This window comes from Elaeis guineensis, chromosome 13 (genome assembly GCF_000442705.2).
Source record: "Elaeis guineensis isolate ETL-2024a chromosome 13, EG11, whole genome shotgun sequence".
Taxonomy (NCBI): Eukaryota; Viridiplantae; Streptophyta; class Magnoliopsida; order Arecales; family Arecaceae; genus Elaeis; species Elaeis guineensis.
In genome coordinates this window covers 58,387,981-58,460,069 of record NC_026005.2, presented here as the reverse complement: position 1 = coordinate 58,460,069, position 72,089 = coordinate 58,387,981, and positions in this window count along the sequence as shown.

Sequence of the window (72,089 nt, the reverse complement as noted above, 5' to 3'; positions counted from 1 at the left end):
AGTATAGATCGTTGTAGGCCATATGGGTGAAGGGAAAAATCAACTTTTTCCCTATAGGATCTTCCAGATCTAATGAGATCTGGGGCAAAATATTTTTAAAAAAAATTATCCTACTTTATTTTAGATCTAAGATCTATTAGATCTAATTCTTATTATCTGATATTTAATCTAGAATTAAATCTAAAACTTAAGGATTAGAGAAATACCTCTAGGGTAACTAGATTATCCTGTAGATGATCACAGCAACGTCCGAGGTTCTAAAATAGCCACGCAGTCGCCTGGCCTCTACTGGTATCCACTCAAGCAGGATCTAGATCACCTTCTCCTCGTAAATCTTTGCTCCAAAAATTAGATCTAGATCTGATCTGCAAGATCTTCAAAAGATCTTCTGAAGCTGGAGCAGCAGCTTCTCGACAAATTCCTACAGCCTTCTGATCAGGGAGCCACCACACCTTGGACAAGCACCAGATGGACGCCCAACTTCTTGGACATGAAGAGGAGAGGGAGAGGAACAGAGTGGGCATGGAGAAGTGGAGGGGTTTCATATTTTTGCTGGGTATTGAGCAGATTCTCTTAAACCTTAGGCACAGACAGGGTTTAAATAGACCCTGCTGCGCCATGCAGTGCCACATCATTCGACCAATCAAAAAATTTCAATTAATTCTGAAAAAATTTGATTGATGGAGTGATATCATCTGATCATATTAGATAAGAACCCCACCAAATCCTCCTACTGTTGGTGCCAACACTGGATAAGCACAGTGAGATTGGCACCCAACAGTTTGAGTCGATCAAGGCATAGAGTCCTCGTCTCATGGGACTCTATCCTTATCCACTTGGGGCGCACGCCATATCTGATTATGGTACCCACTTTGAGGGTAAAATTAGCAGGCGGACACTCCACAAAAACTCTCCAATGACCTCTTGCCAAGTGACCTTCAGTCCAAGGTCCATGGGTCAATGTTTGACTGATGTCCTAAAATGGAAATGGCAGGTGACAGAAATTGACAGGTGTTGTCTTAAATTCATCTCATGAATTAAGATAAGATTTTTTTGAGTTGGACTGACTCCAGTCAGACTGAGAGAAACCTTCTCAAGGTTTTCTGGGTGAGTCAAATCACATTTGGCTCAGTCGAGATGAAAAAAATGCATGAGGAGAAAGTTAGGCTCAATCGTGTGCAAGCACGATTTTCTTGAACCTAATTGGATCTAATCCAAATCAATCGAACTAGACTAGCTTAATTGATGATATTCAGACCCTAACTCTTATTTGTGTGACCCAGTTAGATTCATTTTTGTATGGTAATGAGACATGTCGTGATCTCATCATCGACATCATCGAAACTCCTTTTGATGGACTAGAACTCTTCTGATTCAGACAATTAGAATGATCGATCAACAAGATCATTCTAATTGCTCCTAAAATCCACCAGTGACACCTAATAGTACATGGTGGCAACCCATTAGAAATGAAGATGAATTTTTCAGTGCAGCTACCTGTGTGATTGAGTTCCTCTATCATGAGTCCCGACTGAATTAGGGTTAAGGTGAACTCGTCAAACCTAACATCAGTCATATGAATCAATCGATCGATCTGAGTCTGATGTGAAACCCCAATGGAAAATTTTTTTCCATTATTTTACTCTGCCATGGCTATGGGCTTAAGGACTCGATCTTTCGATCATCATAGACTACTCCTCTTATCTACCGAGGTTGATAGATCCCATCTTGGTGCAATCTGGTTTCTATAATGAATATGCTACAGCCAACATATACCTCAGGATTTTGAATAGCTAGGAGATCGAGTTATGGTATAGTCAAACTATAACACACTTAAGGTAAACTGTCGATGCACCTCAGGTCAAAGAACTAGACACAAAGCTGCAGCATCGGGCTAGTCATCGATGAGAAGGTAAACTTCCTTATGACTGCTCGAGGTGGTCACGCTTAGTACTCTCATTCTTAATAAATATCTGTACTCTCACTTTGGTGTCTCCATACCATAGACTCAAGACATATCTACCCTAAGGAAGCGATCATACACCAACCTTCCAAATCGATCACCATCCTCGTGATGATCCTATGGTCAGAAGCTATTTATGAGTTAGTTATGTAAATTTATGCCTTAAATTTTTAACTCTTGAAAATATGAATTAACATTCCTACTAACTCAAAGAATGTATCACAGACATAATGTACACAATGTGATTGTAGAATAACCTTTTTATTCATGTATAATCAAAATTATAAATTTGCCCTTACATTTGTACAGGAATGTGTCAGCCAATCTGGCATCTAGGGCACACATCTAACAATGGGTTGGTTGTCCTCTTATCCAAGGAGTGTAGAGACATTGGTATAGCATACAGGTGAGATATAAGGGTACATCATCATGGAACATGACCAACTCCAGAGCATTCTGCTGTCGAGAATATCTCTGATGGGATATAGGTATAAGTATCCCTTAGACCAGAGATCGCCTCAATGACTTGCAAGCAACTCACTGTGCTTTGGTACTAGACTAACTGAATTTTTAATTCAGTGATGGAAGGCTTCTGGGCACAATCAAGTACTTGCGAAGTTGGAGTGTGATCAAGATGGGATTGACCACTCTAAGAGTTGGAGAAGAATGAGTCGCTGTATTTCAATTTAGCAAAATCTTGGCCAGGGTAATCCATCAAATGGATTGGATATTTTGAAATACAATGTGGACAACCTGATCAGAGTTGACAGTTGAACTATGAGGTGTCCTATGAGCATTTTGGTCAAGGAGATGAATTATATGGAAACTATATCCGTATGGGTTCTAAGGATGTTGTTCTACACATTCGACCTATCTGGTCGTCAGGTACCATTGCTAGATGGTCAATTCGATTGGTATAAAAATTTATTTCTATGCTATCGGCTTAGGTTCAGACCTATGAGGTCATACACATTAGAGTTTACAATCCGATCGGATGGTTGATCAATGATTTAGAATCATTTTAGGGTTAAACGATCAATACGATTGACATTTAACCTAGTGAAGTATTGCAGCAGGATCGATTAGCAATTTGATTACTAATTGACTTAGTTTGATTAAGCCAATGGGTTGAGATTAAGTCTAATTGAATATAATTTAATTAGATTTAGTTTGATCTTGATTGGATCAAGTCCAATTGGTTTATTGGATAAGCCAAGTACAAGAAAAAACTAGTCTTAGTCCAATTAGGACTTGGGTCAACCTAATTTCTAATTTGATTAAAAAATTAAATCAGATTTAAATCTAATTTAATCTGATTAAATTAGGTTTTTAATTGGGTTAAGTCCTATTTTAATTGGGTTGATTTGGTTTTGGTTTGATTTAGTTTGAGAAATCAAATTTGAACAAGTCATAGATTGAATCCTAGTAAGACTAGGATTCCACCTTGCGCCACCTTAGCCCCCCACACCCACTCTCTCTTATTTTTTGTGACAAAACCTTCTCTCCTAAGCCTTCATGCATACCCAAAACTTTTCACTCTTTCTCTCTTTCATGGAATGTGGTTGTGGACCAAGTCAAAGTAGGAATTAGTTTGGATTTCAAATTCTATGAGATAGAATTTTAGGAAACCAAAACTCTTTCCTTATGGCACTGATTTTATCCAGATATTTTTTGAGATTTTTATGAATTTTATGGCACATATTATGCGCTCTTTGCTGATAGTCCATCTCAAAAAAAGAAGGAGGGGGTGCCCATGAGTTGGGCACTCCTTGTCTTGCCCTGTTTGAATTTTTCTTGACTAGATATTTGATCTAGAAAAGGATTCTTCATATCTCTTTATTTAAGATAAATTTTTTCTTAAAATTTTTGTAGATTATAGACCATTGAGAGACCTTTGTGGTGTGTAAAAATTAGGGAGAAAGAGTATTGGGGCATGGAGATATAATAGACACAAAACTAGGTGTCTAGGTGAGAGCAAAGAGAAGAAGAAGAGGGTCTTCTTCTAGTGTTGCTGAGTTCACCTCTTTCCTTCCTCCATCTATGAGTTTTCTGAGAGTGTCTCACATCTAAAACTTTTTATCCTATTTCTCATCTTTGGAAGAGTCTAAATCAAGAAGAAGGAGGCATCTGATCGACCATCGAAGAAGGATCAGCACAGTACTAGCATACTGTGCTGATTTCCTGGACCAAGACTTCTGATCGTAAATCGTGGGTTCGTGTGGATGACTCCTAGAGACCAAACATGTGTACAGCTTGCAACATCATCCTCAATCTCAGATCAGTAAAGTTATAACATCTAACTTGCAAGATAATAAATCTGATCTATTATATTTTACATACATTAGATGTAGTATAGAAACATGTTGATATGACCAACATGTAGTTCTTGCTCTTTATATTTTAATTTTTGATTTAATATCATGTAATAATTATGTAATAATATCTTAGATCTAGAAATTTTCTAATTTTATAAGATAAATTTTGATTTATTTTAGTCTTCCACTGCCTGATCTTGAAAAAATTTCAAGACTAACCCTGTAACCCTAGATCTGGTTCCTTCAATTAGTATCAAAGCCTAGGTTGTTTATTACATGATTATTTATACATGCTTAAATTATTTTTTAGATTAGATCTAATTTATAATTTGATTGTTAAATCTAAAATTAAAATTTTTAGATCAATCATAAACTGTAGGTTGTCCTACTGTAAGATTTACCCCTTACAGTGCAAAGGTTGTCCTAGTTCGTGTAGATCTATCTTTAATCATAAATTTGTTAGATGTAAGTTAGATTAAATTTATGATTTATTAGATTTAAAAGATATTTAAATCTAAAATAAAATCTCTTTGTTAATAATTTCGGCACAAAGAACCATCATATATTTGTCTAAGAAATTTGTGCAGTTTAAAGTTGAAATTATTTTAATTACATGAACCAGTTTAGATTAGATCTAAAGTAGTTTCATGCTTATTTCACTTGCATTTTGATTATGAATCAAACATGCAATTTGGTTGGTAAGAATCATGTTGTAAAAATATTTTACAAATATAAAAATTATTTTCAAAAAATCGAATCCCAACCATCAGCCCAAAACTTAATTGAGAATTAAGAAGTTGTTTGATTAGGTTCTAGGATTGTGAATTAAAGAACCTAAGACACAAACCATAACACATTGGGTTAATGGGTTAGTAAGAATTAAGTCCATTAATTGGGTTAGACTTAAGGTTAGATTAAAGATGGACTTAATTAAAGAATTGACTAAATCTAATCAATTGTTGTCTTAGAGTAGGTTAAGGATTCTCTAGATCAATTATAATAGTTGTAGTTGGTCAAGTCCATGTCTTTAATGAGAACCAAATGAACTTGATTCTTGGCTAAGCTGTCTAGCACGAACTGTTAGGTTGATCTAATCAAAGCTAATTAAACTAGTTGGTGTCTAAGATAAATCTGATCGATGGTTTTTAATTGGTAGCTCGCTTGCTTGGCTATTTTTGATGGTGTCTAAGGCAAGCTTTGGCAGACCCTCCCACCGATCAAACTTATCTGACCTCTTGGTAAAATTATATTTTGATCAGATCACTTGACTCTTCGAGCTGACCCATGTCAGCTAGGTAAATCAGTGTGACTGATTTAGGTGCTCCTAGATCAGCCCTTTTAATGGTCTCCCTTAAGTTGACTTGGTGAAGCCAGTGAGAGGACCATGATAAGCTGGTTTATCTAACCTCCTCCTTCTAAATCAATTAAATCCTCTAAAATTATTAGATCCTTAAAATAAAATAGTTATGGGGATAACTAGATCATAGGCTACTATTAAGTGGATGATAATGGGTCCATCAGTTGAATAATCATTGGAGGCCGAAAGGCCTGGTGCTTATAGGCTGATGGAATTATCATTCATAATATAATTTCTTGACTGCATCTTTCTAAATGATGGTTAGGTTAGCCAATCAAAGTTGGGTCTAATCATTCATTGGCTAGATGGGCCAAGTATGGTCATGTTAATGGTTGGACCTAACCAGACCTTTTCAGTGGAGGCCAAAGCCTACTGATTAGGGACTGGGCTAAAATTAAAATTATTAAAAATTATTTAGAAAAATAATTGGTTATGAACCTACCCTTAGTTGTACATGGGTTGGCCAACCAAAGTTGGACTTATGTGCAGTCTAAGTGGATTCTAATACCCACTAAGGAATTAGGGTAATTCCTCAAATTGGAGGTAGAGGCTACCAATTTGAATAAAATAGTAGAAGAAACCTTTTGATTAAAGTCCAAATCTTTAGGTTTAATGAATTAATTATTAATTAGGTTATAGTTTTTCTTTGTGCAGATATGGCCACTTTTCTATCACTTCGATCATTGTTGGACAATGATAAGTTGGTGGGATCCAACTTCGGTAGCTGGTATCGAAAGTTGAAGTTAGTCCTGGAGTATGAATAGATCCTATATATGATAATAGATCCTGCACCTGAAGAGTCAGCTGCCAATGCACATGGAACAGTCAGAGATACTTATCAGAAGTGGCTTAGTGATCGGATCACGGTGCACTGCATCATGCAGGCTGCCATGAGCAATAAGTTTAATCACAGATTTGAGATGGCTCAGCCAAAGGACATGCTTCAAGTATTGGAGGATGCCTTTGGCACACCCGATGACATGGAAAGGCATAAGACTAGTTGTGCCATCTTCAACACCAAAATACAGGATGGTGCCTCTGCCACTGATCCTGTATTGTACATGATCGAGCTGATGGAGCATTTGAGCAAGCTCAACTTTTTCTTGCATGAGCAGCTTGGGAAAGATGCAATACTGAACTCATTGTCGAAGTCTTATCTCCCATTCTTCACTCATTATAGAATGACAAAGCCTGAAGTAAACTACCACGGGTTATTGGGGTTGCTTCAGAACTTTGAGAAGGATCACTAACTCCACAAGGAGTCGGTGAACTTAGTGAGAGGTTCATCTTCTGGTTCTCGACCCTTTAAGAAAGGAAAGAAGAATAAGAAGAAGAAAGTGAAGAAGGTGCAAGTTCAGGTTGGGACATCAGTGCAGGGCCAGACCAAAAAGATCAAGCTCGATAAGAGTCAAGCTGAATGCTTCTTTTGCAAGAAGCGGGGGCACTGGAAGAGGAATTGTCCTCAGTACATTGCCTTCCTGGACCCGAACAGGTAGAGAAAAAAGCAAGCTATTGTTGGACAAGGTATTTATATGATAACTCCTTGCAATTTCTCTATTTGTGATATAACTAACTGGGTATTGGATACCGATAGCCCTTACCATATTTGCAATTCATTGCAGGGGTTGCAGGTCAGTAGCAGATTCGAGCAAGGCGAGAGGTTCCTAAATGTTGGAGATGAAAGATCAGTTTCAGTTCTAGCATTAAAAATCTTGAAACTTGTATTTGAGTCCTATATCGTTGTTCTTAATGATTGTCATTTCTATCCCAATTTTTTTTTAAATATTATTTCTGTAGGCCTTGTGGCCATAAATGATTATGAAATTTCAATAAAGAAACAAGTTTATAATATCATTATGAATGATGTTACTATTTTTTATGGACATTTGAATAATGGTGTGTATATGTTATCACAACCTGTTAACATAGTCTATTCTACTGGCAAGCACCCTAGATTAGATAGTGTATCAGATATCTACTTATGGCACTGTAGGCTAGGTCATATAAACAAGAACAGGATAAACAGGTTGACTCAAGAGAGAATCCTCGAAGTCAGTGATTGTGAATCACTTCCAACCTGTGAGTTCTGTCTTCTTGGTAAAATGATCAAGTCACCTTTTACTGAAAAAGGTGAGAGAGCTACTGAGCTCTTGGGCCTAGTACATACAGATGTATGCGGGCCCATGAGCACAAGTGCTAGAGGTGGATATTTCTACTTCATCACTTTCACAGATGATCTATCCAGATATGGATATATCTATCTGATGAAACATAAGTCGGATTCATTTGAAATATTCAAACGATTCCAAAGTGAAGTAGAAAAACAAACTGGGAAGAGTATTAAAACTCTTCGATCTGATCGAGGAGGAGAATACTTTTCTGATGAGTTTCTCATATATCTAGGAGAGAATGGGATTATCTTCCAATGGACTCCTCCAAGAATACCACAGTATAATGGTGTGTCTGAAAGGAGAAATCGAACTCTGCTAGACATGGTTCGATCCATGATAGGTTTTGCTAGCTTGTCGATATCCTTCTGGGGATATGCACTCGAATCGGCCTATTATCTGTTAAATATGGTTTCAAGTAAATCTGTAATTAAGACTCTATATGAGATATAGACAGGGCGTAAGCCAGTACTTTCACACCTTAGGGTCTGGGGGTACCCGACCTATGTCAAACGGTTAGTTACAAATAAACTTGGACCTAGGTCTGACAAATACACATTCATAGGGTACCCCAAAGAGATCAAAGGATATTTTTTCTATCATGCTGATGAACAAAAGGTGTTCGTTAGCCTTAAGGCAACCTTTTTAGAAAAAGAATTCCTTGGTGAAGGAACCGTTGCCTCTAAGGTTGAACTTGATGAAGTTCAACCGGTAGAAGAACCGACACCAATAGCTGAACCTGAGTTGGATTTGATTAGATCAGATCCGGAGCCCAATGTGTTGGGAATAGTATCCCAAAGCCAATCATCAGTCTGTTGACGGTTGTGCTCATTTTTATATTTATACATGAATTATGAATTAATAAAAATTATTTTGGTATTTTTTATCATAAAATATTTCATCTTCTAATGAACTCCTATGTTGTGGTGAAGTCTTTAGGACTATTTAGACTCGACAAAGGAGGATTTGTCGTTTGATCCTTAAATCTGTTCGCGACCAAATGATACATTGTTACAAGGATGACAATATTTATCAAGCATAGATTGTTGTGTGCCATATAGGTTGGTTGTCCTCTTAACCAATGAGTGTGGAGACACTGGTATGGCATACAGATGAGATGTAAGGGTACATCTGCACTGAATGTGACCAACTCTGGAGCTATTTTTGCTGTCAAGATTTGCTCCGATGAAATATGGGTATAAATATCCCTCCAATCTGAGACCGCCACGGTGACTTGCAAGCAACTCACTGTACTTAGGCACTGGACTACCTGAATTTTTAATTTAGTGATGGAAGGTTGCTGGGTGTAGTAAAGTACTTGACTTGTCGGTGCGTGTGTCAAGATGGGATTGATCACTCCAATTTAGGAGCTGTGTACAGTCGTGTTTCAATTTAGCAAAACCTTGGCCAGGGTAGTCCTTATGAGGAGTCACAGGACTATTTGAGTTGAGCACGATTCGGATGATCTAATCAGGGTTAACAGTTTAACCCTGAGTCGTCCTAAACACAGAGGTCAAAAGGATGAATTATACAGTAACCATAGTCATGTAGGTTCTGAGTGTTGCGATTGTGACTCTTCGACCTATCCGGACGTCGGGTACCATTGCTAGATGGTCACTTCGATTAGTACAGGAATTGGTTCCTGTGCTACCGGCTTAGGTTCGAACCTGTGGGGTCACACATATTAGAGGTTCCTATCTGATCTAATGGCTGATGTAGAATCCTACATGTTTGGGACTTAGTGATCGAGAATTATGATTCTCTGATCACGAGTTCCACACATTATGGGTACCGGGGTCAAGAGTCCCACTGGTTGGGATTCTTCGATCAGGGTTACATATCAATGAATTCTGATACCCGATTATCCATCGAATTTGGACTCAATATTTATGAGAGATTTTATTAGTGATTTGATCACTAATTAACTCAATTTGATTGAGTAATTATTTTTGGATCAAGTCCAATTGAATTGGATTCAGTTGGGTTTGACCCGATTAGGTTAAGAGTTGACCTAATCGTCGAGATGGTTTGGTCCCTGATTTGATCAGAGGTTGGGCTTAATCAATTTTTGATTTGATTAGGATTTTATTGAGCCTAATTAAATCTAATTAAGTTGGGTTTAAATTAGCCTAATTGGACTTAACTTATTTGGTTCAATTAGGTTGGTTTAAATATTGAAACCACCTTGACCCAATCTCCATGCGCCACCTCACTTCCATTGCACCCATTTGAATTCATGAGAAGGAATTTCTCATGAATTTTTTTCTCACGCCAAGCCCTCTCCACACCCCACATTAATGTGCCAAATGAATGGATAAGGATGATTGGTTGGCCATTCAAATTCAAAATAAAGTTTGAATTTGAATGGAAAATCAATCTTTGCGCCTTATCCCTTTTTTAACGCCTCATTTATTACATGAGAAAAATATTTCTCATGAAATCACTCCATGCACAATTTAAGCCATGCCTCACACCTTTAGTGGATAAGGGATGAGTTGGTGTCCATTTGAATTCAAAATTTAATTTGAATTCAAATGTATAATTACTCATCTTTATCCTTTCTTTTGGATAAGATGTTTGGCATTGTTATAAAAGGAGGAGAAGAGTGGGGCGTGTAACAAGAAGATTTTTGGAGAAAAATTTTGGGGCATGAGGAAGTCTTGTGCATGAGAAAGAAGTCCATATCCTTCCAAGAGAAAAAGAAAGAAAAGAAAGAAAAGTGGGTGCAAGGTTTCCAGTGAGTTCCCTAGAGTTTTAGCCTGGGGTTCGAAAAGTGAGAAAGTGAGCTACAAGTATCGTGAGCCCACAAAATTTTAGAAAGATTTTTAACATCTTCTCAAGCATGTCTGTTGATGATCCAGAGTATCCAAAGAATTGATAGACATTGATCAAAGGAGTTCGATCAGCATCGACCGTCAAAAGGGCTCTACAACGAGCTAGCACTCGTGAGGAGTCGATCAGATCGGGAGCTTCGTGTGGATGATCCGCAGAGGTCAGACACACTGTATAGCTGTATCGCAATGATCAGATTCTCCCGACGGTGATCAGATTGCGATGATCTACAACCTGCACAAAGGTATTGTGTTCTGAACACATTACAGTAAAGTGTTTATTGTTTGAATTTGAAATTCAAATTTAAATGAATGCATGCTATATATCATATTTAGATCCTAGTGTAGGGTAAATTTATATTAATTAATTAGATTAATTAATATTTTTTCACTATAAAATCATAATTTTGAAAAAATTTTAAAATTACCATTTTACCCCTGCACTGATTTTTCTCACAAATGGTATCAGAGCAGGTTCTTAGATATGATATATATATTTGCATGCATAGATTAAGTTGTAACCTAAAAGTTTAAATTTAAAATTTAAAATTTGAAATTTGAAATTTGAATTTTGAAAGTTGTTCGAAATTCAAAATTCAAAAATTTAAAATTTAAAATTTGAAATTTAAATTTTGAAATTTGAAATTCGAAATTCAAAATTCAAAAAATTTGAAATTCAAAATTTAAAATTCAATATTTGAAATTTAAAATTTGAAATTTGGTTGAAATTTCAAATTTGAAATTCAAAATTTAAAATTCAAAATTTGAAATTCAAAATTTGAAATTCAAAAATTTGAAATTTGAATTTTTTTTGAAATTTGAAATTCAAAATTTAAAATTTGAAATTTAAATTTTAAAATTGATATATTTAGATATACTTGATCCAAGTAGCAAGTAATCGAATTGGGTTAGTTGCCATGGCCATCCGGTCATAGGAGAAAAGCAGGGTTTAAAGGCCCTCTCCTCCCATTCGATGGGGTCTCCTATGGCGGTAGGGGTGCCGCTGTAATTATATCCCATGCAGATGAAGCAGTGAAAGGAATTAATTATAAAGGTTCAATTATAAAATTTATCATGAATGTGTTAGATTAGATCTAAAGGAATATTCATGATTTATTTTGATTAAGTTATTTTCTGTTATGTAATTAGCAATAGGATTACTATTTATGAAATGTGCTGATCTATTTGTGAAATCAGTCAACATATTTGGTGAACAGAAAATAAAATCTTTCAAATTTTATAATTATTTTCGAAATGCCAAACCCTGATCCATCAGCCCAAATACTTAATTAAAAGAATTAAGTGTTGTCTAGTAGGTCTAGAATTGTGAATTAAGACTTAAGACAATTGTATAAATTTGTGGGTCAATGGGTTAGATGGATTAGGTCCATAATTGGGTTAGACCTAAGGTTAGCTTAAAGAAATAGACTAAATTAGAGTAATTGGTCAAATCTAATCAAAAGTTGAATTAGATTAGGTCAAGGATACTCTAGACTCAACTCCAATAGTTGTAGTTGAATGGGTCCATGTCTTTAACTAGACCAAGATGGACTTAATTCATGGCTACGTGGTGGAATCCTATTTACTAAGTTGATCAAATTAAAACTAATGAACCGGTTGGTGTCTAAGGTAAGTTTGGCAGTTTGACCAGTGGTTTTTAAGTGGGAGCTACTCGCAGTGATTCGATCTCTGACGAGTTAATGGCTTATCCCCACCACTGATCTCACTTACCTGGCCAACCTGGTGAATTAGATTTTGATTAGATCACTTGGTGATTAGGGCTCACCCATGTCATTAGGTAAATCAGTGTGACTGATTTAGGTGCTCCTAATGCCAGCTTTAATTAAATCTTTTTTAATCTGACTTGGTGAAGTCAGTGGGAGGATTGAAATTAGCTGGATATTTTTTCTTCTCATCTATCCTTTAATAAAATCCTCAAAAATTATTAGGTCCCTAAAAATGATTAAGTTATATTGATAACTAAGTCATAGCCTCCCATTAAGTGAGTGATAATGAGTCCATTAGTTTAATAATCATTGGAGGCCCAAAGGCCTGGTGCTTATGGACTAATGGAATTATCATTCATAATATGATAATTTGGTTTGAGTCTTTCTGATGGTGGTCAGGTTGGCTGGCCAAAGTTGGGCCTGATCATTTATTGGTCTGATTCACCAAATCAAATCATGTTAATGGTTGGACCTAACCAGATCTTTTCAGTGGAGGCCAAAGCCTACTTATTAGGTTCTGGGGCAAAATCAATTACTAGAAGTTGTTTAGAGAAACAACTGGTTATGAACCTACCCATAGATGCACATGGATTGAACAACCAAAGTTGGGCTCGTGTGTAGTCTGTGTGAATTTTAGTACCTACTAAGGAATTAAAGTAAGTCCTTGAATTGGAGGTTGAGGCTACCAGTTCGTAAAAATACTGGGAGAAACTTTAGACTAAAGTCCAAGTCTTTAGTATTTATAATTTATGTACTAATAGAGGTCTGATTTTTTTTTATGCAACTATGGCCACTACACTATCCCTCCAGTCATTATTAGATAATGATAAGCTCATGGGACCTAATTTCGATAGCTGGTGTCGAAAATTAAAAATCGTCCTTGAGCATGAGCGGATCCTTTATGTAGTAACGGATCCGGCACCTGAGGAGCCAGCCTCGAACGTTAGAGGGATGGTCTGAGATACTTATCAGAAGTGGCTCAACGACCACATCACCGTTTGGTGTATTATGCTGGCGGCAATGAATGATGAGTTCAGCCACAGGTTCGAGAACGCCCAGCCACAGGAGATGCTTCAAATGTTGAATGACTCCTTTGGCACGCCTGACGACATTGAAAGGCACAAAACTAGTTGTGCCATTTTCAATGCTCGGATGAGGGATGGAGTCTCAATCACTGATCATGTACTGTACATGATCGAAATGATTGAGTGCCTAAGTAAACTGGGCTTTCCCCTGCACGAGTAGCTCGGTAAGGATGCGATCCTTAACTCATTACCCAAGTCCTTCCTCCCCTTCCTTACTCATTTTTAAATGACAAAACCTACAGTGAACTACCACGGCTTGTTGGGGTTGCTGCAAAACTTTGAGAAAGATCACTAGCTCCATAAGGAGTCGGTGAATATTGTGGGAGGATCTTCTTCTGGTCGTCGACCCTTTAAGAAAGGGAAGAAGAAGAACAAGAAGAAGAAGAATAAGAAGGTGTAGCTACATGCTGGGATGTCTGCACAGGATCAGATCAAGAAGCGCAAGCCCGACCAGAGCCAGGCAGAGTGCTTCTTTTGCAAGAAGCAGGGGCACTGGAAGAGGAACTATCCTCTATACATTGCCTCCCTGGACCCGAACAGGCCGAAGAAGAAGCAAGGTACTTATATGATAACACCTTGCAACTTTTTCATTTGTGATACTATTGCCTGGGTATTGGATATCGGAAGCCCTTATCATATTTGCAATTCGATACAGGATTTGCAGGTCAATAGGAGATTTGATGAAGGCGAGAGATTCCTGAACGTTGGAGATGGAAGCAAAGTTCTAGTTCTAGCATTAGAAATCATGAACCTTGTAATCAATTCTCGAAACGTAATTCTGAGTGAATGTCACTATTATCCAAGTTTTTTATTAAATATTATTTCTGTAGGCCTTTTGGCCATGAACGATTATCAATTTTTAATAAAAGGAAATGCTTGTAATATCATTTTGAATGGTGTTACAATGTTTGTTGGACAACTTAATAATGGAATTTACTTTCTATCACAACTTGTTAATGTGGTTCAAACCTCCGATAAATGTCCTAGAATAGATAATATGTCAGAAGTCTACCTTTGGCACTGTAGGCTAGGTCATGTCAATAAGAACAGGATAAACAGATTGGCTCAAGAAGGAATTCTTGAAGTAGGTGATTGTGAATCACTTCCAACCTGTGAGTCCTGTCTTCTTGGTAAAATGACCAAATCACCTTTTATTGGAAAAGGTGAGCGAGCCAGTGAACTCTTGGGTCTGGTACATTCTGATATATGTGGACCCATGAGCTCAAGTGCAAGAGGTGGATATTTCTACTTCATAACCTTCACAGACGACCTATTGAGGTATGGGTATGTCTATTTAATGAAGCATAAGTCGGAGTCGTTTGAAATATTCCAACTATTTCGAAATGAGGTAGAAAAACAAACTAGGAAGTGTATTAAAACTCTTCGATCTGATTGAGGAGGTGAATACCTTTCCAATGAGTTTCTAACATATCTTGGGGAGAATGGGATTTTCTCTCAGTGGACTCCTCTTGGAACACCACAACATAATGGTGTATCTGAAAGGAGGAATCGGACCTTGTTGGACATGATTCGATCTATGATGGGGTTTGCTGGTCTGCCGATCTCTCTCTGGAGATATGCACTCGAATCGGCTTGTTACCTTCTAAATAGAGTTCCGAGTAAGTCTGTAACCAAAACGCCACATGAGATATGGATAGGATGTAAGCCAGTACTCTCGCACCTTAGGGTTTGGGGGTGTCTGACTTATATTAAATGTTTAATTACGGACAAGCTTGGACATAGATCTGACAAGTGTAACTTTATAGGGTACCCAAAAGTGACCAAAGGGTATTACTTCTACCTAGTTGATGAGCAAAAAGTGTTTGTCAGCCTTAAGGCAATCTTTTTGGAAAAGGAGTTCCTTGGTGAAGGGACTGTTGCCTTTAAGGTCGAACTTGACGAAATTTAGCAGGTGGAAAAACTGACACAAGTTGCTGAACCTAAATCGAATTTGGTTAGATCAGATTCGGAGCCCATTGTTCAAGCACCCTTAAGGCGAACTGGTAGAGTACCACATCAACCGGACAGATACTATGATTTCTTGGTCCGGGACGGCGATCCTATCGAACTTGATAAAAATGATGAGGATCCGATCACCTACATGGATGCAATGCAGAGATCCGACTCTGAGAAATGGCTGGAGGCCATGAAATCTGAAATGGAGTCCATGAAGTTCAACGATGTGTGGACATTGGTTGACCCACCCGAAGGAGTAAAACCCATAGGGTGTAAATGGGTCTTCAAGAGGAAGAGAGGCACAGACGGAAAGGTGGAAACCTATAAAGCCCATCTGGTTGCCAAGGGATATCGTCAACATTATGGTATAGACTATGACGAGATATTTTCTCCTGTGGCAATGCTCAAATCCATTCGGATTATGCTTGCGATAGCTGCCTATCTGAACTATGAAATCTGGCAGATGGATGTGAAGACAGCTTTCCTAAATGGAGAGCTGGATGAAGAGGTGTATATGATACAACCTGAAGGATTCACATCTATAGATGAGTCTAAGGTGTGCAGGCTATAAAGATCCATTTATGGACTTAAGCAGGCATCACGGAGTTGGAACATACATTTTGATAAGACGATCAAGACGTATGGCTTCGTTAAGAACAGAGAAGAGCCCTGCATTTATAAGTGGGCTAATGGTCCAATAGTAGTATTTCTTGTATTGTATGTGGATGACATTCTCTTAATCAGGAATGATGTCCCTGCATTACAGGGAATAAAGATTTGGCTGTCATCACAGTTCTCCATGAAGGATCTGGGAGAAGCTTCCTATATCCTAGGGATGAGGATCTATAGAGATAGATCTAAAAGGTTGCTTGGTTTATCTCAGTCCACGTACATTGATACTATGCTGAAGAGGTTCAGCATGGAGAATTCCAAGAAAAGCTATCTTCCGATAGGCCATAGAATTTCTCTCTCGAAGAGAGATTGTCCGACAACACCTCAATAGAGAGAGCGTATGGGTAGGATTCCATATGCTTCGACAGTGGGATCTATTATGTACGCCATGACATATACACGACCAGATGTGGCATACTCACTAGGGGTAGTGAGTAGATACCAATATGATCCAGGGGAGAATCACTGGAAGGTTGTTAAAACCATCCTGAAGTATTTAAGAAATACTAAGGACCAGTGGATTGTTTATGATGAATCAGACTTGAGACTTATAGGGTTTACAGACTCTAGTTTTCATTCTGATCATGATGACCGCAAAAGTGTGTCGGGATTTATTTTTACCCTTAATGGTGGGGCTATCTGCTGGAAAAGTTCTAAGCAGCACACAGTGGCTGATTCAGTTTGCGAGGTGGAGTATGTTGCTGCATCAGATGCTGCCAAAGAAGCGGTGTGGCTGAGAAAATTCATCACCGAGCTCGGAGTAGCACCCTCCCTTGTTGGTCCAGTTCTGCTCTACTGTGATAGCTCTGGAGCCATTGCTCAGGCGAAGGAACCAAAGACACACCAGTGGACGAAGCATATTCTGTGCCGCTACCATCTCATTCGAAAAATTATGGATCAAGGTGATGTCGATCTTCAGAAGATCGACGGAAAGGAGAACCTGGCCAACCCATTCACTAAAGCCATTACGGTGAAGGAGTTCGACAACTACAAATCAAAGATGGGTATTAGATACTGCACCGATTGATTTTAGGCCTAGTGGGAGGTTGTTGGAAATAGTGTCCCAAAGCCAATCGTCAGCCTGTTGATGGATGTATTTATTTTTATATTTATACATGAATTATGAATTAATAAAAATTATTTTGATATTTTTCATCACAAAATATTTCATCTTCTAATGAACTCCTATGTTGTGGTGAAGTCCTTAGGACTATTTAGACTCAACAAAGGAGGATTTATCGTTTAGTCTTTAAATCTATTTGCGACCAAATGATACGTTGTTACCAAAGACGACAATATTTATCAAGTATAGGTTGTTGTGTGTCATATAGGTTGGTTGTCCTCTTAACCAATGAGTGTGGAGACACTGGTATGGCATACAGGTGAGATGTAAGGGTACATCTGCACTGAACGTGACCAACTCTGGAGCTATTTCTGCTGTCAAGATTTGCTCTGATGGAATATGGGTATAAATATCCCTCTGACCTGAGACCGCCACGGTGACTTGCAAGCAACTCACTGCACTTAGGCACTGGACTACCTGAATTTTTAATTCAGTGACGGAAGGTTGCTGGGTGTAGTCAAGTACTTGACTTGTCGGTGCGTGTGTCAAGATGGGATTGATCACTTCAGTTTAGGAGCTGTGTACAGTCATGTTTCAATTTAGCAAAACCTTGGCCAGGGTAGTCCTTGTGAGGAGTCACAGGATTGTTTGAGTTGAGCACAATTTGGATGATCTAATCAGGGTTGATAGTTTAACCCTGAGTCATCCTAAACACAGAGGTCAAAAGGATGAATTATATAGTAACCATATTCATGTAGGTTTTGAGTATTGCGATTGCGACTCTCCGATCTATCTGGATGTTAGATACCATTGCTAGATGGTCACTTCGATTAGTACAGGAATTGGTTCTTGTGCTACCGGCTTAGGTTCGAACCTGTGGGGTCACACACATTAGAGGTTCCTATCTGATCTGATGGCTGATGTAGAATCCTATATGTTTGAGACTTAGTGATCGAGAATCAGGATTCTCTGATCATGAGTTCCACACATTATGGGTACTGGGGTCAAGAGTCCCACTGGTTGGGATTCTTCGATCAGGGTTACATATCGATGAATTCTGATGCCCGATTACCCATCGGATTTGGACTCAATATTTATGAGAGGTTTTATTAGTGATTTGATCATTAATTAACTTAATTTGATTGAGTAATTATTTTTGGATCAAGTCCAATTGAATTGGATTCAGTGGGTTTGACCTGATTAGGTTAAGAGTTGACCTAATCGTCGAGATGGTTTGGTCCCTGATTTGATCAGGGGTTGGGCTTAATCAATTCTTGATTTGATTAGGATTTTATTGAGCCTAATTAATCCAAATTAAGTTGGGTTTAAATTTGTCTAATTGGACTTAACTTATTTGGTTCAATTAGGTTGGTTTAAATATTGAAACCACCTTGACCCAATCTCTATGCGCCACCTCACTTCCATTGCACCCATTTGAATTCATGAGAAGGAACTTCTCATGAATTTTTTCCTCACGCCAAGCCCTCTCCATGCCCCACGTTAATGTGCCAAATGAATGGATAAGGATGATTGGTTGGCCATTCAAATTCAAAATAAAGTTTGAATTTGAATGGGTAATCAATCTTTGCGCCTTATTCCTTTTTTAACGCCTCATTTATTACATGAGAAAAATGTTTCTCATGAAATCACTCCATACACAATTTAAGCCATGCCTCACGCCTTTAGTGGATAAGGGATGAGTTGGTGTCCATTTGAATTCAAAATTTGATTTGAATTCAAATGTGTAATTAGTCATCTTTATCCTTTCTTTTGGATAAGATGTTTGGCGTTGTTATAAAAGGAGGAGAAGAGTGGGGCGTGTAATAAAAAGATTTTTAGAGAAAAATTTTGGGGCGTGAGGAAGTCTTGTGCATGAGAAGGAAGTCCATATCCTTCCAAGAGAAAAAGAAAGAAAAGAAAGAAAAGTGGATGCAAGGTTTCCAGTGAGTTCCCTAGAGTTTTAGCCTGGGGTTCGGGAAGTGAGAAAGTGAGCTACGAGTATCGTGAGCCCATAAAATTTTAGAGAGATCTTCAACATCCTCTCAAGCATGTTTGTTGATGATCCAGAGCATCCAAAAAATCGACAGACATCGATCGAAGGAGTTCGATCAGCATCGATCGTCAAAAGGGCTCTAAACGAACTAGCACTCGTGATGAGTCGATGAGATCGGGAGCTTCGTGTGGACAATCCACAGAGGCCAGACATATTGTGTGGCTGCATCGTGATGATCAGATTGCGACGATCTACAACCCGCACAAAGGTATTGTGTTCTGAACATATTACAATAAAGTGTTTACTGTTCGAATTTGAAATTCAAATTTAAATGAATGCATGTTATATATCATATATAGATCCTAGTGTAAGATAAATTCATATTAATTAATTAGATTAATTAATATTTTTTCACTGTAAAATCATAATTTTGAAAAAGTTTTAAAATTATCATTTTATCCCTGCACTGATTTTTCCCACACAATGTACCTACACCATTAAGGTGATTCGATAGAGTATCACATCAGCTAGACAGATACTATGATTTCTTGGTCTGAGATGGTGATCCCATCGAACTCGATGAGAATGATGAGGATCGATCACCTATATGGATGCAATGTAGAGACCTGATTCTGAGAAATGGCTTGAAGTCATGAAATTCACAATGGAGTCCATGAAGGTCAATGATGTATGGACATTGGTTGACCCACCTGAAGGAGTTAAACTCGTTGGGTGTAAATGGGTCTTCAAAAGAAAGAGGACACAGATGGAAAGGTGGAGACCTATAAAGCCCGTCTGGTTGCCAAAGGATATCGTCAACATTATGGTATTGACTATAACAAGATATTCTCCTCTGTGGCAATGCTCAAATCCATTCAGATAATGCTTGCAATAGTTGCCCATTTGGATTATGAGATCTGGCAGATAGATGTAAAGATAGCTTTTTTGAATGGAGAGCTGACCAAAGAGGTGTATATGATACAACCTGAGGGGTTTACATCCACAGATGAGTCCAAGGTGTGCAAGCTTTAGAGATCTATTTATGAATTGAAGCAAGCTTCTCAGAGTTGGAACATGCATTTTGATAAGGTGATCAAAACGTATCGCTTTGTTAAGAACGGAGAAGAGCCTTACATTTATAAATGGGCAAATAGTGCAGTTTGTGGTATTCCTTGTCTTGTACGTGGATGACATTCTCTTAATCAGAAATGACATCCCCGCACTACAGGAAATAAAAGTTTGGTTGTCATCGCAGTTCTCCATGAAGGACTTGGGTAAAGCATCCTACATTCTAGGGATGAAGATCTATAGAGATAGATCTAAAAGGATGCTTGGGTTGTTCCAGTCCACGTACATAGACACTGTGCTGAAGAGGTTCAGCATGAAGAATTTCAAGAAGGGCTATCTACTGATAGGCCATGGAATTTCTCTTTCTATGAAGAATTGTCTGACAACTCTTGAAGAGAGAGAGCATATGAGTAGAGTCTCATATGCTTCGATTGTGAGATCTATCATGTATGTCATGACATGTACAAGGTCAGATGTGGCATACTCACTAGGAGTAGTGAGTAGATACCAATCTGATCCTGGAGAAAACTACTGGAATGTGGTTAAAGCCATCCTTAAGTATTTGAGAAATACTGAGGACCAATAGTTGGTTTATGGTGAGTCAGATCTGAAACTTGTGGGGTTCATAGACTCCAGCTTTCAATCTGACCATGATGATAGCAGAAGCATGTCAGGTTATATCTGTACTCTAAATAGTGGAGCCATCTGTTGGAAGAGTTTCAAGCAGTATACTATGGCAGACTCTGTTTGTGAGGCAGAGTATATCACAGCATCGGATGTCGTGAAGAAAGCTGTGTGGCTGAGAAAATTCATCTCTTAGCTCGGAGTAGCACCCTTCCTTGATAGTTTGATTCTGCTCTACTGTGACAGCACTAGTGCCATAGCTCAGGCAAAGGAAGCCAAAGCACACTAGCAGACGAAGCATATTTTGCACCATTTTCACCTGGTCCAGAAGATCATGGATCGAGGTGACATCGACCTTCAGAAGATCAACGGAAAGGAGAACCTAGCTAACCCCTTCACTAAAGCCCTAGCGATAAAGGAGTTCGACAACCACAAGTCGAAGATGGGTATTAGATATTGTGCTGAGTGGCTTTAAGACAAGTGAGAGTTATTGAAAAATATATTCCAAAAGTCAATCATCAATCTGTTGATGGTTGAGCAACCTTGTATTGTAATTGATTTGTTAATAAATAAAATATATTTTTAGTATTTTTATCATAAGTTTTCATCTTCTAATAAACTCCGTTGTTGTGATGAAGTCCTTAGGATTATTTAGGTTCGATAAAGAGAGCATTTATCGATTAGTCCTTAAAACTGTTCACGACCAAATAATAGGCTATTAATAAGGACGACAGCTTCTATCGAGCATAGGTCACTGTAGGTCATATGGGTTGGTTGTCCTCTTAACCAAGGAGTATGGAAACACTGGTATGGCATACAGGTGAGATGTAAGGGTATATCATCATTGAACGTGACCAACTCTAGAGCATTCTACTGTCGAGAATATCTCTGATGGGATATAGGTATAAGTGTCCCTTAGACCTGAGATCGTCTCAGTAACTTGCAAGCAACTCACTGTGCTCTGGTACTGGACTAACTGAATTTCTAATTCAGTGACGGAAGGCTTCTAGGCACAGTCAAGTACTTGCAAAGTCAGAGTGTGATCAAGATGGGATTGACCACTCCAAGAGTTGGAGAAGAATGAGTCGCTGTATTTTAATTTAGTAAAACCTTGGCCAGGGTAATCCATCAGATGGATTTAATATTTTGAAATACAATGTGAACAACTTGATCAGAGTTGACAGTTGAACTCTGAGGTGTCCTATGAGCATTTTGGTCAAAGAGATGAATTATATGGAAACTATATCCACTTGGGTTCTAAAAATATTGTTCTACACATTTGACCTATCCGGCCGTCGGGTACCATTGCTAGATGATCACTTCGATTGGTATAAAAATTTATTTTTATGCTATCAACTTAGGTTTGGACCTATGAGGTCACACACATTAGATTTCACGATCCGATCGGATGGTTGATCAATGATTGAGAATCATTCTAGGGTTAAATGATCAATACGATTGACATTTAACTTAGTGAAGTGTTGCAAGAGGATCAATTAGCAATTCAATTGCTAATTGGCTTAATTTGATTAAGCCAATGAGGTAAGATTAAGTCTAATTGAATATGATTTAATTAGATTTGGTTTGAGCTTGATTGGATCAAGTCTAATTGGTTTATTGGATAAGCCAAGTACAAAAAAAAATTAGTCCTAGTCCAATTAAGACTTGGGTCAACCTAATTTTTAATTTGATTAAAAAATTAAATCAGATTTAAATCTAATTTAATATGATTAAATTAGATTTTTAATTGGGTTAAGATCTATTTTATTTTGATTGATTTGATTTTAGTTTGATTTGATTTGAGAAACCAAATTTGAACAAGTCATAGATTAAATCCTAGTAAGACTAGGATTCCACCTTGTGCCACCTTAGCCCCCCACACCCACTCTTTCTTATTTTGTGTGATAAAACCTTCTCTCTCAGGCCTTCACATATGTCCAAAGCTTTCCACTCTTTCTCTCTTACATGGAATGTGGTTGTGGACCAAGTCCAAGTAGGAATTAGTTTGGATTTCAAATTCTATGAGATAGAATTTTAGGAAACCAAAACTCTTTCCTTATGGCATTGATTTTATCCAATTTTTTTTTGAGATTTTTGTGGCTTTTATAGAATATATTTTGCACCCTTTGCTAGTGGTCCATGGTAGAAAAAGGAGGGGGCACCCATGAGCTGGGCACCCCTTGTCTTGCCCTGTTTGGATTTTCCTTGACTAGGTATTTGACCTAGACAAGGATTCTTCATATCTCTTTATTTAAGATGAATGTCTTCTTGAGAGTTTTGTAAATTATAGAGCATTGAGAGACCTTTGGGACATATGAAAATTAGAGAGAAAGAGTATTGGGGTGTGGAGATATAATAGATACAAAACTAGGTATCTAGGTGAGAGCAAAGAGAAGAAAAAGAGGGTCTTCTTCTAGGGTTGCTAAGTTCACCTCTTTTCTTCCTCCATCTGTGAGTTTTCTGAGAGTGTCTCATATCTAAAACTCTTTCTCCTACTTCTCATCTTTGAAAGAGTCCAAATCAAGAAGAAGGAGGTATTTGATCGACCATCGAAGAAGGATCAGCACAGTACTAGCATACTGTGCTGATTTTCTAAACCAAGACTTCTGATCATGATTCGTGGGCTCATGTGGATGACTCCTAGAGGCCAAATGTGTGTGTGTCTCACAACATCATCCTCAAATCCGGATCAGCAAAGTTAGAACGTCTAACTTGCAAGGTAATAGATCTGATCTATTATATTTTACATACATTAGATATAGTATAGAAACATGTTGATATGATCAACATGTAGTTTTTGCTCTTTATATTTTAATTTTTGATTTAATATCATATAATAATCATATAATAGGATCTTAAATCTAAAGATTCTCTAGTTTTATAAGATAAATTTTGATTTATTTGAGTCTTCCGCTGCTTGGTCTTGAAAAAGTTTCAAGATCTAATCCTGTAACCCTAAATCTGGTTCCTTCAAAAACCAATCGTGTGATGATTGAGTTTCTCTTTATATATGAGTTATTAATTATTAAATAAAAATTATTTTAATATTTTTCATCATAAAATTACATCTTTCATGAACTCTTGTGCTGTGATGAAGTCCTTAGAACTATGTTAATGTATGATAAAGAGAGAATTTATCGTATAGTTCTTAAATATATTTGCGATCAAATGATATGTCATTACAGAATGATGATGTTTATTGGGTGAAGATCGTTGTATGCAATATGAGTTAGTTATCCTCTTAACCAAAGAGTGTGCTAACACTGGTATGGCATACAGGTGAGATGTAGGGGTACATTATCACTGAATAAGTGACTCACCTGTTGAGCATTCTACTGTCAAGAGCTGCTCGTGAAACACATAGATATAAGTATCCTTTAGATGCGAGATCATCATAGTGACTTGCAAGCAACTCACCGTGCTTTGGTGTTGGACAATTTGAATTTCTAATGCAGTGATGGAAGGCTACTAAGTATAGTCAAGTACTTACAAAGCCTGTATATAGATTAAGATGGGATTGACCCCTTTGGATTATTGGAGTTGATGTATCATTGTATTTTAATTTAGCAAAGTCTTGGCCAGGATAATCTATGAGATAGATTTGAAAAGTTGAAATACAATACGAATGAAGCAATCTCAGTTGACAGTTAACCTGAGATCATCCTAGAGTATTCAGGGTCAAAAGGATGAATAATGCAGTAACCATGTGTATGGGTTCTGAAATATTCTTTTATGATAATTTGACCTATCTGAACATCGAAAACTATTGCTAGATGGTATCTCGATTAGTGTAGGAATTGGTTCCTGTGCTACCGACCTAATGTTGGAATCTATAGAGTCACGCACATAAGTCAGACATAGTAGGAAGAAATTGACCTATATTTATATGTCCAATTTGAAAGTACTTAACTTGATTGAACATATAAGCTAACTTAATTGAGAATTAAGTTATGGGTCAAATGGAATTGAAGAGTTAACTATGTCTAGCTAGCGCTACACATGAGATTCAGATTCAATCTCAGAGATGAACAGTTTCTGATCAATGATCCATGGAGTATATGAAAGATTGAATTTCAATACTAATTAATTCTAGATTAGATCTAAATTAATTGAGCTTAACTAGATCCAAAATCTAAGTTAGACTTGGTACAAAAGTTCTAAAGAGTTTGGGATGGACAGCCTTTCAAAATTATTTCGAACCAGCTTCGAATTAGATTCGAATCAGACCCATTTTGATGAGATATGAGAATTCATACTTGCACTAAGATTTTTTGCTCATGTGGGCTGACAAAAACCTGGAATGGTGCTGGTTTAGGGCATCCTATGTGGGTGAGGGAGTGGGTGTAAATTGGTTGTCATATGTTATGGCAATTCTATCTCATGTAGGAATCTTTTTCTCATGAGTATTGGACTGATTCAAATCAGATTTGAGTTAGGACTCTTATACTTATTGGGTCATGAGAATCATCTATAAATAGAGAGGGTCTCTACCTATGAATGCATAGCAAATAAAATAGATTGAGAGAAGAGAGAAAGAGAGAGAGAGGCATGAGAAAAGAGAGAGAGGTCCCTTCTTCTCCTTGACCCTCTCCTCTTGTGGCCGCCCCTCTTCCCTTGGGCATGGACCCATCTTGGGTGTCCCACCTGCTAGTGTGAGGTGTCGCATTAGTACATCTCCTTCTTTATTTGATTGGATTGGGAAGGCAATTAGATTAGAGTTCATCTTATTTTTTTGCGGCATCTGACATGCATGCGAAGTAGAGGGTCTGCACATCTAGGCCTCTACAAAGGTTTATATCAGATTATTGGAGATTTAATCTCTGGTTCCACTACTAATCAAGTAAGAATTTGATCCTTAATCATGTAGATGAATAGAAAAATTTTTAGATGCAACCTGGGCCTTCCGAAGAGAAACTGTTTCCTTTCTCTTCAAGTTGAGACAACAAGCCCAGCTGATCGCATAGCTGTGGATCCTGGAGAATCTCCACGATCGTATCATGGATGACATCCTGGAAGCTCTGGGTCACCAGCTTAGAAACCTCTGGATGGCCTCCTCTATGTGCGCATCGCTCCAAGGCTGGGACATCGAGGTTTGTGAGGATGCCAAAGAGTATCGAGCTGTTGGAAGGTCGAAGCTGTGGTTGAATTCTATGATTCAACTCGAACTCACCCCTCCGATGACCTTGAGCCATCCCTCAAGGTCAAGGAGGGACTGAGTAGACAGATCATCACCGTGCCACATAATGATGTACTCTGCAAAATCCACCTACACTATTCAAAAATATATTAGTTTCAATATATATATCAGATCCTGTAACAACTTAATAAATACAGTTTGAAATTCTTACCATGATTGATCACGACCTAGAATCTAAGTAATCACTAGTCCTCCTAGACTGGTATGTGGCCTCCCATAACTGTAGCTGGCTTGATGGATGATCTAGCTACCGTGTCTATAATAAATAAATAATAAAATTAAATTAATTAAAGCATACATATAATAGTTTTTATAGTTCTAGTAAAGAGTTTTGGTATAGATTTCTTACCAGTTTATTGACCACACCATGTGTGCTGATGGAGTCGCTCGTGTGCCTGATCAGATCCTGCTGGCGGTTCGATTCTATCGGGTCCTCTGCCACCTACTGGAGTATTTTTTGCTGCTCCACTGGTCATAGAGGGCCTCCCATATGTCCACCCGCATCCAGTGATCTCTATAGGATCTTCAATCTGATGGTAACTAAAAATTAAAATGCTGGATGGTGGACTGCTTAAGGCTATGTAGCCCATCTCAAAATTTACGTGCGGCCACCTACTCGAAGATCCGATGGCCAGCCTCCTCATTCTAAGGAGTCTCAAATTGATAGTAACCCTACAAGTAGAAGCAACTGTGTATTAATAAATAGAATATAAACCTGTAGTGAATTTAAAAATTAAATATTTTTGACTTACCAAAAATACCTCTCAGGCTGCTTCACAAGCTCCTGATGGCCAACTAGAAAATTTACTCATCGGACACAGCATCAATCGTCGGATGATCCCGATAACAACATGAGGCACTAAGGTCATTCTAAATGTGCTGCAAAATTGATTTTGAGCAATAAATATTAATCTCTAAAATGATTAAATTTTAAACATATTCAGTAAAGATATAGTACTTACAAGCAGCTTAAAATGTGGATGAGCTCTCTATCCTTCGATCGAGTCAGAGGTGCTATGAGCCGGGTGGATCCTCTACCTCACTATTGACTCTGAGAGCCGAATGCTGCTCTATGTGAGTGTGGGGTCACTGGTGATCCCACATCATCCGAATCAGAGAATATTAAGATATCATAAAGAATATTATATTAGATAATAAAAGATAAAATAACATAAAAGAGAATATATAAAGTATCAGAGTTTACTACGTGGTATGGGTGCTGCAGAACCATGCTATTAGATGTATGCCCTAGAAGCAAATTTTGGATGACATATATCATACTTCTAGGATATGATTTTGTACTTAATGGACCCTCTTAATTTCATTCATGTTGTATGTGCCAATGAATCGTCCAAGGGATTAACAAGATAATGATACATATTCTCAAAATATTAAAAATTTGAGGTATGTGTCATTGATGGTTAATACCTAAATTACTCCTGATCATAGGATCATCATAGAGATGGTGATTGATCTGGATAGACCAGTACATGGATCATTTTCTTTAGACAGACGAGTTTCGAGTCTGTATTGTAGGGACAATATAACGAGAGTGCAGGTAGTTGTTAGAGAACCACTAGCACTGAGCGTAATCAATACGAGAAGTCACATGAATGCCTGCTTACTCATTAGTATCTTTCTCAATGTTGCAGTAGTGTGACTGATCTTTTGACCTACGGTGCCATGGCTACTCACAATGAGACTGCTGAAGTTTGACTACATAAAAACATGGCCTCAATGAGTCATTCTAGTGGATGTTGGCGATAGTTGGTCTACTGTAGGAGCAGGATGTGCATCTAGATGGGATCTATTGACCTTAGCAAAAAGTAGTTCTACGTGATTTATGAGATTGAGTTCAGAAGTCCTTGGTCAAGACAGTATGACTGATGAAAAAAAAAATTTATGGATATTCAAAGTATGAACTCGAGTCGAATAAATCTTTCATATGACTGGAGATAGGATTTAATAAATTTTTTATAACCTTTGTCTAGTCGAAACTCATGATAGAGGGACTATATCATATGATAACTATATCTAGAGGGTCATTACTTTTATTCTGTTGGATTACCACTACATACTATTATGTGTCACTAGTGGATTGTGGGATCCATGAGCATCATCTTGATGATCGATAATTCTTGATGAGTAGAGTTAGAATGATTCTAACCCATTGAAAGGAGTTTCGATGATATTGTGATAGGGATCACAATATACCTCACTATCAGATAGAATAGAATCTATGGGGTCACACATAAAAGAAGCTTTTAACTAATCAAATGGTTGATTTGTGATTATAAATTATAATAAGATTTAATTATCAATATGATTGATAATTAATCCAATGCAAAAGTTATAATTATAAAACTTACTAAGTGTTAGTAAGTTGTAGGAGGATTTAATTTGTAATTGGATTACAATAGGGCTCAATATCATTAAGCTATGGGGTTCAAATCAGATTTAATTAAATTTAATTCAATTGAATTTGATTTGGATTTGATTGGATCAAGTCCTATTGGATAACAGGCTTGATTGGATCAAGCCCTATTGATTATGAGATAACCTTATATCCAAGAAATCAATCCCTAATTTGATGAAGATTTGATTCAATTAATTTTTTAATTAAATTAGGCCTAATTGGATTCTTAATTGGACTAGGACCTAATTAGTTATTTGGTTATAAATAATTCCTAAGTTAGTTAGGATTGTTCCAAAAATTCATTAGACCTTGAATCAAGATTCAAAGAAGTCCTAGTTTGACTAGGACTAATAGCTTCCTAACCACCCACCTCATCTCCACATCATACTTGGATTAGTGCCCAAAATCCCATGCCCCACACCATCATGTGTCCCCAATATTTGCATGAAGAGTTCACACTGATTTGAGGCTGCTCCCCTTATCTCTTACATGCCAAAAGATTAGGAGTTTGACTACTATCTAAATCTCTAGTCCACATGCAAATAAAGTCCAATTACATGCCTAAAACTTAGGAGTTGGGGCCGCCTAATACTCCATCATATAGCCCTACTCTATGCCTATTTAAGTGGATTTTTCACATGAGAAAGCTGCTGGTCTTCATGCAGAAAATTAGAAAAAAGGTTCCCTTCTTGGCATGAGAAAAAGAGAGGCAGGATGTCTTCCTCTTGGGATAAAAAGAAGAGGAATTGTTCCTCCTTCTTGGCATGACAAAAAAAGAGAGAAAGAAGATCTTCCTCATGGGCTGAAGAGAGGAAGAAGGTCTTCCTTCTTGTGTGCTGATTTTTGGAGAGAAAAGGTTCTTCTTAGAGGCATGAAAAAGGGATGAAAGAAAGGTTCTCTCTCATGCATGGAAGAAAGAGAAGAAAGTATTTTTCTTATCATCTCTAGTGTAGAGATCACTATCCTCCTGATCTTCTGCTTCTCTAAGAGTATCTTGAGAGAAAAGAAGAGTCTTCTTCAACCGTCAGGATGCGATCTCTGTAATAGAGCTAGCATTCCGATGAGATCAAAGGCTTCTGATCAGATCAAGATCTTGTGTGGATACCCATAGAGATCGGATGCTTGTACAGTTTCAATGGACCTTCTGAAAACATCCAAGATCATCACTTCATAGGTGATGATCGACTCACCATGAAGATCCAAATCTGAAGATGGAAAGATGAAGTAGGTATGCGATGTAATCACGCAGTTATTTTTAGATTAAAATCAGATCACGTTATTTGTACATATAAACTAGATCGTTAAGTGCCTTCATATAATGAATACATGTTATTGATTATAAATATTTTAATCTATTATTTCACTATGTTTGATTTTAAAAAAGTTTTGAAATCCATATGCACGAGCATCTTAAAAATTTTAATAGTGGTATCAGAGCCACAGATTCATATGTATAAAAATAATATGCATGATTTGAAGAGGGTTTCCAAAATCTAATTTTCAATCCATACATGAGATGCATACATGTTTGATTTAGATCTGAAAAGGATTTTGAGATCAGATTTTGATTCATATATATGATACATGAAAGTATGCTCAGATCTGAAATTAGTTTTCATGATCTAAATTTTGTTCATATATATGATATGTGATTACATGTTTGGATCTGAAATTAGTTTACATGACCTGAATATTATTCATATATGTGATATATGATTGTATGCATGATTTGAAAATTATTTTAAGATCTAAAACTTACTTTTCATGTAAAAAATTTAGATTTAAAAATTTAGATTTAAGATCTAAAATTTATGTTTGTATATGAGGGATTGATCATGGATAGATCAAATTAGGTCATATAATTGGATTACACCTTGGGTAATTGATTTGAACTTAATGGAACTCAATCGATTTGAGTGGTTGATCAAACCCATTCAAGAGTTGATTAGGATTAGAACAGGAGTTCTCACGTTCAAACCAATTGTTGTAGTTGGTCGGATCGATTAAAATCTATTTGTTTAATTGATTGATCCAAGGATCTAATTCGACTTAATAGCTTGAGCCTTTATTTGAAACTAACTGACCAATTGGTGTCTAAGGCAAGTGCTAGATGGTGGTTACTTAATTTGGATCCTTGACTTATAAGGGGGAGCCTCCCACTTATCTTCACTTACTTAGCCAATTTGGTAGATTGTGTCTTGAATGTGGTTGCTTGGCAGTTTGGTTTAGCCTATGCCAATTAGATCAGTTATTTGATGACTAATTAGATGAGACCTGATTCAAATCTCCTCATAAATATTAAGCCTTCAGTCTTCCATCATTGTAGATGTGCGGGTGTGCTACCGGCATTGATTGTTCTCGACTAGTCATAGTGGTTCAGTTATATTGAAAATATGTAACCACTCTATTAGCAAAGAGTTGCTCCAGGATAAAGATGGGGTTGGGCCCAATATCTGTCAAGTGAGGGACCCAATGATAGCTTTGCACCTATTTATGAATAGTAAATTGAGCTTAACTAAGGAATATGGTTAATATCGTCAGATGAGCCAACATGACTTAGAGGCCAAGTCATTGCAAGATGCTTAGAGAAGTATTTGGGCAAAGAGTTATCCATGCATTGGTGTACGTATTATCAATATCTGTCAGATGAGGTACACAGCATCAATGGGATCGCAGCACTCACTAAAAATTCAGTTGTTGTGTTAGGGCTTTTGTTTATCCATCCCGAGAGTGGGAGAGATCCAAAAAAATAGTGAGAGCCTATTTATTTCTTAAAGTCTCTAAAGTAAATTATAAAATAAGTACAAACATCTAATTAGAATCTTTACTCTCTATGATTTATTGTGTCAGCTTTCAATCCTTTAGCTTGAATCCTAGATATCAACTGCTTAACCGAAACCCATTATATACTCTGGCTCAGAAATCTAAGAATCATTCTTAGCTTTTGAAAATTAAGCCATGTTCTCGATCAAATTTTTTCTATATTATCAATACATCCAATCCATAGTCAACAAGCTATACTTGATAAGTGGATGGACAATAATAATAAAGATAGGTGTTGTATGTTGACATCTATATCAGATAAACTCCAACGTATGCATGAGGATATATTTACTGTCAATGACATGCTGACTCATCTGCAAGAATTATGAGGTGATCAGAGTCGCACAGTGCTTAAGATGCGTAATGGGCAGTCAGTCCATGATCACTGTTTGATAATGATCGAGGATATTAAGGAGTTTGAAAAGCTTAACATGATCATGCACAAAGAATTGCTATTGGATTTAATCTTACAATCCTGATTTGATCAAAATGATGGTAACTAAGAGACCTTGAAAAGTATAGTAGAATATACCTGGAGAGCCTAAAGAAATAAGGACATGCTTTGGGAAGACATCAAAATTGCTCAAAACTGATCTTATAATTTTTTTTTCTCCCAATTGAGTGTTAGATTCTAGTGCCTATTTATGCACTTTAGTACAGAGTCTTAGAAAATGCAGAGGACTGAGGAAAGGTAAAGTAATCCTTTGAGTTAGCAATAGGGCAAGTGTTGCACTATGGTCGAGGGCACTTAATCTTCGTGACTACCATTTGGATTTAGTTCTTAGAGACAGTCTTTATCATTTGCATGGTGATACATCTGTGAACTTATTTGAGCAAACAATGAGTACCATTGGGTCTGAGAGATTCAAAGTTGAGATAAATCTGAAGTATTTGTGATACTTTAGACTCGCTCATATAAGAGAAAAAATGATTTACAGACTGGAGAAACATGGGCTCTTGGGCTCATTGACTGTTGAGTCATATCTAGTCTGTAAATTATCTCTTTGAGAAAAAATGATCAAGCTACCCTTTGTGAGACAAAGAGAGGGGACCACTGACATACTTGCACTTATACACATTTGATGTGTGTGGTCTATTTGATGAGCCATACAAGGGAGGTTATCTCTACTTTACTACCTTTACTGATAATCGATCATGGTATGGGTATATGTATGAGATACAAATTTGATGCCTTTGAAATGTTTAAAGAGTTTAGACGTGAAGTAGAGAAGTAAATCGAAAAAAACTCTAAAGGTACTTCGATTAGATTGAGGAGGCAATGCTAAAGTAAAAAATTTCTCAGTTGTCTTAAAAAAAATGACATAGTTTCACTATGGACCCCTCTTAGTAAATCTCAACTCAATGGGGTATCTACAAAGAGGAATAGAGCTGTATGAGATATGGTTCAATCTATGATGAACTTCACTGATTTAATCTTTATTTCTTTAGGGACATATTTTAAATTTATTAATTGAATAAGGTGTCCTTAAAATCTATTTCTACCATACCGTATGAGATATGACAAGGTAAGAAATCGAGTCTTGATTATTTCAAGATTTGGGGATGTCCAGCCCGTATCAAGCATTGCAGGTGGGACAAGTTAGAGGCTAGGTCTATGAGAGCTCATTTCATAGGGTATCCTAAAGAGTTTGAGATACTATCTTTCTACTCAAAAGAACATAATGTGATTGTAACCTGTCATGCTATCTTCTTGAAAAATAGTTTATCCATGATAGAGATAGTGGGAGGATAATCTCAAAGAGAGAATTTTTGAAAACAGTGAGTCATAGGACCTGTAGAACCTATTCATGATGAGTCGGTACATATAGTACCTCCTATACCTCGTAGATCAAGTAGGATCTCCCATCTTTATGAAAGGTACTTGATATGCTTACAAAAGATATAGAGAAAATATTTCTTATAGGAGATAGGGAACATAGAGATGATCCCAAAATCTACAACGAGATGATGTTAGACATCGATTTCAAAAAATAAATATGTAGATAGCCTTCCTGAATGAATATCTTGAGAAGATATCTATATGGAATGGACTATGAATTTCACTTTCAGTAATAGAGATCATAATGCAAAGGCCCATACATGGACTCAAGTAAATATTTCGGAGTTGGAATACTTGTTTCTATGGTGTGATCAAATTATTTGATTTCATCGAGAATGAGAAGGACTCATGTGTTTACATGAAGGTCAGTGGGAGTGCTGTCTCGTTTCTTGTATTGTACGTGTTGGGAATAGTGTCCCAAAGCCAATCGTCAGCCTGTTGACGGTTGTGCTCTTTGTTGTATTAGTATATAAATCATAAATAAATAAAAGTTATTTTAATATTTTTCATCATAAATTATCATCTTTAAATGAACTCCTGTGTTGTGGTGAAGTCCTTAGGACTATTTAGACTCGACAAAGGAGGATTTGTCGTTTAGTCCTTAAACCTATTCGTGACCAAATGATACGTTGTTACCAAGGACAACAATGTTTATCGAGCATAGGTCATTGTGTGCCATATAGGTTGGTTGTCCTCTTAACCAAAGAGTGTGGAGACACTGGTATGGCATACAAGTGAGATGTAAGGGTACATCTGCACTGAACGTGACTGACTTCAAAGCTATCTCTGTTGTCAAGATTTGCTCCGATGGGATATGGGTATAACTATCCCTCTGATCTGAGATCGCCATGGTGACTTGCAAGCAACTCACTGCACTTAGGCACTGGACTACCTGAATTTTTAATTTAGTGATGGAAGGCTGCTGGGTGTAGTCAAGTACTTGACTTGTCGGTGCGTGTGTCAAGATGGGATTGACCACTCCAGTTCAGGAGCTGTGTACAGTTGTGTTTCAATTTAGCAAAACTTTGGCCAGGGTAGTCCTAGTGAGGAGTCACAGGACTGTTTGAGTTGAGCACGACTCGGATGATCTAATCAGGATTGACAGTTTAACCCTAAGTCATCCTAAACACAGGGGTCAAAAGGGATAAATTATACAGTAACCATATTCACATAAGTTTTGAGTATTGTGATTGCGACTACTCGACCTATCTGGACATCGGGTACCATTGCTAGATGGTCACTTCGATTAGTACAGGAATTGGTTTCTGTGCTACTGGCTTAGGTTCGAACCTGCGGGGTCACACACATTAGAGGTTCCTATCTGATCTGATAGGCTGATGAAGAGTCTTAATATTCGTAGACTATGAGTCTTATGTGTCTGGGACTCTGTGATCGAGAATTAAAATTTTCTAATCATAAGTCCCACACATTTTGGGTACCGGGGTCAAGAGTCCCACTGGTTTGGGACTCTTCGATCAAGGTTTCATATTGATGGACTTTGATACCCGATTGCCCATCGAATTTAGATTCAATATTTATGCGAGCTTTTATTAGTGATTTGATCACTAATTAACTCAATTTAATTGAGTAATTATTTTTGGATCAAGTCTAATTGAATTGGATTCAGTTGGGTTTGACCCGATTAGGTTAAGAGTTGACCTAATCGTCGAGATGGTTTGGTCCCTGATTTGATCAGGGGTTGGGCTTAGTCAATTCTTGATTTGATTAGGATTTTATTGAGTTTAATTAAGCCTAATTAAGTTGGGTTTAATTTAGTCTAATTGTGCTTAACCTATTTTGATAGGTTGGTTCAATTAAGATCAAACTACCATTTGAATTTGAATTCCTGCACCACCTTAAATCTCTGCGCCCATTTGAATTCACGAGAAGAAATTTCTCCTAAATTTTCTCTCACTCAAAGCCCTTCTTATACCCACTCTTGTGCACCAATCTTTGGATAAAGATGATTAGTTAGCCATTCAAATTCAAAGCGTGTTTGAATTTGAATGGATAACTTATCTCTTGCGCCTACATGACATTATCCACTTTAGCACCCCATATCTCACACGAGAAAGAGTTTCTCGTGAAATCTTTCCATACACAAAGCTGTCTCACACCTTCTCTTCTTACACGTCACTGGATAGGGATGAGTTGGTTTTCGTTTGAATTTAAATTTGATTTGAATTCAAATGTGTAACCACTTATCTTTATCTTCTCACACGGATAAGACATGTTCGATGTTGTTTTAAAAAGAAGAGAAGGATGGGGCGTGCATAAAAAAAATTATGAGAAAGAAAGTGGGGCATGAGGAACTCTTGTGCATGAGGTAAAGGTCCAAAATATTCTGAGAGAAAAAGAAAGAAAAGAAAGAAAATTGGGTGCAGGGTTTTCAGAGTGTTCCCTAGGGTTTCAGCCTGGAGTTCGGGAGGTGAGTTAGTGAGCTACGAGTGTCGTGAGCCCACCAAATTCAAGGGAGAGAATCATCTACCTCTCAAGCATACTTACTGATGATTTGGAGTATTCATGGAATCGACAGATATCGATCGAAGGAGTTCGATCAGCATCAGCCATCAAAAGGGCTCTACAACGAGCTAGCACTCGTGAGGAGCCGATCAGATCGGGAGCCTCGTGTGGATGATCCACAGAGGCCAGACATCCTGTGTGGCTGCATTGCGATGATCAAAGCTTTCTGACAGTGATCAAATTACAGTGATCGACTATCCGCACAAAGGTATTGTGTTCTGAACACAGAATAGTAAATTATTTACTATTCAAATTTGAATTTTAAATTTAAATCCATGCATGCTGTATATCATATTTAGATCCTAGTGTAGGATAAATATATGTTAATTAATTAGATTAATTAATTATTTCTACTATAAAATAGTAATTTTGAAAAAGTTTTAAAATTATTATTTTACCCCTGCACTCAAATTTCGCTTCAAATGGTATCAGAGCTGGTTCTAAGATATGATATATGAATTTGCATGCATAGATTAAGTTGTAATCTAAAAATTTAAATTTAAAATTTGAATTTTAAAAGTTGTTCGAAATTTAAAATTCAAAAGTTTGAAATTCAAAATTTGAAATTTGAATTTTGAAATTTCAAATTTAAAATTCAAAATTCAAAATTCAAAAATTTGAAATTCAAAATTTAAAATTTAAAATTTGGTTGAAATTTCAAATTTGAAATTCAAAATTTAAAATTCAAAATTTGAAATTCAAAAATTTAAAATTTGAAATTTGAAATTTGTTTGAAATTTGAAATTCAAAAATTTGAAATTTGAAATTTAAATTTTGAAATTTAAATTTTAAAATTGGTATATTTAGATATACTTGATCCAAGTAGCAAGTAATCGACTTGGGTTGGTTGCCATGGCCGTCCGGTCATAGGAGAAAAGTAGGGTTTAAAGGCCCTCTCCTCCCATTCGATGGGGTCTCCTATGATGGTAGGGGTGCCACTGTAATTATATCCAATACAGATGAAGCAGCGAAAGGACTTAATTGTAATGGTTCAATTATAAAATTTTTCATGAAGGTGTTAGATTAGATCTAAAGGAATATTCATGATTTATTTTGATTGAGTTATTTTTTGTTATGTAATTAGCAATAGGATTGCTATTTATGAAATGTGCTGATCTATTTATGAAATGAGTCAACATATTTGGTGAACAGAAAATAAAACCTTTCAAATTTGAAAATTATTTTCGAAAAGCCAAACCCTGACCCATCAGTCCAAATACTTAATTAAAAAAATTAAGTGTTGTCAAGTTAGTCTAGAATTGTGAATTAAGACCTAAGACAATTGCATAAACTTGTGGGTCAATGGGTTAGATGGATTAGGTCCATAATTGGGTTAGACCTAAGGTTAGCTTAAAGAAATAGACTAAATTAGAGTAATTGGTCAAATCTAATTAAAAGTTGAATTAGATTAGGTCAAGAATACTCTAGACTCAACTCCAATAGTCGTAGTTGAATGGGTCCGTATCTTTAACTAGACCAAGATGGACTTAATTCACGGCTACGTGGTGGAACCCTATTTACTAAGTTGATCAAATTAAAACTAATGAACCGGTTGGTATCTAAGGTAAGTTCGACAGTTTGACCAGTGGTTCTTAAGTGGGAGCTACTCGCATTGATTCGATCTCTGACGAGTTAATGGCATATCCCCACCACTGATCTCACTTACCTAGCCAACCTGGTGAGTTAGATTTTGATTAGATCACTTGGTGATTAGGGCTCATCCATATCATTAGATAAATCAGTGTAACTGATTTAGGTGCTCCTAATGCCGGCTTTAATTAAATTCTTTTTAATCTGACTTGGTGAAGTCAGTGGGAGGATTGAAATTGGTTGGTTAATTTCTTCTCTTCTATCCTTTAATAAAATCCTCAAAATTATTAGATCCCTAAAATGATTAAGTTATAGTGATAACTAAGTCATAGCCTCCTATTAAGTGAGTGATAATGAGTCCATTAGTTTAATAATCATTGGAGGCCCAAAGGCTTGGTGCTTATTGACTAATGGAATTATCATTCATAGTATGATAATTTGGTTTGAGTCTTTCTGATGGTGGTCAGGTTGGCCGGCCAAAGTCGGGCCTGATCATTTATTGGTCCGATTCACCAAATCAAGTCATGTTAATGGTTGGACCTAACCAGATCTTTTTAGTGGAGGTCAAAGCCTACTGATTAGGTTCTGGGGCAAAATTGATTACTAGAAGTTGTTTAGAGAAACAACTGGTTATGAACCTACCCATAGATGCACATGGGTTGACCAACCAAAGTTGGGCTCGTGTGTAGTCTGTGTGGATTCTAGTACCCACTAAGGAATTAAAGTAATTCTTTGAATTGAAGGTTGAGGCTATCAGTTCGTAAAAATATTGGGAGAAACTTTAGACTAAAGTCCAAGTCTTTAGTATTAATAATTCATGTACTAATAGAGGTCTGGTTTTTCTTTATGCAGCTATGGCCACTACCCTGTCGCTCCGATCATTATTAGATAATGACAAGCTCATGGGACCTAATTTTGATAGCTGGTATCGAAAATTAAAAATTATCCTTGAGCATGAGTGGATCCTTTATGTAGTAACGGATCCAGCACCAGAGGAGACAGCCCCGAACGCTAGAGGCACGGTCCGAGACACTTACCAGAAGTGGCTCAATGACCGCACTACCGTTCGGTGCATAATGCTGGCGGCAATGAATGATGAGTTTAGCCACAGGTTTGAGAACGCCCAGCCGTAGGAGATGCTTCAAATGTTGAACGACTCCTTTGGCACACCTGACGACGTTGAAAGGCACAAGACTAGTTGTGCCATTTTCAATGCTCGAATGAGGGATGGGGCCTCAGTCACTAATCATGTACTATACATGATCGAAATGATTGAGTGCCTAAGTAAACTGGGCTTTCCCCTGCATGAGCAGCTCAGGAAGGATGCGATCCTTAATTCATTGCCCAAGTCCTTCCTCCCCTTTCTTACTCATTTTCGAATGACAAAGCCTGCAGTGAACTACTACGACTTGTTGGGGTTGCTGTAAAACTTTGAGAAGGACCACCAGCTCCATAAGGAGTCAGTGAATGTTGTGGGAGGGTCTTCTTCTAGTTGTCGACCCTTTAAGAAAGGGAAGAAGAACAAGAAGATGAAGAATAAGAAGGTGCAGCCGCATGCTGGGACGTCTGCACAGGGTCAGACCAAGAAGTGCAAGCCCGACCAGAGCCAGGTGGAGTGCTTCTTTTGCAAGAAGTAGGGGCACTGGAAGAGGAACTGTCCTCTATACATTACCTCCCTGGACCCAAACAGGCCGAAGAAGAAGCAAGGTAATTATATGATAACACCTTGCAAATTTTTTATTTGTGATATTACTGCCTGGGTATTGGATACCGGAAGCCCTTATCATATTTGCAATTCGATGCAGGGTCTGCAGGTTAGTAGGAGATTTGATGATGACGAGAGGTTCCTGAACGTTGGAGATGGAAGGAAAGTTCTAGTTCTAGCTTTAGGAATCATGAACCTTGTAATCAATTCTCGTAATGTAATTCTAAGTGAATGTCACTATTGTCCAAACTTTTTTATTAAATATTATTTTTGTAGGCCTTTTGGCCATGTGCGGTTATCAATTTTTAATAAAAAAAAATATTTACAATATCATTTTGAATGGTATTACAATGTTTGTTGGACAACTAGATGATGGAATTTACTTACTGTCACAGCCTGTTAATGTGGTTCAAACCTCCGGTAAACATCCTAGAATAGATAATGTGTCAGAAGTCTACCTTTGGCACTATAAGCTAGGTCATATCAATAAGAACAGGATAAACAGGTTGGCTCAAGAAGGAATTCTTGAAGTTGGTGATTGTGAATCACTTCCAACTTGTGAGTCCTGTCTTCTTGGGAAGATGACCAAGTCACCTTTTACTGAAAAAGGTGAGCGAGCCAGTGAACTCTTGGGTCTGGTACATTCTGATGTATATGAACCCATGAGCTCAAGTGCAAGAGATGGATATTTCTACTTCATAACCTTCACAGATGACCTATCGAGGTATGGGTATGTCTATTTAATGAAGCATAAGTCGGAGTCATTTGAAATGTTAAAACTATTTCGAAATGAGGTAGAAAAACAAACTGGAAAGTGTATTAAAACTCTTCGATCTGATCGAGAAGGTGAATACCTTTCCAATGAGTTTTTGACATATTTAGGGGAGAATGGGATTCTCTCTCAGTGGGCTCTTCCTGGAACACCACAGCATAATGGTGTGTCTGAAAGGAAGAATTGGACCTTGTTAGACATGGTCCGATCCATGATGGGGTTTGCTGGTCTACCGGTCTTCCTCTGGGGATATGCACTCAAATCGGCTTGTTACCTTCTAAATAGGGTTCCGAATAAGTCTGTAACCAAAATGCCATATGAGATATGGATAAGACGTAAGCCAGTACTCTCGCACCTTAGGGTTTGGGGGTGTCTGGCTTATGTTAAACGTTTAATTACAAACAAGCTTGGACCTAAGTCTGATAAGTGTAATTTCATAGGGTACCCAAAAGAGACCAAAGGGTATTGTTGGGTATAAAATACCCTCAGCCGAAGTTCTTAACAGGATTGACCCTCCCAAGACTCCTCTAGCTTTCGACCGCAGACGGTATCTCCCCGGACTTATCCAACAGTCGGATTCCCACAGTGCTGACTGAATTTCCCCGACGAACGAACTCCCACTACACCACCCGAGCTCCTTCAACACGAGTTCCCTCAGTTATCTATTAAACCACCCTAAGCGCTCACTAAGCTCCGCCGCCAGCCGACTTTCTACGACTATCAGCTGCTCCTCGAATCCCTTCCAGACTTCTTCCAGCCAGGTTCAACTCCAATCCGAACTACCCCAGACTTCGCCAACGGCTGAACTTCTCCAACGGTAGATTCCTATAACTACCAGATTTCAGCCCGGACTCCTACGAGAGTCGGATCTCATCCCCGACCTCGACTGTGGAAAGGCTTCACCCGGACTCCTATGGGAGTCGGGCTCCACCCACGACTTCGCTTACAGGTAAACTTCATCCGGACTCCTAAGGGAGCCGGACTTCATCCCTGACTTTGATTGAAGGTAGACTCAGCCCGGACTCCTACGGAAGCTAGACCTCGTCTCCGACTCCGGCTACGGGAAGACTCAACCCGGACTCCTACGGGAGCCGGACTTCATCCCCGACCTCGACTGATGGTAAACTTCATCCGAACTCCTACGGGAGCCGAACTTCGCCCCTAACTTTAATTGCAGATAGACTTCGCCCAGACTCCTACGAGAGCCAAACCTTGTGTCCGATTCTGGCATGGGAAGACTCCGCCTGGACTCCTACGGGAGCCGGATCTCATCCCCGACCTCGACTGTGGAAAGGCTTCGCCCGGACTCCTACGGGAGCTGGTCTCCGTCCTCGACCTCGATTGCTGGTAAACTTCGTCCGGACTCCTAAGTGAGCTGGAGTTCGCCCCTGACTTTGATTGCAGGTAGACTTCGCCCGGGCTCCTACGGGAACCAGATCTCGTCTCCAGCTCCAGCCGCGGGAAGACTCCGCCCGGACTCCTACGGGAGTCGGGCCTCGTTCCCAATTCCGACTGCACAAGGACTTCACCCGGACTCCTATGGGAGCCGAGCTCCACCCACAACTTCGCTTACAGGTAAACTTTGTCCGGACTCCTAAGGGAGCCGGACTTCATCCCTGACTTTGATTGCAGGTAGACCCAGCCCGGACTCCTACGGGAGCCAGACCTCATCTCTGACTCTGGCTACGGGAAGACTCCGCCCGGACTCCTACGGGAGCCAGACTTCATCCCCGACCTCGATTGATGGTAAACTTCATCTGGACTCCTACAGGAGCCAGACTTCGTCCTTGACTTTAATTACAGATAGACTTCACCCAGACTCCTACGGGAGCCGGATCTCATCCCTGACCTCGACTGCGGAAAGGCTTCGCCCGGACTCCTATGGGAGTCGGGCTCCATCCTCGACCCCGATCGCTGGTAAACTTCATCTGGCCTCCTAAGGGAGCCAGACTTCATCCCTGACTTTGATTGCAGGTAGACTTCGCCCGAGCTCCTACGGGAGCTAGACCTCGTCTCCAGCTCCAGCTGCGGGAAGACTCCGTCCAGACTCCTATGGGAGCCGGACCTCGTCCCCGACTTCAACTGAAGGAAAACTCCATCCAGACTCCTGTGAGAGCCAGACTCCAAGCTCCTCTCAGACGGGTGGCTAGCCACCTCTCTCCACCAGACACCCCAGCCGAACTCCGACCGATAGGCCTGGACCCCCTGGCAGGCCGCAGCAACAGCCACGACTCTGCTCCACCTCCTGCGATGGATTCTACGTGGCTCCATCACTCCCTGGTAGGCCATAATAATGGCCACGATCTTGCTCCACTTTCTGCGACGGATACCGCACGATTCTTCCATTCTCTGGCAAGTCGCGACAATGGACGCCGCTCCGCTCCCCGTGGCAGACTCTACGTGGCATGCCCCGGTGATAGCCACGGATCCACTCCACTACTCTCCACAACAAACTCCTCCTGACTCTGGGCGGCCCACTGCCAGACGGTTACAGACATCGCTATCAGTTTGTTGTCCCCTCCGCCTATAAAAGGGGGGACCCCAGATACGTTATTCTCTAAGCTCTCATTTTTACCTAGAATTCTGTTAAAATTTTCGTTCGAGCACTCCATTCTTGTTGAGGCAGAGAACTGACTTGAGCATCGGAGGGTCTTGTCGGAGCAACCCCACCTCCGGTTTAGACTTCTTTTGCAGGTCCCGGCGGCGATCGCGACCCCCACAACTCCAGCTTCTCCGGCGCAGGCAGATTTTTGCACCAACAAGATTGGCGCTAGAGGAAGGGGCTGTGTCTTCGCAGTACCCTTGTTCTTGAAGAAGCGCTCAACGGGACCGCCTCTGCTCATCTTCTCCGACATCCACTTCTCCTTCCCCCACTTGATCTTCGCCCGATGCCTCCCCGCAAAGCATCCACACGGCGATCCACGGCCTCCGCGGCCAGATCTCAGGCTTCGGCCTCACCTCCAGTTTCCCAACCTCCTCCTCCTCCTCCGACAACGACAGTCGGTGCGGAGCAATTTGATCTACTGGTGCAGCAGGTCAGAGGCCTCACTGAAGCTGTGCAGGTCATGCAGTAGCAGCAGCAGCCGCAGGCATCAGTGTGCCTGAAAAGAGTGTCATCGAAACACCAGAATCCAGCAGTAGGGCAGGCCACTTGGGCCAGCCGCTCCGTCTTTCCTGGGAAGACGAACTCGAGGGTGGAGAGCCCTCCATCGGATCATGACTCCACCCCTGGAAGATCTCTACCCCCATTCTGTCAGAGGACCCTCGAGACCCGTAGTCGAGAGGATTTCCTGGACCGGAGGCTCCAGGAGATGAACCGGTGGATCGAAGAACTCCGCCACGCTCTCCCCACTTATAGTGAGGATATTTGCACTGACCCTCCCTTTTCTCAAATGATCATGTAGGAACCGATCCTGCCAAACTTCAAACTCTCCCAGTTCGAAAGCTACGACGGGACTTCGGACCCGATTGATCATCTGGAGGCCTTTCGGACGATGATGCTGCTTCATGGTGCACCCGATGTCATTCTATACCGAGCCTTCCCATCTACCTTGAAGGGAGCGGCAAGAAACTGGTACTCGACGCTGAAGTCGGGTACCATCTTTTTCTTCGATCAGATGAGCCACCAATTTGTGGCCCATTTTGTCAGCAGCCGGTGCCTCCGGAAGGGTTCGGAGTCCCTCATCAATATCAAGCAGAGGGAGGGGGAGTCCATTCGGGCCTACATCAACCGTTTCAATGTTGCAGTGCTGGAGGTCCAAAATTTGGACCAATCGGTAGCAATGGCCGCTCTGAAGGGTGGCCTTCAGAAGAATGACCTTTTGTTCTCCCTGGAGAAGAAGTACCCCAGGGATTTTGCTGATCTGTTGGCTCGGGCTGAAGGGTACACCCGAGTGGAAGAAGCCTTCAAAATGAAGGATGAGGAGACTGCGAGAGAGCGGCAGGCGGAAGACTCGAGTAAGCCCATAGTCAAAAAAGGGTCGAGAGAAGCTCGGCCACATTCTCGAACTCCTCCCAGGCACAAGCATGTCCATACTCCTCCCCGGGTACGTAGGCAGAGAAGTCCGAATCGTGGAGTTCGGCGGGGTTCTCCACCGGAAAGATTCCGCAACTACGCCCCCCTCAATGCCTCGAAGACCCATGTACTGATGGAGGTTAGGGAGCAGCTCCCTAGGCCAGAGAGGATGCGCACACACCCCGAGAAGCGTAACCCCAACAAGTTCTATCTCTACCATCGCGACCATGGCCACGACACGGAGGAATACATCCAGCTCCGAGATGAGATCGAGGAGCTCATCTGGTGAGGTCGACTCGATAGGTTCATTCGACGCCGGCCTGAGGGTAAAGAAGATCGGCCAAGGGCCCTGCCGCAGCCTGAACCACCAAGGAGGGAGGAGCAGCCCAGAGATCGGCCTCCAATCGGGACCATCGACTCCATCACCGGAGGGCCTCAAGGAGGAGCAGACCTTCCACGACCATGGGACTCGAGAAATCTGTAAATGTACTACTCACGACTTTGCTTTGAATCAAAATTATTTTCGACTTTGCATGTCTTTCCCTTTTGGCATGGATTTGTTACGATTGGGGATAACCCCTTCAAATAATTAAAACAAGGTCATGTTAGGAATAGGAGGAGAACCTCATCCTAACATGAGTAAAATAAAAGTCCGATTATTTTAAGATCGGATCGGGGGAGAGACCCATATAACGGCCCTTAAGCACCCCCATGGTCATGTTAGGAACAGGAGGAAAACCTCATCCTAACATGAGCAAAATGAAAATCCGATTATTTTAAGATTGGATCAGGGGAGAGGCTCATATAACGGCCCTTAAGTGCCCCCATGGTCATGTTAGGAACAGGAGGAGAACCTCGTCCTAACATGAGCAAAATAAAAGTCTGATTATTTTAAGATCGGATCGGGGGAGAGGCCCATATAACGGCCCTTAAGCGTCCCCATGATCATGTTAGGAACAGGAGGAAAATCTCGTCCTAACATGAGCAAAATGGAAGTCCGATTATTTTAAGATCAGATCGGGGGAGAGGCCCTACAACGCCCTAATGTTCCCCCACAGCCATGTTAGGGACAGGAGGAGAACCTCGCCCTAACATGAGCAAAGTCAAAGGCCCGGTTCTTTTAGACCAGGTGGGGGGAGAGGCCCTACAACGCCCTAATGTGCCCCCACAGCCATGTTAGGGACAGGAGGAGAACCTCGCCCTAACATGAGCAAAGTCAAAGGCCCAGTTCTTTTAGACTGGACGGGGGGAGAGGCCCTACAACACCCTAATGCACCCCCACAGCTTTGTTAGAGACAGGAGGAGGACCTCACCCTAACATGAGCAAAGTCAAAGGCTCGATTCTTTTAGATCGGATGGGGGGAGAGGCCCTACAATGCCCTAATGTGCCCCCACAGCCATGTTAGGGACAGGAGGAGAACCTCGCCCTAACATGAGCAAAGTCAAAGGCCCTGTTCTTTTAGACCAGATGGGGGGAGAGGCCCTACAATGCCCTAATGTGCCCCTACAGCCATGTTAGGAACAGGAGAAAACCTCATCCTGACATGAGCAAAGTCGAAGACCCGGTTCTTCTAGACCAGATGGGGGGAGAGGCCCTTGCAACAACCTTTATGTGCCCCCACAGCCCTGTTGGGAATAGAAGGAGAACCTCGTCCTAACCTGAGCTAAGATCGACTACATCAAGGACAGAAGGAGGACCTCATCCTGACGATGATAAAAATCTGATCGCCCAACATGATCGGATAAAGGGAAAAATCCCCTCAATGGCACCTCCACACCTCTATGCGACCCCACAAAAAGCAAGGGGAGGACCCTCACTCAGAAAAGAGAAGGAAAATTAAAAAGAAAAAGCGACGAACTACATCGGCAACAGATGAAAAACAAACTACACCAAAAACATAGCGAACTTCGTCTCAACAAAGATGAGAAGTTCCTACCAAACATTCCAGCCTCTAAGAAGGCTCTCGACACAGGTCAAGAAAATAATGACCTCTTCGAGATAATGCGGAGTTCGGACCACTGAGCTCGAGCCTACGGCCATGGACGATAAGAAAAGCAAATCAGCGTGGCGACGAATGGGCACCTCCAAATGACATCGACGTCGGACAAGTCAAAAGACAAAAGAAGTTCGACAGACGATAATTTAATACAACACGTAGATGAGGTAACACAAAATCTTCTTTTCATTTCATTCACAAAATATACACTACAAAGCCCAGCAGGCTAAAGAAAGAAAAGCAAAATGACAAGAACAAGACGAAACAACAGAAGAAAAAATATATACATGGGAAGACGGAAAGACAAAAAAAGCCCTAAGGGGGCCCGGCTTCCTCCGACCTCAGACTTTCGGCTTCGACCCTCGCCAGGGAACCCCTTAAACATCCGACTTCTACTTCCAATTCTCTCTCTCTCATTAATATCTCCATGTATCTTCGATGATATCGCTGGCTTTCGCTCTCCGCCTCTCGACGCCTTTTTCTCAGAACCTCAGATTATGCCTCCGCATCCTTGACAGCCTGCTGCTCGCATGCGAGCTGGATCTTCAATTGCTGCAGCTCGGCCATCCTCCCTCCAAGGGCGATAGAAAGCTCTTCTGCAGTTCTTCTCAGGGATTGGAGTTCGCTGGAATCCCGAGAGGAAGCGAGCTGAGCCCTGCCAGCTAGTTGCCCTTGAAGACGGGCAACTTCGTCGGTCACCACCCTGAGTCTCCCCTTGTATTATGTTGGAAAATGTATCCCAAAAAGTCAATCGTCAAGCTGTTGACGGTTGAGCAACCAAGTATTGTAATTAATTTGTTAATAAATAAAATATATTTGGCATCTTCATCATAAGCTTTTATCTTCTAATGAACTCCGTTGTTATGATGAAGTCCTTAGGACTATTTAAGTTCGATAAAGAGAGGATTTATCGATTAGTCCTTAAAAATTATTCACGACCAAATGATAAGCTGTTAATAAGGATGACAGCTTCTATCGAGCATAGGTCGCTGTAGGCCATATGCGTTGGTTGTCCTCTTAACCAAGGAGTGTGGAGACACTGGTATGGCATACAGGTGAGATGTAAGGTTACATCGTCATTGAACATGACCAACTCTAGAGTATTCTGCTGTCGAGAATGTCTCTGATGGGATATAGGTATAAGTGTCCCTTAGACTTGAGATCGCCTCAGTGACTTGCAAGCAACTCACTGTGCTTTGGTACTGGACTAACTGAATTTCTAATTCAGAGATGGAAGGCTTCTAGGCACAGTCAAGTACTTACGAAGTCAGAGTGTGATCGAGATGGGATTGACTACTCCAAGAGTTGGAGAAGAATGAGTCACTGTATTTCAATTTAGCAAAACTTTGGCCAGGGTAATCCATCAGATGGATTTGATATTTTGAAATACAATGTGGACAACCTGATCAGAGTTGACAGTTGAACTCTGGGATGTCCTATGATCATTTTGGTCAAGGGGATGAATTATATGAAAACTATATCCGCATGGGTTCTAAGGATGTTATTCTACACATTCGACCTATCCGGTCGTTGGGTATCATTGCTAGATGGTCACTTCGATTGGTATAAAAATTTATTCTTCTGCTACCGGCTTAGGTTCGAACCTATGAGGTCACACACATTAGAGTTCATGATCCGATCGGATGGTTGATCAACGATTAAGAATCGTTCTAGGGTTAAATGATCAATATGATTGACATTTAACCCAGTGCAAGTATTGCAGGAGGATCGATTAGCAATTCGATTGCTAATTGGCTTAATTTGATTAAGCCAATGGGCTGAGATTAAGTCTAATTAAATATAATTTAATTAGATTTATTTTGGACTTGATTGGATCAAGTCCAATTGGTTTATTGGATAAGCCAAGTGCAAGAAAAAAACTAGTCCTAATTCAACTAAGACTTGGGTCAATCTAATCTCTAATTTGATTAGAAAATTAAATCAGATTTAAATCTAATTTAATTTGATTAAATTAGGTTCTTAATTGGGTTAATATCTATTTTAATTAGGTTGATCTAATTTTGGTTTGATTTGATTTAGAAAACCAAATTAAAATAAGTCATAAGATAGAATCCTAGTAAGACTAGGATTCCACCTTGCGCCACATAAGCCTTCCCCACGCCCTCTCTCTTATTCAACGCCAATCTCCACTTATTTTGTGCAACAAAAGCCCTCTCCCAAGTCTCTCCCACGTTCACAAAAGGTTTTCTCTCTTCTTTCTTATATGGAAGGTGGTTTGGATCAAATCAAAAAGGAATAAGTTTGGATTTCGAATTCTATGAGATAGAGTTTTAGAAATCCAAAACTCTTTCAATTTTGCACTGAATTTATCCAAATTTTTTTTGGAATTTTCATGACTTTTAGGGTACATATTGTGCATCCTTTACTGGTGATTCATACACTAAAATATGGAGGAGGTGCTCAAGAGTTGGGCGCCCCTTAACTTGCCATGTTTGGATAAGCCTTGACTAGGTATTTGACCTAGACAAGGACTCTATCATATCTCTCTGTATAAAATGAGTTTCTTTGTAAAATTTTAAGAAAGGATAGAGATTTGAGAACCCTTTGTGCCATCCAAAAATCAGAGAGAAAGACCTTTGGGTCATGGATATATAGAAGATGCAAGTTAGGGTGTCTAGAGAGAAAAACGTGAAGAAGAAGAGGGTTTTCTTCTAGGGTTTTTTGTTTTCATATCTTTCCTCCCTCCATCTTGAGTTTCCTGAGAGTGTCTCAGATCTAAAACTCCTCCTTCTACTTTCCATCTTTGGAAGAGTCCAAATCAAGAAGAAGGAGGCACCTGATCAACCATCAAAGAAGATCAGCGCAGTACTAGCATACTGTGTTGATTTTCTGAAGCAGAACTTCTGATCGAGATTTGTGGGCTCGTGTGGATGACTCCTAGAGGCCGGACGTATGTGCGGCTTGCAACATCGTCCTTAAGCCTGGATCAGCGAGGTTAGAATGTCTAACTTGCAAGGTAATAGATCTGATCTATTGTTTAATACATACATTAGATGTAGTATAGAAACATGTTGATATGATCAACATGTAGTTCATGCTATATTTATATATTTTAATTTTTGATTTAATGCTATATAATAATCATGTAATAGGATCTTAGATCTAGAGATTCTCTAGTTTTAAAAAATAAATTTTGATTTATTTTAGTCTTCCGCTGTATGATCTTGAAAAGGTTTCAAGATCTAACCCTGAAACCCTAGATCTGGTTCCAACAAATGGAATCAGAGCCAGGTTCTTTATTACATGATTATTTATACATGCTTAGATTATTTTTTAGATTAGATCTAATTTATAATCTGATTATTAAATCTAAAATTAAAATTTTAGATCAATCACAAACTGCAAGGTTGTCCTGCTGTAAGGTTTACCCCTTACAGTGCAAAGGTTGTCCTAGTTTGTGTAGATCTATCTTTAATCATAAATTTGTTAGATATGATTTAGATTAAATTTATAATTTATTAGATTTAAAAGATGTTTAAATCTAAAATAAAATCTCTTTGTTAATAATTTTTGTATAAAAAAATTATTTAAAGTTAAAATTATTTCAATTACATGAACCTGTTTAGATTAGATCTAAAGTAGTTTCATGTTTATTTCACTTGTATCTTGATTATGAATCAAACATACAATATAATTGGTAGAATCATATTGTAAAATTATTTTACAAATATGAAAATTATTTTTTGAAAAGCCGAACCCAATCCTCAGCCCAAAACTTAATTAAGAATTAAGAAGTTGTTTGATTAGGTTCTAGGATTGTGAATTGAAGAACCTAAGACACAAATCATAACACATTGGGTTAATGGGTTAGTGGGAATTAGGTCCATTAATTGGGTTAGACCTATGGTTAGATTAAAGATGGACTTAATTAGAGAATTGACTAAATCTAATCAATTGTTGTCTTAGATTAGGTCAAGGATTCTCTAGATCAATTACAATAGTTGTAGTTGGTCAAGTTCATATCTTTAATGAGAATCAAATGGACTTGATTCTTGGCTAAGCGGTCTAGCACGAACTGTTAGGTTGATCTAATCGAAACTAATTAAACCAGTTGGTGTCTAAGGTAAACCAGATCGGTGGTTTTTAATTGGGAGCCCGCTTACCTAGCCATTTCTGATGGTGTCTAAGGCAAGCTTTGGCAGACCCTCCCACTGATCGAACTTACCTGGCCTCTTGGTGTAATTATATTTTGATCGGATCACTTGACTATTCGAACTGACCCATGTCAGCTAGGTAAATCAGTGTGATTGATTTAGGTGCTCCAAGACTAGCCCTTTTAATGGTCTCCCTTTAGCTGACTTGGTGAAGCCAGTGGGAGGATCATAATAAGCTGGTTCATCTGACCTCATCCTCTATATTATTTAAATTCTCTAAAATTATTAGGTCCTTAAAATGACAAAGTTATGGAGATAACTGAGTCATAGCCTCCCATTAAGGTGTTTGATAATGAGTCCATTAACTCAATAATCATTGCAGACCCAAAGGCCTGGTGCTTGTTGACTAATGGAATTATCACTCATCATATGACAACTTGGAAGTGTCTCTCTAATGGTGGTTAGGTGAGCCAACCAAAGTTGGGCTTAATCATTCGTTGGTTAGATACACCAAGTATGATCATGTTAATGGTTGGACCTAACTGGATCCTTACAGTGGAGGCCAAAGCCTACTGATTAGATTTCTGGGGCAAAATTAAAATTACTAAAAATTATTTAGAGAAACAATTGGTTATGAACCTACCCTTAGATGTACATGGGTTGGCCAACCAAAGTTGGGCTTGTGTGCAGTCTAAGTGGATTCTAGTACCCACTAAGGAATTAGGATAATTCCTCGAATTGGAGGTAAAGGCTACCAATTCGAATAAAATAGTGTAAGAAACCTTTTGATTAAAGTCCAAATCTTTAGGTTTAATGAATCAATTACTAATTAGGTTATGGTTCTCCTTTGTGCAAATATGGCCACTTCCCTATCGCTCCGATCATTGTTGGATAATGATAAGTTGGTGGGACCCAACATCGATAGCTGGTACCAAAAGTTGAAGATAGTCCTGGAGCATGAATGGATCCTATATGTGATAATGGATCCTGCACCTGAGGAGCCAACTGTCAATGCACGTGGAATAGTCAGAGATACTTACCAGAAGTGGCTCAGTGATCGGACCACGGTGCGCTGTATCATGCTGGCTATCATGAGCGACGAGTTCAGTCGCAGATTTGAGACGGCTTAGCCAAAGGACATGCTTCAAGTGTTGGAGGATACCATTGGCACACCCGATGACGTAGAGAGGCACAAGACTAGTTGTGCCATCTTCAATGCCAAAATACGGGATGGTGCCTCTGTCACTGATCATGTATTGTACATGATCGAGCTGATGGAAAGATTGAGCAAGCTTGGCTTTCCCTTGCATGAGCAGCTTGGAAAAGATGTAATATTGAACTCTCTACCCAAGTCTTATCTCCCATTCCTCACTCATTATAGAATGACAAAACCTGAAGAGAACTACCACGGGTTACTGGGGTTGCTTCAGAACTTTGAGAAGGATCACCAACTTTACAAGGAGTCGGTGAACTTAGTGGGAGGTTCGTCTTCTGGTTCTCGACCTTTTAAGAAAGGGAAGAAGAACAAGAAGAAGAAAGTGAAGAAGGTGAAAGTTCAGGTTGGGACATCAGTGCAGAGCCAGACCAAAAAGATCAAGCCCGATAAGAGTCTATTCAACTGGCAAGCACCCTAGATTAGATAGTGTGTCAGATATCTACTTATGGCACTGTAGGCTAGGTCATATAAACAAGAACAGAATAAACAGGTTGACTCAAGAGAAAATCTTCGAAGTCAGTGATTGTGAATCACTTCCAACCTGTGAGTCCTGTCTTCTTGGTAAAATGATCAAATCACCTTTTACTGCAAAAGGTGAGAGAGCTACTGAGCTCTTGGTCCTAATACATACTGATGTATGCGGGCCCATGAGCACCAGTGCTAGAGGTGGATATTTCTACTTCATAACTTCACGGATGACCTATCCCGATATGGATATGTCTATCTGATGAAACATAAGTCGGATTCATTTGAAATGTTCAAACGATTCCGAAGTGAAGTAGAAAAATAAACTGAGAAGAGTATTAAAACTCTTCAATCTGATCGAGGAGGAGAATACCTTTCTAGTGAATTTCTAACAAATCTAGGAGAGAATGAGATTCTCTCCCAATGGACTCCTCCAGAAACACCACAGCATAATGGTGTGTCTGAAAGGAGGAATCGGACTCTGTTAGACATGGTCCGATCCATGATAGGTTTTGCTAGCTTGCCGATATCTTTCTGGGGATATGCACTCGAATCGGCCTGTTATCTGTTAAATAGGGTTCCAAGTAAGTCTGTAATTAAGACTCCATATGAGATATGGACGAGACGTAAGCCACCACTTTCACACCTTAGGGTCTGGGGGGTGCCCGGCCTATGTCAAACGATTAGTCACAGACAAACTTGGACCTAGGTCTGACAAATGCTCATTCATAGGGTACCCCAAAGAGACAAAAGGATATTTTTTCTACCATGCTGATGAACAAAAGTTGTTCGTCAGCCTTAAGGCAATCTTTTTAGAAAAGGAGTTCCTTGGTGAAGGAACCGTTGCCTTTAAGGTCGAACTTGATGAAGTTCAACAGGTAGAAGGACCGACACCAATAGCTGAACCTGAGTCGGATATGATTAGATCAGATCCGGAGCCCAATGTATCTACACCATTAAGGCAATCCGATAGAGTACCGCATCAGCCGGACAGATACTACGATTTCTTGATCCGGGATGGTGATCCCATCGAACTTGATGAGAATAATAAAGATCCGATCACCTATATGGATGCAATGCAGAGACCTGATTTTGAGAAATGGCTTGAAGCCATGAAATCCGAAATGGAGTCCATGAAGGTCAACGATGTATGGACATTGGTTGACCCACCTGAAGGGGTTAAACCCATTGGGTGTAAATGGGTCTTCAAAAGGAAGAGGGGTGCAGACGGAAAGGTGGAGACCTATAAAGCCCGTCTGGTCGCCAAGGGGTATCGTCAACATTATGGTATTGACTATGACGAGACATTTTCCCCTATGGTAATGCTCAAATCCATTCGGATAATGTTTGCAATAGCTGCCCATCTGAATTATGAGATCTGGCAGATGGATGTAAAGATAGTTTTTCTGAATGGAGAGCTGACAGAAGAGGTGTATATGATACAACCTGAGGGGTTTACATCCACAGATGAGTCCAAAGTGTGCAAGCTTCAGAGATCTATTTATGGACTGAAGCAAGCTTCTCGGAGTTGGAACATGCATTTTGATAAGGTGATCAAAACGTATGGCTTCATTAAGAATGGAGAAGAGCCCTGCATCTATAAATGGGCAAATGGTCTAGTTGTGGTATTCCTTGTCTTGTACATGGATGACATTCTCTTAATCGAGAATGACATCCCCGCACTACAGAGAATAAAAGTTTGGTTGTCATCACAGTTCTCCATGAAGGACTTGGGCGAAGCATCCTACATTCTAGGGATGAAGATCTATAGGGATAGATCTAAAAAGATGCTTGGGTTATCCCAGTCCATGTACATAGATACTGTGCTGAAGAGGTTCAGCATGGAGAATTCTAAAAAGGGCTATCTACCGATAGGCCAAGGAATTTCTCTCTCTAAGAAGGATTGTCCGATAACTCCTGAAGAGAAAGAGCATATGAGTAGAGTCCCATATGCTTCAGCCGTGGGATCTATCATGTACGCCATGACATGTACAAAACCAGATGTGGCATACTCACTAGGAGTAGTGAGTAGATACCAATCTGATCCTGGAGAAAATCACTAGAAAGTGGTTAAAGCCATCCTTAAGTATTTGAGAAATACTAAGGACCAATGGTTGGTTTATGGCGAGTCAGATCTGAAACTTATGGGGTTCACAGACTCTAGCTTTCAATCTGATCATGATGATAGCAGGAGCGTGTCGGGTTATATCTTTACTCTGAATGGTGGAGCCATCTGCTGGAAGAGTTCCAAGCAACATACTGTGGCGGACTCTGTTTGTGAAGCGGAGTACATCGCAGCATCGGATGCTGCGAAGGAAGCTTTGTGGCTAAGGAAATTCATCAACGAGCTCGGAGTAGCACCCTCCCTCGATGGTCCAGTCCTGCTCTACTGCGACAGCACTGGTGCCATAGCTCAGGCGAAGAAACCCAAAGCACATCAGCAGACGAAGCACATCTTGCACCGCTTCCACCTGGTCCGGGAGATCATGGATCGAGGTGACGTCGACCTTCAGAAGATCGACAGAAAGGAGAACCTAGCCAACCCCTTCACTAAAGCCCTGACGATAAAGGAGTTCGACAACCACAAGTCGAAGATGGGTATTAGATACTGTGCCGAGTGGCTTTAGGACAAGTGGGAGTTGTTGAGAAATGTGTCCCAAAAAGTCAATCGTCAAGCTGTTGACGGTTGAGCAACCAAGTATTGTAATTGATTTGTTAATAAATAAAATATATTTGGCATCTTCATCATAAGCTTTCATCTTCTAATGAACTCCGTTGTTATGATGAAGTCCTTAGGACTATTTAAGTTCGATAAAGAGAGGATTTATCGATTAGTCCTTAAAAACTGTTCACGACCAAATGATAAGCTGTTAATAAGGACGACAGCTTCTATCGAGCATAGGTCGCCGTAGGCCATATGCGTTGGTTGTCCTCTTAACCAAGGAGTGTGGAGACACTGGTATGACATACAGGTGAGATTTAAGGGTACATCGTCATTGAACGTGACCAACTCCAGAGTATTCTACTGTCGAGAATGTCTCTGATGGGATATAGGTATAAGTGTCCCTTAGACTTGAGATCGCCTCAGTGACTTGCTAGCAACTCACTGTGCTTTGGTATTAGACTAACTGAATTTTTAATTCAGGGACGGAAGGCTTCTGGGCACAGTCAAGTACTTGCGAAGTCAGAGTGTGATCGAGATGGGATTGACCACTCCAAGAGTTGGAGAAGAATGAGTCGCTGTATTTCAATTTAGCAAAACCTTGGCCAGGGTAATCCATCAGATGGATTTGATATTTTGAAATACAATGTGGACAACCTGATCAGAGTTGACAGTTGAACTCTGGGGTGTCCTATGATCATTTTGGTCAAGGGGATGAATTATATGAAAACTATATCCGCATGGGTTCTAAGGATGTTATTCTACACATTCGACCTATCCGGTCGTCGGGTACCATTGCTAGATGGTCACTTCGATTGGTATAGGAATTTATTCCTGTGCTACCAGCTTAGGTTCGGACCTATGAGGTCACACACATTAGAGTTCATGATCCAATCGGATGGTTGATCAACGATTAAGAATCATTTTAGGGTTAAATGATCAATACGATTGACATTTAACCCAGTGCAAGTATTGCAGGAGGATCGATTAGCAATTCGATTGCTAATTGGCTTAATTTGATTAAGCCAATGGGCTGAGATTAAGTTTAATTAAATATGATTTAATTAGATTTATTTTGGGCTTGATTGGATCAAGTCCAATTGGTTTATTGGATAAGCCAAGTGCAAGAAAAAAACTAGTCCTAGTTCAACTAGGACTTGGGTCAATCTAATCTCTAATTTGATTAAAAAATTAAATCAGATTTAAATCTAATTTAATCTGATTAAATTAAGTTTTTAATTGGGTTAAGACCTATTTTAATTAGGTTGATCTAATTTTGATTTGATTTGGTTTGAAAAACCAAATTAAAATAAGTCATAAGATAGAATCCTAGTAAGACTAGGATTCCACCTTGCGCCACAAAAGCCTTCCCCACGCCCTCTCTCTTATTCAACGCCAATCTCTACTTATTTTGTGCGACAAAAGCTCTCTCCCAGGTCTCTCCCACATTCACAAAAGGTTTCCTCTCTTCTTTCTTACATGGAAGGTGGTTTGGATCAAATCAAAAAGTAATAAGTTTGGATTTCGAATTCTATGAGATAGAGTTTTAGAAATCCAAAACTCTTTCAATTTTGCACCGAATTTATCCAATTTTTTTTTGAAATTTTTATAGCTTTTAGGTTACACATTGTACACCCTTTTCTGGTGATCCATGCACAAAAATATGGAGGAGGTGCTCAAGAGTTGGGCGCCCCTTAACTTGCCATGTTTGGATAAGCCTTGACTAGGTATTTGACCTAGATAAGTACTCTATCATATCTCTCTATATAAAATGATTTTCTTTGTGAAATTTTAGAAGAAGATAAAGATTTGAGAGCCCTTTGTTTCATCCAAAAATCATAGAGAAATACCTTTAGGTCGTGGAGATATAAAAGATGCAAGTTTGGGTGTCTAGAGAGAAAAACGTGAAGAAGAAGAGGGTCTTCTTCTAGGATTTTTTGTTTTTATATCTTTCCTCCCTCCATCTTGAGTTTCCTAAGAGTGTCTCAGATCTGAAACTCCTCCTTCTACTTTCCATCTTTGGAAGAGTCCAAATCAAGAAGATGGAGGCACTTGATCAACCATCAAAGAAGGATCAGCGCAGTACTAGCATACTGTGCTGATTTTCTGAAGCAGGACTTCTGATCGAGATTCGTGGGCTCGTGTGGATGACTCCTAGAGGCCGGACACGTGTGCGGCTTGCAACATCATCCTTAAGCCCGGATCAATGAGGTTAGAACATCTAACTTGCAAGGTAATAGATCTGATCTATTGTTTAATACATATATTAGATGTAGTATAGAAACATGTTGATATGATCAACATGTAGTTCATGCTATATTTATATATTTTAATTTTTGATTTAATGCTATGTAATAATCATGTAATAGGATCTTAGATCTAGGGATTCTCTAGTTTTAGAAAATAAATTTTGATTTATTTTAGTCTTCCGCTGTATGATCTTGAAAAAGTTTCAAGATCTAACCCTGAAACCCTAGATCTGGTTCCAACATATTCGTCCACCTGCTTGTGCCAGTCAGCTCGGTATGCATCGTAGCTCGCCTCGGCATCCTGGAGCTGCTGTTGGAGGTCGGAGACCTTCTTCGATCACTCCCGATCACTGTCGGCCCGAGTCAAAAGCCAGGATGAACTTCCCTCCAGCTTGCCAATCCTCTCCCGGGCAGCCGACAGCTCCACCCTGAGGGAACTGATTTTGGCGGCTTGAGCCCAAATTTGATCGCTGGCACGCTTCTTGTGTTCCTCAAGCTCCTTCTCAAAGTTCGCCTTCCTCTGGCTGTACTCCATGATCTCCTTCACGTGGAGATTCTGAAAGTAGGTAGCCTCCGCGGTGGCTTCGGAATGACTCTCCCTCAACCTGCGAAGCTCGCCTTCCGTCTTCTTCGACCTTTTTCTTAAATGGAGGACTTCCTTCTTCAGCCGCTGGATTGTAGACTTCAGTGGAATCCCCTGAGGCAAGGGAAGTGCTTCGGCGGGGCGCTGCCATCGGGAGGTCAATGCGTTAAAACGCAGCTCATTACAAAGAAGAAGAAAGAAAGAAAGAAAAAGAAGAGAAGAAAAGTCCCCCAAAAGGAGGACACCAATTTTATTGACTGAACATTTCTTGAAGACAAAAGAAAGAAGAAAAATGGCAATAAAGGAAGAATACAAAGTTAGAGGTCTTGGACCTCTGAATCAATGGGGGGACTCGGCACCTCTGGGGGGTGGACCGCGGTGGCTGCAATGGCGGTGTAGGGTCCGGCTTCATCCTCGGATACCTCGTCCAAGAAGCTGAGGTCGAGCTCGGGAAATTTCACGACCATCTTCTCTTGGCAGAGCTCAAACCCTTTATTGAATGCGGCTTGGCCGAACTCAACCTTCAACTTCTTCATTTCGGTGGAAGTCTTGAACTCCTCCACCGCTTGACTCCTGGCCTCCGAGATCAGGGTCAGGATCTGTTCCACCATGTTGGCAACCTCGGCCTCCGCCCTCCTCACCATCTCCTCCAGGTCGGCCTTCTGTTCCACCGAGGTTTGTCTTTCTCTCTCAAGCACCTCTCGGAGATCGGCCACCTCGAGGGCCATTTCCTTAAGGCAGGCAGCCTAGGCCTGCTGACATTCCACCACCTTGTTTGTCATCTCGATGTTGGTGAGGAGTTGGTGCCCGAGCTGCAAGGGTGATCAGAGAGTCAGAATGGGAGCTGGGAAGTTAATTAAATGGAGAAGCGAAAGGAAAGAGGAGGACGAATCTACTTACCTCGAGGAAGGCCCCCAGCGAGTCCCAGACTCATTGTGTAGGATCGACGCGGATGATCCTCTGGATGACTTCGGAAAGTGAGCACCCATCTACCAGCTTTTTTATTAGATCCCTGTCACTAAAGGGATCATCCCCCTGCTCCTCTTCAGAGCCACGGGACTCTTCAGTGGCAGCCCGGCGACTGCCGACCCTGCGGGCCAAGGTCTTCCTCCTCTTCCTCCTCTCACCCCCTGGCACCTCCTCAAGACGGGTCTCTAAAGCGGGGACCTCCGTAGGAGAACTCAAACCCCTCAGGGAAGCCCGGGCGGCTGGATGCTCAATGTATAAAAGGACATTGGTGGCTGAGGTCACTTGGGCGGGCACGGCCGAACTTGTCCCCTCTGCTCTGGCCCTCTTCGTCGGTCCGGAGGCCGCGGCGCCCTTTCTTTTTAGAGCCTTCAGGCCCCTGGCAAGCATCTGTGCTTCTTCAGCGTCCATGCCTAAAAAAAAAAAAAAAAAAAGAGAAAGAGAAAAGAAAAGGAAGGCGTGAAAAAGAAGAAAAGAAGAGAGGTAGGAGAAAGAGAGGAAAGGAAAAGAAAGAGAAAAAAAAAGGGAGAGATGAAATATTGGCAGGATCTAGGGGGCTCAGACCGATGTTGAACAGAAACTGCTCCTTTAGGAGGTTGGGGAGAGAAAGAGTTGGATATTTGAGGAGTTTCTAGGAGGCTTGATGGTCGTCTCCCCCCAGGCTGGGTGCCCGGTGGACGGAGTCCCTCAGGGAGCCCCAAGGGGGCAACTCTAGCCTCAAGGTCGGACATCGAACATAAAGAAACTTTCCCTTCCAGTTATAGATAGAAGAAGGGGCACCCATTAGTAACTCCTTCCTATCGAACTGAGGGGAGAAGTACCACCAATCCTTCACCGTGGGATGACGCTCGAAGGTGTAGAAGTATCTAAATAAGGAAAGGGTGGGCTGGACTTCGACTACATGACAAAGAGAGAGGAATCCTATCAAAAACCTAAAGGAGTTCGGTGCAACCGAAGCCAGAGAAATGTCCAGAAACCAGAAAAGAGCAATGACAAAAGGCGACAGAGGAAGCCGGAGTCCGACACGGAAGGCCTCCTGGTACAGACAGAAGCAGCTGGGGAGAGGGGCACTAGCCCGATCGGACGGGCCAGGAAGTTCCAGTTCGTACTCCGGAGGAACCCCATACTGAACTCTTATCAGTTGGAGTTCGTCCGAAGTCAGAGAATAAGGAATGGCATCCGGTGCAAAAATCAGATGAGGTTCAACTCTACCTACTGGTTCATCTACTGCCTAAGGACTCTGGGAGATCGAGACAGACGAACTCCTAGAGCCGCTAGAAGAAGAACCCCTGGAAGACATCTAGAATCACATGAAGACCACTTACAGAGGTGAAATCCCTAAAAATCGAGAAAAATCACGGATAAGATCCCGGGGGACTGATGTGCAGAGCAAGAGGAAGAAAGATCGAACGGCAAAAGGAAGAACAAAAAGGGGAAGGAGTTTCGAGACTAACCTAGGTGATTCGGAGAAGTACGAAGGTGCGGAAATGGGGACGGCTCAAGAAATGCCTAAGGCTGGGAAGGGCGCTGAGAAAAATCGAAGTTCTCAGGAAGAAGAAGGATGCCAGAATGAGACCGTCGGATAGAGTGGGACTCTTGGAGGAGGAGTGCGGGTTTAAATAGGCCCTGAGATCCGACATAATGACGATTGCGAATCCCCTCTGGCCGGTCTCTTTTCGCCGCGTATCCCACTCACCACAGCGGGCGGTTAAAAAGTGGCAGATGGTTGACAGTGCCTTTATTGCGCCACGCCTTGAGCACCGTTCCACTGCAGGTTCCAAAAGAGCCTCTTCGGATCACCTCGATTTGAAAAAACTCCGGCGCATGCGCATTAAATGCCAAAATATCTGAGGACGATCGCACGCGGACATCAAGGGAGCAACTTCGACTGTGACAATCTTTCTATACTTCCTTCATTCAAAATTCAAACTCGAAAGTAGGGAGACTGGTGTTGGGTATAAAATACCCTCAACCGAAGTTCTTAACAGGATTGACCCTCCCAAGACTCCTCCGGCTTTCGACCGTAGATGGTATCTCCCCGGACTTCTCCAACAGCCGGATTCCCACAGTGCTGACTGAATTCCCCCGACGGACGAACTCCCACTACACCACCCGAGCTCCTTCAACACGAGTTCCCCCAGTTATCTATTAAACCGCCCTAAGCGCTCACTAAGCTCGGCCGCCAGCCGACTTTCTACGACTATCAGCTGCTCCCCGAATCCCTTCCAGACTTCTTCTAGCCAGGTTTAACTCCAATCTGAACTACCCCAGACATTGCCAACGGCTGAACTTCTCCAATGGTAGATTTCTACAACTACCAGATTTCAGCCCGGACTCTTACGGGAGCTGGATCTCGTCCCCGACCTCGACTGCAGAAAGGCTTCACCCAGACTCCTACGGGAGCCGGGCTCCACCCACGACTTCGCTTACAGGTAAACTTCGTCCGGACTCCTAAGGGAGCCGGACTTCATCCCTGACTTTGATTGCAGGTAGACTCAGCCCGGACTCCTACGGGAGCCAGACCTCGTCTCCGACTCCGGCTACGGGAAGACTCTGCCTGGACTCCTACGGGAGCCAGACTTCATCCCCGACCTCGACTGATGGTAAACTTCATCCGGACTCCTACGGGAGCCAGACTTTGCCTCTGACTTTAATTGCAGATAGACTTCGCCCAAACTCCTACGAGAGCCAGACCTCGAGTCCGATTCCGGCTATGGGAAGACTCCGCCCAGACTCCTACGAGAGCCGGATCTCGTCCCCAACCTCGACTGCGAAAAGGCTTCGCCCAGACTCCTACGGGAGCTAGGCTCCATCCTCGACCCTAATTGCTGGTAAACTTTGTCCGGACTCCTAAGCGAGCCAGACTTCGCCCCTGACTTTGATTGCAGGTAGACTTCGTCCGGGCTCCTACGGGAACCAGATCTCGTCTCCAGCTCCAGCTGCGAGAAGACTCCGCCTGGACTCCTACGGGAGCCGGGCCTCGTTCTCAATTCCAGCTGCACAAGGACTTCGCCCGGACTCCTATGGGAGCCGGGCTCCACCCACGACTTCGCTTACAGGTAAACTTCGTCCGGACTCCTAAGGGAGCCGGACTTCATCCCTTACTTTGATTGCAGGTAGACTTAGCCCGGACTCCTACGGGAGCCAGACCTCGTCTCCGACTCTGGTTATGGAAAGACTCTGCTCGGACTCCTACGGGAGTCGGACTTCATCCCCGACCTCGACTGATGGTAAACCTCATCCGGACTTCTATGGGAGCCGGACTTCACCCCTAACTTTAATTGCAGATAGACTTCGCCCAGACTCCTATGGGAGCCGGATCTCGTCCCCGACCTCGACTGTGGAAAGGCTTCGCCCGACTCCTACGGGAGTCGGGCTCCATCCTCGACCCCGATCGCTAGTAAACTTCGTCCGGACTCCTAAGGGAGCCAGACTTCATCCCTGACTTTGATTGCAGGTAGACTTCGCCCGAGCTCCTATGGGAGCCAGACCTCGTCTCCAGCTCCAGCTACGGGAAGACTCTGTCCGAACTCCTGTGGGAGTCAGACCTCGTCCCCGACTTCAATTGAAGGAAAACTCCATCCGGACTCCTGCGAGAGCCGGACTCCAAGCTCCTCTCAAATGGGTGGCTAGCCACTTCTCTCCGTCAGACACCCCAGCCGAACTCCGGTCGATAGGCCTGGACCCCCTGGCAGGCCGCAGCAACAGCCACGACTCTGCTCCACCTCCTGCGATGGATTCCACACGGCTCCATCACTCCCTGGCAGGCCATAATAATGGCCATGATCCTGCTCCACTTCTTGCGATGGATACCATACGATTCTTCCATTCTTTGGCAAGTCACGACAACGGACACCGCTCTGCTCCCTGTGGCAGACTCCACGTGGCACGCCCCGGTGATAGCCACGGGTCCACTCTACTACTCTCCGCAACAAACTCCTCCTGACTCTGGGTGGCCCACTGCCAGACGGTTACAGACATCGCTATCAGTTTGTTGCCCCCTCCACCTATAAAAGAAGGGACCCCAGATACGTTATTCTCTAAGCTCTCATTTTTACCTAGAAACTCTACTAAAATTTTTGTTCGAGCACTCCATTCTTGTTGAGGCAGAGAACTGACTTGAGCATCGGAGGGTCTTGCCGGAGCAACCCCACCTCCTGTTTAGACTTCTTTTGCAGGTTCCGGTGGCGACCGCGACCCCCATAACTCCAACTTCTCTGGCGTAGGTAGATTTTTGCACCAACAGGTATTATTTCTACCTAGCTGATGAGCAAAAGGTATTTGTCAGCCTTAAGACAATCTTTTTAGAAAAGAAGTTCCTTGGTGAAGGGACTGTTGCCTCTAAGGTCGAACTTGAGGAAGTTCGGCAGGTAAAAAAACTGACACAAGTAGCTGAACCTGAATCGGATTTGATTAGATCAGATCCGAAGCCCATTGTTTCTGCATCCTTAAGGCGATCTGGTAGAGTACCACGTCAACTAGACAGATACTATGGTTTCTTGGTCCAGGACAGAGATCCTATCGAACTTGATGAAAATGATGAGGATCCGATCACCTACATGGATGCAATGCAGAGACCTGACTCTGAGAAATGGCTAGAGGCCATGAAATTTGAAATGGAGTCCATGAAGGTCAATGATGTGTGGACATTGGTTGACCCACCCGAAGGAGTAAAACCCATAGGGTGTAAGTGGGTCTTCAAGAGGAAGAGGGGCACAGACGGAAAGGTGAAAACCTATAAAGCCTGTCTGGTTGCCAAGGGATATCGTCAACGTTATGATATAGACTATGATGAGATATTTTCTCCTGTGGCAATGCTCAAATCCATTCGGATTATGCTTGCGATAGCTGCCCATCTGGACTACGAAATCTGGCAGATGGATATGAAGACAGCTTTTCTAAATGGAGAGCTAGACGAAGAGGTGTATATGATACAACCTGAAGGATTCACATCCACAGATGAGTTTAAGGTGTGCAGGCTACAGAGATCTATTTGTGGACTTAAGCAGGCATCCCGGAGTTGGAACATACGTTTTGATAGAACGATCAAGATGTATGGCTTCATTAAGAACGGAGAAGAGCCCTGCATTTATAAGTGGGCTAATGGTCCAGTAGTAGTATTTCTTGTATTGTATATGGATGATATTCTCTTAATTGGGAATGATATCCCTGCATTACAGGGAATAAAGATTTGGCTGTCATCATCATTCTCCATGAAGGATCTGGGAGAAGCTTCCTACATCCTAGGGATAAGGATCTATAGGGATAGATCTAAAAGGCTGCTTGGCTTATCCCAGTCCACGTACATTGATACTATGCTGAAAAGGTTCAGCATGGAGAATTTCAAGAAAGGCTATCTACTGATAGGCCATAGAATTTTTCTCTCGAAGAGAGATTGTCCGACAACACCTCAAGACAGAGAGCGTATGGGTAGAATTCCATATGCTTCGATAGTGGGATCTATCATATACGCCATGATATATACACGACCAGATGTGGCATACTCACTAGGAGTAGTGAGTAGATACCAATCTGATCCAGGGGAGAATCACTAGAAGGTTGTTAAAACCATCCTAAAGTATTTAAGAAATAATAAAGACCAGTGGCTTGTTTATGGTGAATCAGACTTGAGACTTATAGGGTTTACAGACTCTAGTTTTCAATCTGATCATGATGACAGCAAGAGTGTGTCAGGATTTATTTTTACCCTTAATGGTGGGGCTGTCTGCTGGAATAGTTCCAAACAGCACACTGTGGCTGATTCAGTTTGCGAGGCGGAGTATGTCGCTGCATCAGATGCTGCCAAAGAAGCAGTGTGGCTGAGAAAATTCATCACCGAGCTTGAAGTGGCACCCTCCCTTGTTGGTCCAGTTCTGCTCTACTATGACAGCTCTGGAGCCATTGCTCAGGTGAAGGAACCGAAGGCACACCAGCGGATGAAGCATATTCTGTGCTGCTACCATCTCATCCGAAAAATCATCGATCGAGGTGATGTCGACCTTCAGAAGATCGACGGAAAGGAGAACCTGGCTGACCCATTCACTAAAGCCATTACAGTGAAGGAGTTCGACGACTTCAAGTTGAAGATGGGTATTAGATACTGCACCGATTGGCTTTAGGCCAAGTGGGAGATTGTTGGGAATAGTGTCCCAAAGCCAATCGTTAGCCTGTTGATGGTTGTGTTCTTTATTGTATTAGTATATAAATTATAAATAAATAAAAGTTATTTTAGTATTTTTCATCATAAATTTTCATCTTCTAATAAACTCCTGTGTTGTGGTGAAGTCCTTAGGACTATTTAGACTCGACAAAGGAGGATTTATCATTTAGTCCTTAAACCTGTTCGCGATCAAATGATACGTTGTTACAAAGGATAACAATATTTATCGAGCATAGGTTGTTGTGTGCCATAAAGGTTGGTTGTCTTCTTAACCAAGGAGTGTAGAGACACTAGTATGGCATACAGGTGAGATGTAAGGGTACATCTGCACTGAACGTGACTGACTCCGGAGCTATCTCTGCTGTCAAGATTTGCTCCGATGGGATATGGGTATAACTATCCCTCTGATCTGAGACCGTCATGGTGACTTACAAGCAACTCACTGCACTTAGGCACTGGACTACCTGAATTTGTAATTCAGTGACGGAAGGCTGCTGGGTGTAGTCAAGTACTTGACTTATCGGTGCATGTGTCAAGATGGGATTGACCACTCTAGTTCAGGAGCTGTGTACAGTCGTGTTTCAATTTAGCAAAACCTTGGCCAGGGTAGTCCTAGTGAGGAGTCACAGGACTATTTGAGTTGAGCACGACTCGGATGATCTAATCAGGGTTGATAGTTTAACCCTGAGTCATCCTAAACACAGGGGTCAAAAGTGATAAATTATACAGTAACCATATTCATGTAGGTTTTGAGTGTTGCGATTATGACTATTCGACCTATCTGGATGTCAGGTACCATTGCTAGAAGGTCACTTCGATTAGTACAGGAATTGGTTCTTGTGCTACCAGCTTAGGTTTGAACCTGCGGGGTCACACACATTAGAGGTTCCTCTCTGATCTGATGGCTGATGAAGAGTCCTAATATTTATGGACTATGAGTCCTACATGTCTGAAACTCTGTGATCGAGAATCAAGATTCTCTAATCACAAGTCCCACACATTTTGGGTACCAGGGTCAAGAGTCCCACTGGTTTGGGACTCTTCGATCAAGGTTTCATATTGATGGACTTTGATACCCGATTGCCCATCGGATTTGGACTCAATATTTATGAGAGGTTTTATTAATGATTTGATCATTAATTAACTCAATTTGATTGAGTAATTATTTTTGGATCAAGTCCAATTGAATTGGATTCAGTTGGGTTTGATCCAATTAGGTTAAGAGTTGACCTAATCGTCGAGATGGTTTGGTCCCTGATTTGATCAGGGGTTGGACTTAGTAAATTCCTAATTTGATTAGGATTTTTTTGAGCCTAATTAAGCCTAATTAAGTTAGGTTTAATTTAGTCTAATTGTGCTTAACCTATTTTGATTAGGTTGGTTCAATTAAGATCAAACCACCATTTGAATTTGAATCCCTGCACCACTTTAAATATCTGCGCCCATTTGAATTCATGAGAAGAAACTTCTCGTGAATTTTCTCTCACACAAAGCCCTTCTCACGCCCACTCTTGTGTGCCAATCTTTGGATAAAGATGATTAGTTAGCCATTCAAATTCAAAGCATGTTTGAATTTGAATGGATAACTTATCTCTTGCGCCTACATGACATTATCCACTTTAGTGCCCCATATCTCACATGAGAAAGAGTTTCTCGTGAAACCTTTCCACACACAAAGCTGCCTCACACCTTCTCTTCTCATGCCTCACTCGATAGGGATGAGTTGGTTTTCGTTTGAATTCAAATTTGATTTGAATTCAAATGTGTAACCACTTGTCTTTATCTTCTTACGTGGATAAGACACGTTCGATGTTATTTTAAAAAGAAGAGAAGGATGGGGCATGCGTAAAAAAAATTTTGAAAAAGAAAGTGGGGCGTGAGGAACTCTTCTGCATGAGGTGAAGGTCCAAAACCTTCCGAGAGAAAAAGAAAGAAAAGAAAGAAAATTGGGTGCAGGGTTTTCAAAGTGTTCCCTAAGGTTTCAGCCTGGGGTTCGGGAGGTGAGTTAGTGAGCTACGAGTGTCGTGAGCCCACCAAATTTAAGAGAGAGAATCATCTACCTCTCAAGCATGTTTGCTAATGATCCAGAGCATCTGTAAAATCGACAAACATCGATCGAAGGAGTTCGATCAGCATCAGCCATCAAAAGGGCTCTACAACAAGCTAGCACTCATGAAGAGCCGATCAAATCGAGAGCCTCGTGTGGATGATTCACAGAGGCCAGACACCCTGTGTGGCTGTATTACGATGATCAGAGCCTCCCGACAGTGATCAGATTGCGATGATCGACTACCCGCACAAAGGTATTGTGTTTTGAACACAGAACAGTAAATTGTTTACTGTTCAAATTTGAATTTCAAATTTAAATCCATGCATGCTGTATATCATATTTAGATCCTAGTATAAGGTAAATATATGTTAATTAATTAGATTAATTAATTATTTTCACTATAAAATAGTAATTTTAAAAAAGTTTTTAAATTACCATTTTACCCCTGCACTCAAATTTTGCTTCAGTACGTGGATGACATCCTCCTAATTAGAAGTGTCCCATGCTAATTTTGGTTAAAATATGGTTGCATATAGAATTTTCATAAAGATCTAGGGCAAACATCCCATATTCTAAGAATAAAAGGATCTATAAAGATAGATCTAAGAGGATGTTTGGATTTTCACAAAAAAGTACATAGGAGAGATGCTGAAAGGGTTCAATATTGAAACTTTCAAGAGGGATCTGCTATACTCTTAGGTATAAGAGTATGCCATGCTATGTACTCGACTTGATATAGCCATTGCTGTGAGTGTCACGAGTAGATATCAGTCAAATCCAAGCTAGGAGCACTGGATTGCTATGAAAATATCTTTAAGTACTTGAGAAGTACTAAGAATTTATTTCTAATTTTTGAAGAATGATCAAAACTAAGAGTGGAAGGATACATCGATTTGGAACTTATGTCTGATGTTGATGGTAGAATGTCTATATCTAGGTGTGTTCTTGGTTCGGTATGTTGGAAGAATTCTAAGCAACCGATCAATGGAAGCTGAATATGCTGTAGATGTATAAGATACATTTTGATTTTTATGTTAGTTATGAAGCTGGATGTCATGCCATCAAATACCATGACACTATACTGCAAAGACAATGGCCCATAGCCCTTGCTAAGGAATCTAGGTCTCACCAGAAGTCTAAGCACATAGAGCAGCGATATATGTGACTACCTCAAACAGAAATACATAGTGGTGTAGAGAATAGATTCTACATAGGATGTGGTAGGCCCAAGTCACTTAGCCAGTCAAAGAACGAAGCTTGTCTTGAGAGGATGGGGCTTAGATAAATGGTAAATTAGCTTTAGTGCAAGTGGAAGATTATTAGATGAATGTCCTAGAAGTCAATCTTAACTGACGCATATCATAATTTTAAGATATAATTTTATACTTAACAAGCACTCTTAATTCTATTCATATTGTATATGTCTATGAATCATCCAAGGAATTAACAAGATGATGACATATATTCTCAAAGAGTTGAGAATTTGAGGCAAATATCATTGATGGTTAATTCTCAAGTTGCTCCTGATCATAGGATCATTATGGAGATGATGATTGATCCAGACAGATTGATGCACGGATCACTTTCTTTAGACATATGAGTTTCGAGTCTGTAGTGTAGGAACACTGGAGTGAGAGCGCAGGTGGTTGTTAGAGAATAACTAGCATTAAGCATGACCAACACGAGAAGTCATATGGATGTCTGCTCACTCATTAGTGACTTTCTCGATGCTGCAGTTATGTGACTGATTTTTTGACCTGCGATGCCACGGCCGCTCACAGTAAGGCTGCTGGAGTTTGACTACATAGAAATATGACCTCAATGTGTCTTTATAGTGGATGTTAATGATAGTTGATCCATTGTAGGAGCAGGATGTGCGTCTAGATGAGATCTATTGATCTTAGTAGAAAGGAGTAGTCCTATATAATTTATGAAATTGAGTTCAGAAGTCTTTAGCTAAGGCAGTGTAATTGATAGAAAAGAGTTTCTATGGATGTTCACAGTATGAACTCGAGTCAAATAAATCTTACATATGACTGACGATAGGGTTTGACAAGCTTTTCATGATTTCTGTCTAGTCGGAACTCATGATAAAGGGACTGTATCACACAGTAACTATACTTAGAGGTTATTACTTTTATTCTTCTGGATTGTCACTATATACTGCTATGCATCACTGATGGATTATGGGGCTCGTAAGCATCATCTTGATAATCGATAATCCTTGATGGATAGAGTTGGAATGGCTCCAATCTATTAAAAAAAATTTCGATGATATTATGATAGAGATCATAATATAACATACTACCAGACAGAATAGAACCTATAGGGTCACACATAAAAGAAGCTTTTGATAGATCAGATTGTTGATTTATGATTATGAATCATAATAGGATTTAATTATTAATATGATTGATAATTAATCTTATGCAAAAGTTGCAACTGTAAAACTTACTAAGTGTTTGTAAGTTATAGGAGGATTTAATTTGCAATTGGATTGCAATAGGGCTCAATATAATTGGACTATGGGGTTCAAATCAGATTTAATTGAATTTGATTCAATTTAATTTGATTTGGATTTGATTAGATCAGGTCCTATTGGATAATAGACTTGATTGGATTGAGCCCTATTGATTATGAGATAATCTTATATTCAAAAAATCAATCTCTAGTTTGATGAGAATTTGATTCAATTAATTCTTTAATTGGATTAGGGCCTAATTGGATTCTTAATTGGGTTAGGACCTAATTAGTGATTTGGTTATAACTAATTCCTAAGTTAGTTAAGATTGGTCCAAGAATTGGTTAGAGCTTGAATCAAGATTCAAGGAAGTCCTAGTTTGACTAGGACTAATCTCTTCCTAACCGCCTACCTCATCTCCACACCACACTTGGATTAGCGCCCAAAACCCCATGCCCCACACCATCACGCGTCCCCAATATTTGCATGAAGAGTTCACACTGATTTGAGGCTGCTCCCCTATCTCTTACATGCCAAAAGATTAGGAGTTTGACTCCTATCTAAATCCACAGTCCATGTGCAAACAAGAGTCCTATTACATGCCTAAAACTTAGGAGCTGGGGCTGCCCCATACTCCATCATATAGCCCTACTCCATGCCTATTTAAGAGGATTTTTCATGTGAGAAAGCTGCTGGTCTTCATGCAAAAAATTAGAAGAAAGGTTCCCATCTTGGCATGAGAAAAAGAGAGAAAGAATATCTTCCTCTTGGGCAAAAATAGAGAGAAATAGTTCTTAAACAACCCGAATTGAGACTGTGGTAGCTTAAAAATTTATATATACATGAGCATTCATATTGGTATGTGGCATAACATATCCTTCATGATATACTTGAGCATTTATATGTTAATTAGTTAGGAGTAACTAAGCCTAAATTTAGTTATTAATTAAGAAGAAGATGATCGAAGAATGGTTGAAGAATGATTGAGAAATTGGATCAATATTAGTGGCTGAAACAGGGGTCGAGTTGATGTGGCTCTCAATGGAGTCAGCTCGACAACAGAAAAATAGTCAGATGAGATTTGAAATTCTAGATGTCTAGGTTTCAATTTAAAAAGATATGTGAGAAATTGACTGAGTAGCGTCACTCCATAAATAAAGGACTAAAAATTCTCTTAGCACTACATCAATAGATCCATAATTGAGTGGTTTTCTATGAGGTTGACACCCAGCAAATTAAACCTTAGTTTATTTTCATTCCACAGCTCAGTCACCAATCTTTTTTGCTGCTGATGGTCCCTTAGTTAAAATAAAAATATTAAATAAGAAATAGAGCTAGAAAAAGAGAAAATTCTCCATCAAAATTCAAAGAGAATTCAGCTAGGAATAAAAGTTTTATTGAAAATTGATTGGAAAGAGCACAATTTGCTGTTGGGAGAAAAGGAAGAAATCTGTGGGGATAGCTGCAAGGATTCAATCATCTGAGGTAAGAATTTTGATTCCTAAACTGAGTTTATACTAAATCTTGAACGATTTCTATCTAATATGAGGTTTAGATGATCTAAACTATGAGATTTCTGGACTAACATTCAGAAAGTAAAGAGCCGCTACCAATCTTCTTGAAACTGATATGAATTATTTCAATGAAGGGGTAGAAATTATGTTAGATGAACTAGGAATGAATCATGAAGGAAAGATATGGATCGAATTACTAGAATTCTGAAGTTATATTGGGAATTGGCTAATCCTAAATAAAACAAACAACAAGAACCAAAGTGAAAGGTTGGAGAGACTAGAAACTGAGCATATAAAGCAAAGTATGCATTCTTATCTTCATGAAGCAGGTAGTATTGTAATTGATAAGGGTATGTCCACTTCTTATAGGTGAGGAAGAGAGCCCAAAGGGGTTTTGGATCAATCAAGCACCAAAGTGGTGCAATAGCTGCCTAGAGGTGAGTGAATTCCATCCAACTTTGATGTTTTCATTGTATTTTTGATATGAAAAAAATTTATTTTAAAAAGAAAGTTAGTCTTCTATTATTCTACATCTGATATACATGTATGCTAGCATGGAAATAGGAATCATGTTCTTAATAGCTTATGTATATCACTTATGTATGTATATGTGTATATGAATTGGAACAGCATGACTTTTATGGTTTGAAATATGTTGAAACAACTGACTAGCATTTGAGTTTTATCAAGCATGTTTTCTAGCTGGCTATCCATAGGAGCCATCAACCTGTGGGTGTGCCTGAGTATTAGCCCACACCTTCTTGTGAAATATTATGTTTATGGAGGCTTAGTAGTATCAGACGGACCATTCGATGGTCCTGGTAGGGGTGCACTATTGTATAGTCAATGGTAACCCAATGGCACCTCCTTGCGATCCAGTATGTCTAGTAGGATCCAGTTTTATTCGACGCACCACATCGACTGCCCATGGTAGGGGTGTGTAGTGGAGTAGTCGGCGATAAGCTAGCAATTTTTTATTTTGATAATCATTTGCACTATTTATTCTTGCTTAGCATGCAAAGTTTTAAAAGCTTATCAATTGTTTATGATATATGTATCATGAGTATTATAGTCAATCTTCCTGTTTCTCCACTGTTTGATGGATTACTCATTGGGACTAGTGTCTCATTATGTACTTTTTTTTTTTCGATAGGTTTAAGGCATTCTAGCTCAGCATAGCAATTGCATCTTCAGCACTCATTTTTAAAAGAAGTTGGTTTGTCAGCTAGTGGGTGGAGTATTCATTTTGGCCCGGTTAGCTTGAGGAAGGGTATCTTTTTTCATGACCACGCTAATTAGTGTAAGGAGCTCATTTTGGGAGATTTTTATTTTGGGATGTTGTACTCCATGGTGAGTTATGTTTTGGACAAAGTTTGTATAAGCTAAAAGAAAGTAGTATTGAAATGTACAATGCACTTGATGTAAAATTATGGATATAAATGAATACCTAGTGTTGTTCTTCAACTATGTCAAAGAGATCGAGACTTAGCTCTAACTTGAGATTGTGTGATTGTTAAATAATTTGAGTATAATATTCATACTTATTTGTAGCAGGTTGAATATTTTAGACTGAACTGCAGTGGGTTGTCGTAAATGGACAAGGTTTAATAGTGTCTTATAAATTACGGCACAAGATACTATCAAAACTCTGTTCGGATGCCACACTCTTGCCTGAACTAGGAAGGGGTGTGATATTTATTGGTATCAAAGTAATGGTTATAGATTTCTTGGGCATAAGTATGGCATAATTCATTGCAAATAGTGTTATTGAGCAAATTAACTTAAAAAGGGAATGTGTGGTCCTCGAGCTGACTCAAAAATTTCTTGAGCTGACTTAGGTCTCAGGTTGCAGAAAGGGTTTTTTGCTTCTCTGAGAGAGCTGACTCAATTTGAGTTTGAGCCCACTCAATTTGTGTTTGAGCCAACTCAGCTTATGTTCGAGCCGACT